This window comes from Prunus mume, linkage group LG2 (genome assembly GCF_029339155.1).
Source record: "Prunus mume cultivar Tortuosa linkage group LG2, ASM2933915v1, whole genome shotgun sequence".
NCBI lineage: Eukaryota > Viridiplantae > Streptophyta > Magnoliopsida > Rosales > Rosaceae > Prunus > Prunus mume.
This window is the reverse complement of record NC_142699.1, coordinates 38,928,610-39,000,698: the sequence shown is the minus strand read 5'-3', so window position 1 is coordinate 39,000,698 and position 72,089 is coordinate 38,928,610. Positions and strand designations below refer to the sequence as shown.

The following is a 72,089-nucleotide window of genomic DNA, read 5'->3' as shown; positions in this document are numbered from 1 at the left end:
TATAGAGGACGATCGGTCTGCAAGGTCCCGAAGGTGGGGTGGAGCCCATCACATTCTGTGAAGAAGAAGAGGAAGGGATCATTTACCCCACGATGACCCAATGATCATTCGGGCCGAGATCGCCGACTCACGATGTAGGTCGGTGCTAATCGACACCGGAGTTCGGTGAACGTAATTTTGCCGATGCGCGTTCAAGGATCGGGAATTGCCGACAAGCATGGTCAATCGGCAAATAACGCCTCCGCTTTTCACGGGATGCGGTCCACCGATCGGCAAGATGTCATCGCCCACGCCTTGGCGTCTCCCCAGAAAACAATAACCTACGACCAATTCCTCATTGTCGATTGCCCAATGGCGTAACGTCATCGTTGGCGCTTAACGGCACTCACCGTGGTCAAAGCCCACCTATCCTCACATGTTGCTGATCAAGTTCCCTACACGCACGCAGGCGCCATCCGGTGACGGCTAATTTAGCGACGGACGCCCTATGCCACGGCTCTTAAGTCGGTAACTTCGTAAGCCGCCAATGGAAGCCATGACCGTGCACGGGGACTACCGAACGGTAACGGGCCCATAGATGACCCAGGAGGAAACGCCAACACCGGTGGCACACCGTCAAGAGCTCAAACCGTGGTCCTAACGAGGATTTACCCGATCGATGGGTAAAAATCGCACCAACCTAGATCCCGACCTCCGAAGACATCATCGACTTTACGGTAACGGCGAGGTCTTCGCTGGTTTTATGACGATATGCCGGCATATCACTGACGCCATCACCACAAGCTCAAGATCTCCACCGCCCACAAACCGGTCGAGACGAGCGCCTCTTATACGATGCCGAACGTGCGAGGCGATGCGTGCCGGTTGACAAGCTCAAAGCCATCGGCTTTATCGTGAAGCTACGACCGCCCGCTTGCCAACTCGCCATGGTTCGAAGGCCAAGGGAGGATGGCGGATGTGTCAAGACTATACCGACTGAATAAGGCTTGTCCGGCGATTTCGCTGTCGAGAATCGACCACTCATCGACGCTATCGGACACGAGCCGCTTAGCTTCATGGACGCCTATTCGTGATACAACCAGATCTTTATGGACCCGCGATAGAGAACATACGGCATTCATCACCGACCGCAGCTTGTATCTGTTAAACGTCATGCCCTTCGGCTTGAAAACACGGGAGCAACTTATCAACGGCTCGTCAACCGGATTTTTGCTAAGCACATCGGCGCATTATGGAGGTATATGTCGACGACATGTTGGTGAAAAGCCAAACGGCAGGGGGGCATCTGGAAAACCTAGCCTCATGTTCGCATACTAAAGGACTACCGAATGAGGCTGAACCTAATGAAGTGCGCCTTCGGTCTATCTTCCGATAAATTTCTCGAATTTATGATCAGTCAAAGGGGAATCGAGGCTAATCCCGAGAAAATCAAAGCCATAATCGACATGGAAACGCCGAAGACACAGAAGGACATTCAAAGCCTTACCAGACGTGTCGCTGCCGACACGCTACATCTCCAAGGCCACCGACAAGTGCGTGCCGTTCTTCAAAGCTTTGAAAGGGGGCAAATATTATATCGCATGGACTCCCGAATGTGACCAGGCATTTCAAAACTTGAAGAACTACATGAGCCGTGCACCGCTATTATCGAAATCGCCCGAAGTACTCCTCCTATACCTTCGGTATCCAACACCGCCTAGCTCATTGATACGGAAGCGAGAAGGTAGAGCTACCAATTTTCTATGTCGACAAGGCACTCAGAGCACGAGCTCGGTACCCACCCTTAGAGCAATTAGCATTGGCCAGGTCGCCTCGGCGAAGGCTTCGCCATACTTCCAGCGCACGAGATCATTGTTCGACAAACCACCCTTCGCAGTACTCCAAAAGCCAAAACGTCGGGCCAATTGGTCAAATGGGCAATCGAGTTGGGCGAATTTGACATCTGATTCAAGCCAAGCACGAGCTTGGTATCCCATCGACCGGAGAAAATGAACGCCAGCGCTTTGACACCTCCATCCTCTCGATTCTCGCACGTGGATGACTCGGCAAACCAGCAAGGCGTGGTGCCGCTTGGTGTTAACCACTCCGACGGTGGCAAAGTCGAGTATGCCATCCGATTCAACTTCCGGACCTCTAATAATGAGGCAGAGTATGAGCCTCTCTTGGCTGGCCTTCGACTAGCCAAGAGCATGGCGCGAGCGATGATCAGCATTCACAAAGTGACTCACCATCGTGAATCGGATAACGGCGACTTCGCAGCAAATGACGCCTCTATGTCACCTACCTATCGAGAACTCACCAACTTCTGCAGAATTTTAGGCCTACGAGATACGGCATCCTCAGTCGAAAATAGCCACGCGATGCGCTCGCTTAGCTTCGGCAATAAATGACAAAATCAGGAGAAAGGTACTGGTGGAGATATTATCCCAACCAAGCACGACAACTGTTGAGGTATGTATCGTATGGTACGAAGACACATGGATGTCTCCGATCTATGCTTTCGACAAGCGAACCCTTCCTACCGATAAGTCCCAAGCTTGGAAGCTCCGTTACCGATCGGCAAGATACACAGTCATCAACGATGTTGCATAAGCGAGGCTAGACCACGCCGTATCTAAAATGCTTGACCAAAGAGCGGGGACTACATCCTTCGGGAGGTCTACGCAGAGTCTGCGGTGACCATTCGAGGTCCCGATCGCTCGCACACAAAGTCTTCCGACAGGGATACTTCGGCCGACTTTGCACCAAGATGCGAGCATGTTGGTCAAGAAGTGTGACAAATGCCAACGATTCGGTAGCATCCCTCACATTCCTGCCGAGCCACTCTCACCGACATTGTAAGCTCGTGGCCATTCGCCCAATGGGGGTTAGACAAAATGGCCTCGGCAGTCCTCCTCTCTTCGGTCACTGCAACGCAAAAATTTATCGAGATATCTCATTTATGGCAATCAACTATATCGAAATGGGCAAGTATACTTACTCTCGGCAGTGACAAGTTGAGCTTTGATGAGATTGGGGTGAAGAGAAACTGGATAAACCTCTCCGGGGACCTTCACCTCACCCTCTCGATCGCGGATTTCCGCTCAGAGCGCCTACCGCCTTCAATTTACCGCACAAAAGGGAACAGTGTAATTAACTTTTCCGAAGGAAGACACACTAGAAGTCCTACCGACGGTAGGATGGCCTACCGGCAATTTGGAACGTGGTGGGAATGTGGAAACGGACGGATGTCCCGAGGGCGACTCGATCCACCGAACAAAAGCACCCGCGTTTCCTCCACGTTTCGGGAGGTTGGCACGGCGTTGACAAAATGGCGCTCGATAGCCTTGAGCGATTAGCTCCAACCCAACCCCATGATCGGCGGACTTGACCGTAACGCTATACTGGTGAAAGAACTGCCGTCTGAAGGCTCTCCATCGCCACCATGCGAAGGTTGTGACCATACCCATTAGCGCTACCCGGTTGGGGTTGGCCGAAGCATAGCCTATCTGCGCCGTAATCCTTTGAACGGCAGGCTGCAGAGGGAGCCTCACTCCTTGCGTAATACGTCCGTGAAGAAGACGACTTCGCCGTTCTTTGGGCTGTAGAGATTCGGTAGGATTTGGGATCCTCATCCCTACCGAATCTGGTATGAGGTAATCAGCGCGGAACCTCGCGATCTCCCTCTCGGTGATCCTATTGGACTCTAAGTAGTCTACGCCAAGACGATCTCCTTGAAATCCCCATCCACTCGGGATTGCTGGGAAGACTACCAAACCCTCGGCCGAATGGGACGGTTCGAGTGACTCTCACGGCGGAAGTGGAGGCCTCTCGCGGCGACTAGCGCCACCTGGGTGGCTTGATTAACGTGGCGACCGCCGCTATAAATAACAGCCAACGGCACCGAGCGATCATCAAACCCTTTCCGATACCATGTGCGAACGGAGTGGGCTCTTCACCGAGTATCTCGACATCGGTATCACTTCCGCCTCGCATCGGCCCGCCGCTTCACCGCCGAGTCAAAGAGACTATCCGATGACCCTTCATCGACGCATTGGGCTCGCGTCAAGAATGACTCGCTATCGACATCTACAAAACAGGGAAAAAGGAAACTAAGGTTCTCACGGATGCTATCCTATCGTCCCTACACTCCTACCTATGGCGACTAGACTACCGAATGGAACCATATGGTCAGTCTAGTTCAAACCAAGGAAGGAAGTAACTCTCAAGATAAACAAGGGAGTATGTCGGGTTACCGAACGGTACCTTAGATCGAAGTTCGATAGGAAACACGAACGTGCTTCGATTGTCTAGTCGGAAATCGCTTTTCTTGCATATCGTCTCGTCGGAAATCGCCGCTACCGTAAGCCCTTGACGGAAATCGCCTTGAATGCCGAAGCTCTCGCCGGAAATCGCCTCAAATAGAGCTCTCGTTTCTCACAAAGTGCGAAGTGATTTCGCTCCGGGTCATCCTATTTATAGGAGAGAAGTCGCAACGGTACACCTCGAAAAACCAAACGGGCGCATTAATGTGCGCGCGCCATGATTACTCTCGCCACGTGTCGCTCATCCTATGAGGGACCGACGGCACGCGAGGCACGGAAGACGAGGCGCTCGGACGTCCTTTCACCCGTCCGCTCGACGCGACCTTCCGACTTCGACGCCACCTCCGAGTGAACAAGGACGAAAGAGCCAAAATTGAGTCCCTCCACCACTGGATTACCGAAGCGGTAGGGCAGCGTTCCCTTCCGAGGACAACTTCAAATCCCCTTCCGAGAACTCGCAAGAGGACTTGGGGGACTCTGTTTATACCAAAATGAACATCCAATGAACATCGGACACGAGACCGAGCTACGGAGCCTTGACATCTAGCTTCGCACCGTATCTACCGACGCTCTATTAGAAACCTTACCTCACAGGACACGTGGCGGTCCCACAATCGATGTCCACATCCCACATCGGAGCAAAATGCACACCTCCCAAGGCCTATAAAAGAGGACAACTATCCCGGCTTGGAGGTAATCAATCGAACTCACGGCATACCGCCTATTGATCTGTAATTCAAACTTACCAAATTGTACTTACTTAAGCATCGGAGAGCCTTCGGCGGTACACACTGTGCCCTAGGACTTACGCGAAGCTATCTTACAGTATAACGCCTACCGAGGCCATAGCATACCGAAGGAAAAACATATCACTAAGTTGCGCGGGAAAAGTACAGAACCATTTTTCTGCGTCAACACATAGCTTCACATCCCTCTGTGAATTGATTATTGAAAATTGTGAGAGATTAGAAAGTTTGGTGAGCAGTGGGCCCGTCAATGTTGTGGAGTTGCTAACTATAATAGGTTGTAGTGGTCTACAATCTATTCCAGATTTAAACCTCTTCACATCGCTCCGTGAATTGACCATTAGATCTTGTCAGAGATTAGAAAGTTTGGTAAGCAGTGTGCCCGTCTCTGTTGTGGAGTTGATAATAACAAATGCCCCTAATTTAGAGACTCTTCCAAGTTTAGACAACCTCACATCTCTCTCTCAGTTGGTGATTGTTAATTGTGGGAAATTAAAATATCTGCCCACAGGGCTACACTGCTGCGCTAGTTTGAAGAGATTGGAACTTGGTGAGTTATGGGAGGAGCTCGATTCGTTTCCTGATTTCCATCTTCTTGGAACATCACAACTTCAAACATTATTGTTGACCGGGTGGCCCAAGCTCAAGTCTCTGCCTCACCAAATTCAACACTTCACCTCTCTAACATATTTGTCGATAGAGTGTTTCGATGGAGTGGAGGCTCTTGAGGATTGGTTGGGTAACCTTACATCCCTTACGACGCTAACAATTTCTTTTTGCAAGAATCTCATGAATCTACCTAGTGTCAGAGCTATGCAACGCCTCACCAAATTAAAAACTCTAAGAATTTGCGGATGTCTCCTTCTGCAGCGAAGATGCACTGAGGACAGTGGCCCAGAGTGGCCCAAGATTTCTCACATCCCAGATATCTACAGTAATTTCTTCTTTCCTGAAATCAAAATTCCTTTTCATTCTTCACCTTGCGGTTTAACTAGAGTTTATTCATTCTGAATAATTTCTCCATTTTTTTGTCAGTTGATGGCCAGCTAGTATACATATCGCCTCTATACTCACCATGTTTTCGTAATAGCTCCCACTTTGACAGTGAAGAAATGTAAGGTTTTCGAACTCCCACTTCCACTTGTCTTCTAATGGGCCCGTCTCTTATTTCGAATATAATCTTCTCTTTTATGGGGAAAGACTTGAAAGGAAGGCGTAAGATGTTTTTTAATTGCTGATTTTATAAAGAATTACGGAAAATATCAAGTAAAAAAGATTTTAGTAATTTCTCTTAGCTGCATCCAGACTTATCTTAAACTCATGCTTTCAATCTTAATTATATTAGCATAGTTTATCGCCGCGAGTACCTAGAGAGGTTTTTGGCTGCTTAATTTTTGATAATATTGCTGCTATTGTTTCAGTAGAAACTAAATTTATTTTTATTTGTGAAATATTACCAATGAGTTGATCTTAAGTTGTTTAACTTCTGCTTTGACACAGATGTTGGTCTTTCGTCTACAAGTTTCAGTAATTTATGTTGTTCAGGAGATTATCTGCATTCACTTTTTACCTTTGTTTTAGGTCTTTTAATCAGCATTGGTTGTCTGATTGAGTCTCACCACTTGTCACCACCTGTGGATTCTTTATCACCGCTTGTTTAGAGGTAATGTGTCTAGTCTGAGTAAATATTCTTGTGCATTGTTAATTTCAGTATTTCTGTTATATGAAGTTGATAAGGCTGAGCATTTTTGCTTTTTCTTTTCAGGGCCTGAGGGGCCATCTCTGTTGCGCCATGTAATTGATGCAAACATGCAGGACTTCCACATTTTTTAGCATATTCATCATCTCCAAGGACAAAAAATGAAATGGAGCGGAGTTCCTTTTTTTAGCATAACCGTTGACAAATATTTACGTCTTAAGCATTAGTTTCAGTACCAACATTGTTCCGACATACCCTGTTCTCTAATGCCAGGATGTGCGTATAACCTTTGTTGGTTGGCATGTCAACCCATTTCTTGTCTGTAATTGATATAACCTTTTGTTGCAATTTATAGATGATAGTTGCAAGCTTTGTACTATGATATGTTGAAAGTTGGAATTTCTTCTATATATTTTTTCCTAAGTTGTTTTGGTGTTATATTTGACCTGTAGGCAGAGTTGGGATTCAGGTAGAAACTCATGTCTGCATCATGCCATACACTGTGTGGCCCAAATCTAGTACTTTTCAACTGTTGCGATCTGGAATCAAGTACTTTTTGCATGAAGAAATGTTAATGTTCTTTTTTTCTTTTTCTAGAATTGAAAGTGGTATTTTTGTTTTTGTTTCTGTTTTTGCTTTTGGGGTTTCGAAGCGAGCTGATAGAGTGAGAAGGGCATGGATGAGAAAGTGGTATTATCATGCATTGCAATAAAATACTCAACTGATCGGTTTGTTTGGTTTGTAAAAGGCAAAGACTTTCTTGGGTTTATAGAAGAACAGGGGAGGACAATTCAGCTCTTGCATGATGTTTATACCTGTATGTTTTATTATATATAGTTGTAAAGCAAATATAGGTGTTCATGGTGTACGTAGACAAGCAATGCTTCTTGGTATGTGGTCTACGTTGAAGCAATTCTAATATTTTCTGTCAAACATAGCGCTTTGCTTATCTTATGCGGTCTCAATTTCAGTACTCTGCTGATCCATTTTCATTTTACATACTTATGAGCAAATCTAGTGCCGTCCTTAACCAGTATTTGCAATTGCATTACCGGGTCAGCTTTCAATCCTATATATTGACACACTAATGACATTGGTTGGTTTTGAGAATAGAAGGGGAAAGAGAGATGCACCAGAGTCCTTATTAGCAGATGATGCTCCGCAATCCTCATGTGGTTTTAATTCGTATTGCATTCATTAGGGACATAATTTATCAAAAGAAATAATCTTTTATTGGGAGCGTGCAAATGGATATAATTGCTCCGCTTTCAGTGGATATTCTGGTTAAAGTGTTTGTCTGGTGTGTCTAAAGATTGTTTATTTGATGCTCTAGTTTAGGAACAAATAAATGCTTTAGCACACACAAACTGGATTTCCTTGGATTTTCAGCACTCTCTTTATCTAGCTTAGCGTTTTTGTAATTATTATATACTCGGGTTACTATTGGACGTTGTTTACTCTGCTGTTGAGTAGCTGGTTGGTTGTGGGTCTTTTATGCATTCCAGTGGACAGATTGACCACTATATTTTGTACTTCTATGGCATGTTAATAACATCTCTCTGTTTCTCATAAAATAAAAAATAAAAAAAAATAAAAAAGAAACCGAAGTGAGAAAAGAAGAAATTGAAAGAGGTGTTACAATAATGTTTTCCCCAAAAATCTCTAGGATATGTGGCATAGGCATTAGTGTGTGTTTTAATGCGGGCATGTGGTGTTAGCCATGATAAGCTCCAAAATAGGGAAACAAGGAAGTAGATAGATTTTTGTGTATGGTTGATAATACACTAATGGGCTACAATAGAAATAATAATGCACAAATAAAACTAGAGAATTCTAGAATGCTCAAGTGAAGTCCCCCCAGCAAAGTAAGCAACACCAAACCGCCTAACAATTTCTGAAAACTTCAAGATATTTTCAATGTATATATATGCAAATGAACGTACTGCATTTGCTGACTGACTTAACCCACATATACATTACTTTTAATTACTATTTTTTTATGACGAAAAGTTAAGTGGAGGGAGAGCGTTAACCAATCAATTACTATCTTGCAAGGCCTAAGAAATGTAATGGAAAAAATTCAAGTAAATATTATTTGAATAATTCATGAACAAAAGAACAAACTTATAGACCACAAAGAGTCACGACACAACAGATTTTGTGACCTATATTTCTATGTTGGCTTTCCCTCTAAAAGAGTACTTCTCAAACTGTTGACAGCCAATATATTGCAAAATACAAACACAGGTTATTGGTCTAATTTGTGTGACCCAACATGCACCCTTGTACGTGGACATGGCCAACCCTAGTGATCAGGTCGTTTGTGCTTATACTTGATTGGATTCGAAACCTCTCAGACACATGATGAGAGTCTCAAATTACATCTTTTAAATATTATTTTGGAGACTTTATAATATAATTTTGGCTTAATAAATATAATTTCACTTGTTGTTACATTTTAATTTGATGAACTTATTATGTGAATTTATCTTTTGTAGGAAGTTGGAAAGCCAAAAGATGAAGAGATACATTTGTCCAAGTTCAATCCAAGTGTGAAGACAATTGTTGGCAGATTTTATTGAAGAATTGATTGTGGGATTATTGTGATTATAAAGAGAAGTAAATAGGAAGAAGAGTAGACAAAACCGTTGAAGCTTGTAACACCCCGACTCCAAATTTATTCATATTTTAATTTATTTAAGTGAATTTACGAATCTAACCGTGGAGAAAGGGTATTTTAGTTATTTTCTTATCCTGAAGGATTTTGGAACCACGAGTGGTTAGGTTGCGTAGGTGGTACTGAGACGAATCCGTAGACATGCGGTAGGCTTGAATCGGAATTGTAACGAAGAGTTGGCGATCAAAACAAGTTCGGTGGCAAAACGGTAATTATCTTGAAAAGGGTTAGAGTGAAAATCAGATTTTTCACTTTTACCCCACACTTTCTCTCTCTCGATTTTCCCTCTGCGCAAAACCCACCCTCGTGCCACTGTTCACCCAAAGCGGAAACCGCCACCCACCCTCGAGGCCGGTCCGTTCGACTCGTCGTGAAGCCCGAACAGAACCACCCAAAATCCCGACCGAAAACTCGAGAATCGCCGACTGTAACGATCGGTTCGGCGGACTTTTCACGTGGTTGAGCCACCGTCTTTGCCGCCCATTTCAGGTGAAAATGGTGAGGGTTCTTCCTCTTTTTCTTTGGTCTAGCTGCCTGTTGCTTATGATTTGATCGATTTGAAGTTTGGGGAAATGAATTTTGAAACCTAGGTTTGGCCGGTTTTCAATGTGAAATTCCAGCCAGTTGCCGTCCGATTTGGGCTTGGCCGTAGTTGAATAAGATGCTCCATTCCTCGAGTAGTATCTAGGATAGGAAGGGTGAGCTGTGGTGTGGAGATTTTCTGTCGTCGAAAATTACTCTGCACACCCACGCGCTGCCGGCGCATGTGGCGGTGTGTGGGCAAGGGTGGTGGAGCTTTAATATGTTCTGATGAGATCCTTAGGTTGTCACGAGTGCGTAGGATTTCGCAGATCTCAATTCGGACGTCGTTTGACTATCAAACAGATTTCGTATATTGTGCGTTATCTGGGTTCAATAGGTTCTGACCTTTGGATCGCTTCCAAATTAAAATATTGTTCTAGGCACTCTTAGAATCATATAGGATTTCGCAGATCGTGAATCGGAGCCCCGGATGTTCCGAATCAATAATTCAAAGTTTGTGGGTTAGCGATAACCGTACAAATGTAAGCGATTCCCAAACCTGTAATCGGACCTTAGGATATCTCGTTCTACGTACATGCACAGGGAACGTGGGGATTTAAGTATTCCATTTGTGTTTTCTGTTTCGAAGTGATTTTATATTAATTAAGGGTTCGTATTTCAAAATAGGTGCTCATGTCGACCGTACCCTGCAGGTGGGACCCTCGCAGGGTTGGGCAGCTTGGGATTACCTGTGAGTGGACTTTGTTTTCAATCATACGCATGGTTTTTATTGATGAAAGATTTATGCATAATGTTTTAAATGGTATTTGGGATATAATACATATTCGGTTGTTAGATTTGATATTCTTATGAGCATTGGCAACATATGCTGGGTTTGGGTATATTTGAGTACCTTGTGTATGTTTATTTGGATTTTGGGAAATTCTACTTATATTGCCTATGTACGGAGTACTTAAGTTGTTGATGTGAGTTGTGAAAAGATTGAGTTTGAGGGATGGTTGAGAGGTGTGTAAGTGTGCTAGGTAAGTACCATCCCCTGGTTACTAGGCTTCCCACACGTGTCGTTGGTAGTGCCTGTGTGTGGGAAGAACATGAGATTGTGGGTCTCACACTTGCCGTTGGCAGTGCCGGCGTGTGAGACACTTCCTATACGTGTTGTTGGCAATGTCGGCATATGGGAAGAATATGTATATTGCTTGATTCATCACACATGTCCTTGGCAGTGCCGGTGTGTGATGATGTCGTCTGCGCGCGTAGGACTTGGTATTTGATATGTGAGCTACACGTGTCGCTGGCAGCGCCGGCGTGTGAGCTATGGAGTTCTGTCCCCAGTTGGACCACTCATCCTTGGACGCAGTTAGCACTGGAAATCCTGCGTACTAGCCAAACAATCTCCCGGTTGGATTGTTTCCTCGATACATTAGTAAAGAGAGAAGTATATGTTATATCTATATTTATATATGTATATATATATATATATGTATGTAGTGGGTTGGTAAGAGCTGCATAATTTTGGGAATGGAGTTGTGGTTTGAGAGTTGGGTTCAATGGGTTTTTGAGATTAATGTTTTTGAGTATTTGGTTTATGAATTGTGAAACTGCATGCTTGAGCATTATTTTTACACGGTGGGGTTATTATGTTGTTTTAAATGTAAATCTTGTTTTTGTCCACTCACATGTTTTCTGTTTTGCTCCCCCCAGATAGTAGTTGCTACTGGAAGCTTTCAGGCGGTGTTCGAGGCCGAATCATTCCAACTATAGTTAGGCTTTGTGTAAATTCCTTCTACTCAACTATTTGTTGTAAACTAATTCTGTTTGATGCTCTGTTATTTGCTCATGTTAGGTTTTTACTTGAGGTCGAAGGCCATTTAGTATGTGTAATGCTATGTTGAAAGCATGCTGGCAGTTGGGATTTATATTATGTATATTGTGCAGGATGAATTTTGTTGGGTTTATGCATATTACAGGGGAGACTCTGCCAAATTTTTGGTAGAAAGTCTCAGTTTTTAGTAAGTGGGCCCGGCATCGGGTGATGTCAAGCAAAAAGACGGGATCCGTCCCGGATATTGGAGAATTCCGGGGCAGGTCTTGTCAAAGCTAAAGAACCTATTTCATGTCATTCATAGCCATTTAACGCCCACTACCTCACCGTTATTTCTTTTCCACTAACTCTCCACCATCAACACATGTTTAATCCAATTAATCCCTCACTTAAACCCTTCATTACCCACCACGAATGTATTAGTTTCCCACTCACCTCATTGACTACTATAAATCACTCATCAACTTATTTGGTAAGGGCACCACTACGACAGATTTCTTTATCAATTTCATTCAAAATTTAGTTATGTTTTCCTTTGTAATGAGCTAGAACTCTAGCTAAGGCTAAAGGGAATGTCCTTTGAGTAAGTTGTGAATTGCTAAATTCTTTTATTTTTTGTTGTTCAATATTTTCATATCCTTTTATTTTGACTGATTTTAAGTGCTATTATCTTTTCATGAGTTCAATTATATTTTTCTCATTGTTAAGAACTGACTTAGCATGCTTTTAAATTAAAAGAGTAGATATTAAGCAATTTCATTTTCTGAACAATCATTAATAAAAGATAACATTGAAAAATTAAATTGGTTTTAATTTCTTTATCTTCCGGTTAAAGTTTCTCAATGATAATTTTAATCGAGTTCTAATTTGGATTAAAGAGCATGAAACATATTTTGCTTAAAGAATTGAACCTTGATGCCTTAGCATTTTCATTATTGATATTTCATTTTTAAACTCAATTTCCATAACAATCAAATCAAATTACTTTTCCATTTTGCTTGTCACTTTTATTGTGGTACGTTTAATTATTTCTTTGTGTGCAAATATTTGCCTACTTACTCCTTGAGGATACAATACTTGTAATTTTGTTTTTACTTTTTTCTCCTTTTTTCAAATGAAATTGTTTTGTCATTATGTTTGGTCGAAAAAAATTGTGTTTTCATTAACTTTCTTTTAATAAATGGTGATTTGGGAAAAAAGGTACTCAATTTCCTATCTGCCTCCAATCCCATTTTTGTTTCGACATAAAATGGCACATAGAAATTAAAAAATCAACACTTCTCTGACGGAGCTACATCTTTCATCGGATTAGTTGCAAAGAAAGCAAATACAACTCCTCCAGGAATTAGACAATTATTAGGCAACTCCAACATCAAGCAAGAAAGTCGTTCAGTTATGGTCATTGTGGGAATGCCGGGCTTGGGAAAAACAACTCTGGCCAAGTCAGTATACGATGAAGATTCTATAGACCATTATTTTGATAAAAGGATATTGGTGTGTGTATTGTTGTATGCGCTGGTTTCCGATGGCTAGCAGCGGTGCTGGGCCTGCCGTTCGGAGATCCTAGTCATGGTGGGACAGCCTGCGTCACACATGGTGCCCGCGGTGGTTGGCTTGATGAAGACAACGGCTGGAAGAAACTCCAATGTCGTTTGGGTCAGTGGCGGATCCAGGATTGGAAAGCCAATTAGGCGGATGTACACCTGGTTAGGGGGATGTAATGAGTCTTATCCTCAAATGCATCTATACATAAATAAAAGCTTAACAACAAAAATAAAAATTACAAGTAAACGTAATGCAATACAAACTATCACTAATTAAATCTAAAATTTTACTATGCGAGACTTAAAAGTCTTAAATTCCTCATTTATTGATGTATTAGTGATATTATTAGCAAACTCTCTTTCAATGTGGAGGGTCATGCAATCAACAAGAAACTCATCAACTATGGTGCTTCGAAGCCGATTCTTAATTCAACAATATCAACGAACAACAAATCAAATATTGAAACATCTCAACAAAATTCCTAAAATGAAAGCCCTAATTAAATTCAAGAAAATCATAAAATTATAATTCAATCCCTAATCAAACACTAGAATATTCAATTTTAAATTAAAACTATAATTAAAGATATATAGAGAAAATGAGAGAATTAGAAAAATACTTGTTGTAGAAAGGAGAGGAGAAGATATTGCCAAGTTGCCCATTGCCCAGCCAAGATAACAGGAAGATGCAACAAACAGAGGGGCAAAAAGGATGTTTCTGTTGTAGGGTTGGTATAGAATAGAAGAGATAAAAGCGGATCTGATGTCTTATAGCCAAAAGAGAAGAGAGAAATGATATGGGACCACTTCCTTTCTTTTTTTGATCGAAGGGACCACTTCCTCTTGGAAGTCGAATGGGCAACATTTGTAAATTGGGGTAGCTTCTAATATTTTTTAAAAAAAATTTGGGGCTGCCCTTATAACATATGTAGGTTTTAAAAATAAAAAATAAAAACTTCAGGATGGGCAGGCACCTATCCTACCCTGTGCACAAATTCGCCACTGGCTTGGATCTTGTTTAGTCTCGAACAGTAACTTTTATTTATTTATTTATTTACGGAGAGCCATGGAGTGTCTAGAGAAATTCTTGCCAGCTCGCTGTAGTTATTCTCGCCATGCTCCTTGTGGTGGGGGCCTCTCACCATGGTGATTTGAGGGCTTCAGATCGATGATGAAATCAATTGATGAAGGGGGGAAAAAGACTTCCCAAGATTTATATTCGAGAGTATCGCATTGAGTATATCTCGAATCTCTCAATGAAAGCACCAAATATGTTTGAGCAAAATTCTGCATGGGTAATATTTGCGGGTTGATTCCTCGATCTTCGATCTTCATTCTCTCTTTTCCTCGATCCCTACGAGAAAGATTAGAGTAAATAGACCACACCCGAGGGGTGTTGGGCAAAAGCCCTCCGATGCCTAAGTTAGTTTGATTGGATCTTGATAAAGATACGACAATAGCTAAAGTGGATGAAGTTTTCTCTTAGGGAACATGGTGGTCCGAGCCATGTGGGAGAAAGGGGAGAAAGAGTGGTGGCAGGAGAGGGTTTTGAGGTTAAAAAAGAATGACCTTGAATGCCTTGTGTAGCCATGTATTTATAGTGCTCCTTGTTAGCTAGAGTTTGAAGAATAACCCTTATTTAATTAAGATTATTCTTACCCAAAAATAGGAGATTGAAATTAATCAAGGAGATTCTGTGCAAATCTCATCCTTGATTTAGGGAGATATTCCCATATTAAATCAATTATATTTTTCCTAATTAAATAAGATTTAATTAGGGTAACTAATTGACCTAAATAACTTCTTTTTTTCACGTGTGACCTCGCCGAAATATATGCTTCCACAACCATCACCAGACAATTGCAATGTGGTAATGCAGAACCACTGTATAAAGTAGATTGGAGGTATCCAATGATCAGTTGGTGAGAAATGAAGAGCTTTCTACTCATCAGCCAATGAATATGCAAGACACTCCCCACAAGTCACGGCAGTCTGTAGCCATTCAAGTGTGATTGTTTTATTATCTCAATCAATCCCTATAATCTTGGAACTGCCTATTTTATGTTTTATAGTTTGTATAATCTTTCCTGTTTATATTCATGTACAAAGTCAACTGTACAGCATATAAAAGAAATCCAATACAACCAGAATACTCATCGTGGGGTATTCTTCCTATTCTACTCCTCATTCTTCTCTGAACTCTAGCCATTATTCTACATGGTATCAGAGCCTCGCAGAGGCTAGCAACCCCTTTTTGATCTTAATGAAAAACTCTTACTCTCCTGTGAACTCTTCTTCTGACTCTCAACCTTCTCAAATCTCTCATAACAATTCTCAAAATACCATGACCACCACACCATCTTCCATTCCAACTTCTTTCAATATCGCTCACTTGTTTACAACACCAATGGATCATAATAATTTTCTCTGTTGGAAATCTCAGTTTGAAGATGTACTAGAATTGCATGATCTAGAAGATGTGATAAGACAGAAACCTGTCCTCAGAAGAAACTTCCCGATGGTTATCTCAATCCAGCCTATTCAAAAGACAAACTAGTCTTAAGCTGGATCAAGGCCATGACTTCATCTTCTATTAAGACCCTTCTGATTCCATGTTATACAACATATGAGGCATGGACACTGCTTGAGAAACGACCTCATGCTAGATGAAGGTGGGCATGTACATATAAGGCACATCACCTTCTCTCACTTGGTCGATGTGGGATGTTACAATCTACCCCCCTTAGGTGCCTGACGTCCTCGTCGGCACACTCCCACTACACGATAGAGTGGCTCGATATCATTCTCACACATCCCGTATCAACTCACAGAGCACGATATTGTCCGCTTTGGGCCCCTGCCCTCACGGTTTTGTTTGTGGGAGCTTATGAGCAACTTCCCAGTATGTCACCCATCTTGGGACTGCTCTAACCCAAACTCACTTAACTTCAGAGTTTCCATGACTCCGAAGCCAATGAGCTCCCAAAAGGCCTTGTACTAGATGGAGGTGGGCATGTAAATATGAGGAACACCACCTTCTTTCCGTTGGTCGACGTGGGATTTTACAAGGACAATATGACAGGGAGGACATTACTCACTAGCAGTAGCTCTGGCGACTTGTACCATATTCAAGCAGATCCTACAATCTCAAGGAAGCTAGTCTTTTGTCTTTTGGAGGCGTCATACCTACTGGTCTCTGGCCTCTGTTGTTCTAGTTGTTGGGTTTAGTCGTTGTTGCTGCTGTTTGTTCCCTTTCTTTCTGTCTTTGGTTTGTCTGTTTCTCCCCTTTGTTGTCTTTCCTTCGTTTTGAATGAAAGCTTTTATTGACCAAAAAAAAGACTACCCAAGATATTTGACATACGAGACTTGGCCATCCGTCTCATGATGTTTTTCGTATTTTACTTAATAAATTTCACTTGTGGTAAGGTTGATTCTAATAAGGCTTGTCATATTTACCCTTTGGGAAAATCATGTAGACTTCCCTTTTCAAATCAAACTTTTTATGCTCATGAACCCCTTGCAGTACTTCATCTAGATTTATGGGGACCAGCCCCAGTCTCATCAAATTTTGGTTATCGTTATTATTTATCTATTGTTGATGAATACACTCGATTTGTGTGGTTTTATCCTTTAGCAAAGAAATCTGATGTGCTTACAACGTTTGGCTTTTTTAAAAGATTGGCGGAAAGTCAACACAACCATTATATTAAAACAATACAAATTGATGGTGGTGGTGAATTCACAAATCATTTATTTCTTAATTTTCTTCATGAACACGGCATCACACATCACATTTCATGCCCTTACACACCATAGCAAAATGGAATTGTTGAGCGTAAGCATAGACATATTGTTGAAATGGGACTTTGCTTGTTGTCACAATCACACTTACCTTCGAGTTTTTGGCTTGAAGCTTTTTCCACTGCTGTCTTTCTTATCAACAGGTTACCAACTGCACAACTTGGTCAACTTTCACCTTAAGAGAAGTTGTTCCAATGCCCACCTGACTACCAGTTTCTCAAGTCCTTTGGTTGTACATGTTTTCCACGCTTAGTACCATACAACAAGCATAAACTTTCCTCCAAGTCTATTAAGTGTATTTTTCTCGGGTATGACAATAATTACAGGTGGTACAAGTGCTTTGAACCAATCTCTGGGCGAGTGTATATTTCAAGGACTGTTACTTTTGATGAATCTGATTTTTCTTACACTAATATCCTATCCAAGTCCTCTAATTGTTGGAAATTTGAAAGCAAATGTCCCACATTGGAGAATCCAAAAGGTTCCACATGCTTTATAAGCATGAAACCTTAACACCAATTAAATAAGATTGGTGGGCTGATGGGCTTGGAAAGTGAAGGCTATCATGGTTGGCTTGCTTGATTAATAATAATATTTAAATAATCAAGACTTGGGCCTTGGGCCTTGGGACATTTGCATAATGAAAACATGATCATGAACGAGAACTTTCAAGTAGGTTGGATCATAGAGAAGTTGCCTTCTTCCTAGAATGATTTCAAGATCTATTTGAAACACAAGAAATCTGACATGACCCTGGATGATTTGGTTCTGAAACTAAGACTTGAACAGGATCACAGAATTAATGCGAAAGTGGATAGTGTTTCCTTTGAAGACAAAGCCAACATTGTTGAAGGCAAAGCCTCTGCTGGAAAGCCAAAAGATAATTCCCAGAAAAATAAAGGCAAGAGCTTCTGCCAAATCTGCTAATATTCAAGCAAATGTAACTGAAGATGTATTGGCTGCTGCAGTGTCTGAAACCAATATGGTTTTAGATACAAAAGATTGGTGGATCAATACTAGTGCAACCAAGCACATATGTGGCGACAAGAGCATGTTCTCTACATATCAAGAAATTTCTGGTGGAGAACAACTCTACATGGGAAATTCCTCAACTGCTGCCATTGCTGGAAAAGAAAAGGTGCTGCTGAAATTTACCTCTGGGAAGGAATTGACCCTTCTAGATGTACTTCATGTCCCTAATATTAGGAAGAACTTAGTGTCTGGTCCATTGCTTAGCAATAAGGGCTTTAAACTAGTGTTCGAATCAGAAAGTTTGTTTTTGGGGGAATGTTTGTGGGAAAGGGTTATTTGGCTAAGGGTTTGTTCAAATTTAATGTATTGGCTACAAATGCTATCAATAAAATAAATAAGGCTTCTGTTTATATTGTTGAGTCTTGTGATATTTGGCATGCTAGATTAGGACATGTTAATTTCCGTTGTTTAGATAGAATGATCAATTTGGGGTTGCTGCCAGACTTTAAAATTGATCACAACAATAAATGTGAAATATGCACATAATCAAAATTTGCAAGGCAAAGTTTCAAATCTGTTTTCGGAAGGTCTAATGAGTTGTTGGGTTTGATTTATTCAGACCTTTGTGATTTTAAATCAACACCAACTCGTGGAGGAAAAAATTATTATATTACTTTCATTGATGATTGCAGTAAATTTTGCTATGTCTATTTGATAAATAGCAAGGATGAGGCTTTGAATATGTTCAAGACATATAAAGCTGAAGTTGAAAATCAATTAGAGAAAAAAATTAAAGCTCTAAGATCTGATAGAGGAGGAGAGTATGAGTCTACAGCCTTCTCTGAATTTTGTGCTCAATATGGAATAGTTCATCAAACAACTGCTCCGTATACACCTCAACAAAACGGTGTTGCAGAAAGAAAAAATCAAACTTTCAAGGACATGATTAACTCCATGTTGAATAGTTCAGGGCTTCCACACAGTGTGTGGGGTGAAGCCTTACTTACTGCAAATACAATCTTGAACAAAATTCCACATAAGAAGACTAACAAGTCTCCTTATGAAGTGTGGAAAGGTAGAATTCCTACATATAAAACCCTCAAAGTGTGGGGTTGCCTTGCAAAAGTTCAAGTACCTTTGCCAATATAAGTTAAACTTGGACCAAAAACAGTAGATTGTGTCTTCATTGGTTTTGCGAATAATAGTGCAGCCTATAGATTCTTAGTGGTTAAATATGAAATTTTTGATATTCATGTTAATACTATCATAGAATTTGTAGATGCAGAATTTTTTGAGCATATTTATCCCTACAAAGAAAATAGGTCCTGTCCAAATAGAAAGAGGTCACTTGAACAAAATCACAGTGACATTCCTTCTTCATCAGGGGTTCATGAAAATGGAATGGAACCAAGAATAGGAAGTAGAACGAAAATCCCAAGAAATTTTGGACCTAATTTTCTAACCTTCTTGCCAGAAGCTGAACCATAAACATACAAGGAAGCAATGGCTTGAAGTGAGGTTTCCCTTTGGAAGGAAGCAATTAAAAGTGAGATGGATTCCATTTTACAAAATAATACCTGAAAATTGGTTGACTTACCACCTGGTAATAAACCAATTGATCATAAATGGATATTCAAAAAGAAATCGACGGTTGATGGTTCTATAGACAAATATAAGGCACATCTAGTAGCAAAAGGCTATAGATAAAAAGAAGGGCTGGATTACTTTGATACATACTCACTTGTATCAAGAATGTCATCTATAAGAATATTAATTTCTATAGCAGCCGTATATAAACTGGAAATACATCAAATGGATGTTAAAACGGCATTTTTGAAGGGAGAATTAGATGAAGAAGTCTATATGAAACAGCCAGAAGGGTTTGTGGTTAAAGGACAAGAAAAGAAAGTGTGCAAATTAATTAGGTCATTGTATGGACTTAAACAAGCACCAAAAATGTGGCATGAAAAATTTGATCATGTTATGTTGTCAAATGGTTTTAAGATCAATGAGAGTGACAAATGTGTGTATGTGAAGAGTTTCAAGAACTCATGTGTCATAGTATGTTTATACATTGATGACATGCTCATAATGGGTACTAACAAAGATATCATTAATTCTACAAAGAAAATGTTATGTTCAAGTTTTGATATGAAGGACTTGGGACTTGCAGATGTCATACTTGGAATTAGAGTTCAAAGAACCAAACAAGGTTATTTTTTGACTCAGTCCCATTATGCAGAAAAAATACTTAGAAAATTTGGTCACTTTGATGATCCATCCGTTGTGACCCATTTTGATCCATCAGTTCATCTAGCTAAAAATAGTGGAGATGCAATATCTTAGCTAGAATATTCTCAAGTGATTGGAAGCTTAATGTATATGATGAATAGTACAAGGCCTGATTTAGCATATGCAGTTAGCAAGCTTAGTCGATATACTAGCAACCCGTTTGATGATCATTGGAAGGCTTTGATTAGACTGCTACAATTTATAAAAGGCACAATAAATTATGGATTGCATTACACAAGTTATCCACCAGTTTTAGAAGGATATAGTGATGCAAACTGGATTTCTGGTGAAAGTGAGACAAAATCCACTAGTGGCTATGTTTTTGTGTGTGGAGGGGCAGTAGTAGCTTGGAAATCAACCAAGCAAACGTGTATAGCACGGTCAACTATGGAATATGAATTCATAGCTTTGGACAAGGCTGCTAAAGAAGTGAAATGGCTTCGAAACTTCATGGAAGACATACCGTTATTGCCTAAACCAATAACTACAGTATGTATTCATTGTGATAATATGGCAGCTATTGCAAGAGCCAAAAATAAGATATACAATGGCACATCAAGGCATATAAGGCGAAGACATAGCACAGTTAGACAATTGCTCAACGATGGAATAATCTCATTAGATTATGTAAAGTCAAAGGAAAACATAGATGATCCTTTGACAAAAGGCCTACCTAGAAAGCAAATTAAATATGTGTCCAGGGGAATGGGTTTAATGTCAATATCACAATGAGCTAACCTGATGGAACCCTAACCTAACTGATTGGAGATCCCGTGGTCTAAGTTCAATAGGCAAACTGGTTGGGAATGGCTCAAGGTATGAACACACTATTTACTCATTCCTATGACTAAAGTGTGTTGTCTGCATAAGTTTTTAGGGTATGTTTTTGTACAAAACATTTAATGACGTTAATATTTTGATATTCAAAAGAAGTATGGTAGAATACTTTTAATTAATGTTACCTATATAGGAGCAAATGTGGGGTCGCATTTATGAGAATTACATGACTACATTCTCTAAAGCTCCTATGAAATCGGGATTTGTTCAGGACCAAAATGAACACAACCGCATGAACTTAAGTGTGTATAGATTTAATGCATGTGTGGCGTATTGTCTCGGTTTACTACAAAACGATAAACAGTTCAAGGTTGTGAATTCCACTGATTCATTAAGTAGATCCGATACGTCTACACTAGGGAAAGTTCAAGTCCAAAAGACACTTATCCTGATGTGTATTTTATCTAATTTCTTCTCCAGTTTTTGAGTCTGCATGTATTATTTTAAAAATACATTTGCATTTCAAATGTGGAGTATTGTTGGAAGTTTGAAAGCAAATGTCCCACATTGGAGAAACCAAAAGGTTCCACATGCTTTATAAGCATGAAACCTTAACACCAATTAAATAAGATTGGTGGGCTGATGGGCTTGGAAAGTGAAGGCTATCATGGTTGGCTTGGCTTGCTTGATTAATAATAATATTTAAATAATTAAGACTTGGGCCTTGGGCCTCTTGGGGTCTTGGGGTCTTGGGGTCTTGGAAAAATAAAAGAAATACACCCAGCCCGAAAATAAACTAATTATTTTTATTTTTATTTTTCAGATTTTTTTTAGCAGCAGTTAATCCTGGGAGATAGACACCTATAGAACTTCAAGCACTGAGAAGAGGTGAAACTCTGTCTTTAGGATATTGCGAATACGCAAGCCTCTATCTTCAATAAAAGTCAGTGTTCTATACTTAATTTATATCTGCCACGTTTATACAGTTTTGCATATTTTGTTACTGTCTACATTTTTATAGTTGTGTATTAATATAGTGATCCTATAGTATAAGACATTTACAGATTTTTCTTAACATAATGATCACAGGTCAGTACCTCTTGCACCCACATTATTGGAGCCTCCTCATGTTCCTTTATCTCTAGGTCCTCCAACTACTCCACCTCCTTCTAATCTTGCTACGGACAACTAGCTCTCACCACCAGCAACACCTCTGCCTCTCTCTACTCTGTCTTCATCTCCATCCAACCAACATCTTCATCGATCTGCCAACACTTCCCCTCCTTGAATAGAAATCGAGTCATCTCCTACAACTCCAGCCACTACACCACCACCACCACGTGGGTTCCGCAGCCTTCATAATCTTGTCTACGGCTCCACACGCCATCCTCTCCCCATGCCTTAACTGCAACTCTTATGGATCCTCTCTCAATTGAGCCTACAAGTTATACTCAAGCCTCTAAATTCCCTCACTGGCAGGCAGTGATGCAAGAAGAATATACGACCCTTATAAAGAACCAAACTTGGTCCCTCGTTCCTTCTACACCAACCATGAACATCGTGGGCTGTAAATGGGTTTTCAAAATGAAAGATAAAATCCGATGGCACTATTGAAAGACACAAGGCACGCTTAGTTGCCAAGGGCTTTAATCAAGTGGAGGGCCTTGACTATGATGAAACATTGAGTCATGTTGTCAAGCCAGTTACTATTCATACTATCTTAACTATTGCACTTTCCAGGAATTGGCTCTTGCAACAACTTGATGTTCGTAATGCCTTTTTAAATGGTATCTTATAGGAGGAGGTTTATATGAAGCAGCCTCTAGGTTTTGCTGACCCTCTTTGCTCCAAATATGTCTGCAAACTCCACAAGGCACTTTATGGCCTCAAACAGTCCCCCCGTGCATGGTTTCATAGACTCCATTCTTTTCTAATTCATCAAGGATTCTTCCATTGTCAATATGATGCTTCACTTTTTATTCGTCATACAACCTCTCATTCTCTTTATGTCCTTGTGTATGTTGATGACTTAATTGTCACAGGTAGTACTCTTTCTGCAGTTAACAAATTCATTGATGACTTATGTTCAATCTTTGATAGTCGCGGGCTGGGAGAGCTCAATTTTTTTCTTGGCAAGCGAGTTTGTCGCACCAATATTGGCTGTCTATCAATCTCTCAAGCTCATTATGCATCTAACCTCCTCACCAAATTTAATATGGCAACATGTAAACCAAGTCACACACCACTGCTCTACTCCACCAAACTCTTTGCAAATGATGGTGATCCGATCTCTGACCCCACATTGTACCGTGTTCCACTCACCTACAGCCTGTTAAAAGTAGGGATGGCAAAAATCCCCGCAGTGGTGGATCCCCATCGGGTCCCCAACCCTAACGGGGGGAGATTTCTAGGCCAAATGGGTATAAGGTATGGGGATCCCTGAACTTGAAAAATCCTCGGCGAGTATGGGGAGGGGATGGTGTTGGTGTCCCCATCCTCGAACCCGACCCGAAAATATATATGTTTATATTTAAATAAATAAATAAATATATAATTATAATATTTATGTTTAACCTTGAGTTAACCTCCCTCTCCTAATTCTTCCTAATCTTCTTTGGAATTTCATATTGAAGTGATTTTGAATAGTTGAGTTGAACTTTATAGTTAATTTGGATGTGTTGAATGATAAATTAATATGAAACTTAATGTTAAAATGTATGATAAATTTTTTTTATGCAAAAAAAAAAAAAAAAGGGATTTGAGGTGGGTATAGGGGATAGTCCCCCAACGGGGACGGAGACGGGATTCCCCGAAAACTATTAAATATGGATGGGTTTGGAGACGGGGGCGGGATGGAGAGCGGGGACGGGGTTGGTATTGTCATACCCGGCCCCTACCTGACCCGTTGCCATCCCTAGTTAAAAGGATCTATCTCTACATTAAAGGCACTCTTGAGCATGGCCTTCTCTTTCGTGCTTCTGCTGACCTCACTTTGTGAGCCTTCTCCGATGCTAACTAGGCCGGTTCCATTGATGACCGCCGCTCTATTATTAGGGCATGTGTTTTCTTTGGTCCTAATCTTCTCACTTGGACTGCTAAGAAACAATCCACCGTATCCCGCTCAAGCTCTGAAGCCAAGTATTGCGCACTTGCTACCACTGCAGCTGAGCTTCGTTGGTTTGGCTACTTGTTTCGTGAGTTGGGTATTCCTCTTCGTTCCCATCCATGTATCTTCGTCGACAACATATCCACCCTCCACATGGCAGCGAATCTGGTCTTCCATGCTCATACCCACCATATTGAAATCAACTATCATTTTGTTTGCGAGTTAATTTCCCAAGGTGTTCTTCAGACACACTATGTTCCCTCTTCCTCTCAACTTGCCGATCTCTTCACCAAAAGCTTGTCTCACGAACGGTTTACTCAACTGGCTACCAAGCTCAACCTCCACTTTGTTCCCTTTCGCTTGAGGGGGAGTGAAGAGCATCCTACCCACCAGCCAATGAATATGCAAGACACTCCCCACAAGTCACGGCAGTCTGTAGCCATTCAAGTGTGATTGCTTCATTATCTCAATCAATCCCTATAATCTTGGAACTGCCTATTTTATGTTTTACCGTTTGTATAATATTTCTTGTTTATATTCATATACAAAGTCAACTGTATAGCATATAAAAGAAATCCAATACAACTAGAATACTCATCTTGGGGTATTCTTCCTATTCTACTTCTTATTCTTCTCTAACCTCTAGCCATTATTCTACAAGAAATGCATGTGTCCACAAATATCAAAATGGTAGAGCCCAGCAAGACTTTAAAGTCTCCTCCTGTCCTGAGAGTTAAGGAAGCTATATAGCTCCTCTGCCAGTCTCTGCGTGCTGTTACTGTCTTGTTTTGCAAATCTGCATTCATCATCTCCTTCTACCTACGAGAGAAGCTCTGTGCCTATGCAATTTCAATTATTTGTTTATTTGCATAATTGTTTTCTTTCAGGATTCCAATTTTAGTTGGTCATTTATTTAACCAAATGTTTCCTTCCCCAACATGTTTCAGGATCAAAATTATTTGGCACATTTGAATCAGGTATTAAACGAGTTCATTGTTGAAGTCTTAGACAACTTTTGTTTTGCTTTTTAAGAACTGAGTCTTAGTCTTAGACTCTTAAGTTATGTTGAGGTGCGCTTCGGAGCGAGGCAGCGGTGATTCGCCTCAGGCGCAGCTCAGTTTAGCGAATGTCATGAAAGGTGTACGCCTTGAAGTCGAGGCGGCTGCTAAACGAAGATGCGCTGTGAAAGGCGCAAGCCTCGCGAGGAAGACAGAGTTCCTTTATTTGAAAAATCTAATTCCAGACGACGTCGTTTCACGGGCTGTGTTGTTTTGTTTCCCTTTAGTTAAGCTGGGCGTTTTAGTTTTAAGTTTGAACATTAGACACACACCGTTTTGTTCAAAAGAAACCAGTTTACCCATTTATTCCTTCCCTCTCCCAAAAACCAAAGTTCCTAAACAGACCAACAGAAACTACCTCCCACCTTCCACCATCAGTTCAATCACCTCCATAATCTACTCTTTTGTCTATTCGAACTAGGTAGAAAGGCACTAGACTTAGAGAGATAATATAACCAAAAGGATATATGGTAAAAAAATTCAGGAATAGTAAGAGAAATTTTGAAAAAACAAGTTTGATGGTTAATTTATATTCTAGAGTGGCATTCAATACATTCAATAGTTGTTTTATATTTTTGTAATTATAATAACTCAATACCCGAAAGGTTTAGGCTTCAACGCTTTGAGGCTTACACCTCGCCTCATAAGGCATAAAATGCCTCACCTTAGCGCCTCGCCTTTCAAAACATTGTGCAGGATTTCTTTTCCACTGGTTTTAAGCAAAATGAGGATCCAAAGGAGTAATGCATGTTGACAAAATTTGGTTGGTTATTTCAAGGGAGAAGGCATTCTTGTTGCCTTATGTCATTAGAACTCTGAAATGGTGTATCACATTATGTGAGACTTATATATATACATACACAAGCAATGTTCAAAGAAGCAATAGTTATAATGTATGTATACGATATAATAATCCAATAAACTAAAAAAGTATAGCTGCTCCTGCTAGAAAAAAGAAGTAAAGACGTGTCCCTGACGGCATAAGTGGGTAGGGTGAGAAAAAAAAAAACAGATGGCTGCTGTCTTTGACGGTATAAGCGTTAAATTGTCAGAAAAATTGATTAATTAAAAATGCGAAGACAAGTTTAAAGGAGAGTTAATGCTGACAGAGTTAAAGACTCGCGGTCAGATTACTACATTTTTAAACTAAAAAATAAATAATTCCACGTGTCGCATAACTGCTAGGCCGTACACCAGGCTAGTGTATCCTTATTCCATAAGTTTTCATAATGTTAAGAAAAGGACGGAGAGAAGAGGGAGCAAAGAATATTAAGGTTTTTTCTTTTCTTTTTTTTTTTGTCAGAAACGAATAATGTTAAGGTGGACAGTAAGCAAGGCATCCATCCAACTTCCAAGCGATGGTTAACAGAAAGACAAAGAAAAGCACCGAGACAAAACGAAAGATACGAAAGACAAGGATAGCAGTAACAACAACAGAGAGAGCTGCGAATAATATTGTTGCTTGGAGCTTGAAAGGAAAGTGGAAAGTATAAAGAGAGCTGGAGAGTTTTTCTTCATTTGCATTCAATTGCTTTAAGAATAATAGCTAAAGTGCGTGAGCGTTCATACGTTGAATCAAAATTCCAACAAACTCTGCGTGCTATTGCTGTGTTCATCATTTCCTTCTACCTACGACAGAAACTTTGTGCCTGTGCGTCTTCATCCATCTTCAGTCCCTTCTTCTCGTTTCTTAATTAATTAACTAATAATAATTAACTAGCATTAATATGATCTGCTGTTTGTCTTGCGCAGGGTTACACAAGAAACTAAGATATGGCTGTAGAATCTGTGCTTACTTTTGCGACCGAGGGAATACTGACGAAGCTGACTTCCCTTGCCGCTCAAGAAATCAGTCTTGCCTGGGGATTCAAAGCTGAACTAAACAAGCTTCACAAAACACTGTCCACCATTGAAGGTTACTTAGCCGACGTTGCCCAGGGGCCACAAGGTCGGAGCAAGTCCGTAGAAGATTGGGTGGCGAAGCTTAAACGTCTAGCTCAAGATGCAGATGATGTCTTGGATGAATTCAACTATGAACTTCTCCGGCGCAAATTAGAAATCCGAAATCATATGAAGAAAAAGGTACTCAACTTCTTTTCACTCTCCAATCCGGTTGCATTCCGCCTTAAAATTGCACATAAAATTCAGAAGATCAATGCATCCTTGGTGAATCTCAAGAGTGAGGCTCCTATCATTGGACTAGTTTCCAAGAAAACAGATGCAGCCCCTCGAGGAATTAGAGGACGGATACAAACCGACTCACTCCCTGAAAAAGATGGAATCATTGTTGGAAGGGAGGAGGTCGTGTCAGATCTAGTCACAACTTTGACCAACTCCAACAATAATCAAGAAAATCTATCTGTTATGGCCATTGTGGGAATGGCAGGGCTGGGAAAGACAACTTTGGCCAAGTCAGTGTACAACGATAATTCAGTAATAAACTATTTTTCAAAAAGGATATGGGTGTGTGTATCTGATCCTTTTAACATCAATATGATTTTGATCTGCATGTTAGAATCTCTTAACCCATCAAAAGCCACTGTAAGAGAAAATCAAGATGCACTGCTTAAATACCTTGAAGAAGAGTTGAGAGAGAAGAGATACTTGCTGGTACTTGATGATGTTTGGAATGAAGATTCGGAGAAATGGGAAAGTTTGATGAGCTATTTGTCAAAGTTGAATTCTGCTCCAGGAAGCAAAATTATTGTCACTACCCGCAGTGGCATAGTTGCATCACTCACAGAAACACTTCCGCGGCCTGAATTGGAAATTCTATCAACGGATGAATGCTGGTCCATATTGAAACATGCAGCTTGCTCAGATGGTAATTCTGATATACCTCTTGGTTTAGAGAGAATTGGACGGGAAATTGCTAAAAATTGTGAAGGTCTACCATTGATGGCAAAGGTACACATACTATATATTATACATACATATATATATATATTTATACAAGCATTGCTTACAGCAGGCATTTTTATTTATTTATAATTTTATAGATTGTTGGATGAGTTCTTGGCATTTAGGGATCATATCATGAATGGGTTATTTTGAATTGCATTGATGAATTTTCATGTAGAAAGAAATACCAAGGTCTGAAGGAAGATAGAGAAGATTGTCGATTTCTCTTTTAGTTTCATGTCATCATGTCATCATGCCCATTCTCCACAATCTCTTTCTTCACAATCACTTTATTAAATAGAAATTAACAAAGAGGTTCCAGAAGACATTCTGAATGACTCTTCTTTAAATTGCTAATTATTTTATCTACTAATTATTTTATAGAAATTCTCTAATCCATTACCAGGTTTTGGGAGGTATTTTGTGCTCTAAAAAGACTCCTACTGAATGGTCCGAAGTCAAAGACAACAGAATATGGGACTTACCAAAGACAGAAGATAGAATCATGTCAGTCTTGAAGTTGAGTTTCGATAATTTGGAATCACCAGCACTGAAGCAATGTTTTTCATATTGCTCAGCGTTCATCAAAGATGACGTGATGGAACAAGATGATTTGATTCAACTTTGGATGGCTCAAGGATTCCTCCATCCTTCTCCTGAAAAAAATAATCTAGAGATGGAGGATATAGGTAATGAATATTTTGATATTCTATTCCAAAGCTCCTTATTTCAAAATGCTACAGTGGATGATGATGGCATTGTTACTGAATGCAAGATGCACGATCTAGTGCACGATCTTGCAGAACATGTATCCGAAACTGAAAGCATGATGCGAGACTTCCACAAGAATGAAGATGTTGCAACTCCCATTATAGAAAGAATTCCAGAAGGAAGTAGTGGGAAATTGAGATCACTGTTTTCGAATGCTGAAGCACTACTTGGAAACATGTTGCCATGGTTTAAAGCTTTACGTGTCTTGAAATTATGTGGGGCATGTATTGAGGAGCTTCCAAGTTCAATCGGAAAGCTGAAACACTTGAGATATCTTAACATTTCCTTTACAAAAATCAAGAGACTTCCAAATTCTGTTGGCAAGCTATATAACCTACAGACATTAAGAGCAACAAACTGCGACCTTCAAGAATTTCCAAAAGACGTGCAAAACTTGATCAACTTGAGACATGTTTATTGTGATGAGGGAGTGAAATTTCCAGCTGGAGTATTAGGGAGATTAACGCTCCTCCGAACATTACCTTATGAGGTGATGGGTAGGGAAATTAAGGAGCTGGCTGCCTTGAATCAATTGAAGGGTAAATTGATTATTTGTAATTTGGAAGACGTAAGGAATGGAGATGAGGCAAGTAAAGCTAAATTAGAGGAGAAAAAAAACGTACGCCGCTTGTTATTTGAATGGTCAGAAAATAGGTCAATAACCAACAATAATAATGATGAGGATGTACTAGAAGGCCTCCACCCGCATTCTGAGTTGCAAAGGCTAGAGATTCAATATTTCATGGGTACTAAATTTCCATCATGGATGATTAAGCTTGACAATTTAAAGCATATTGAGCTTAAGGGTTGCAATAGATGTGAAAAAGTCCCAACACTCGTCCATCTACCTCATCTTACGGTTGTTTGGATTCAAGGATGTAGTGGTCTACAATCTATTCCAGATTTAAACCTCTTCACATCCCTCCGTGACTTGAGCATTGAATCTTGTGATAGATTAGAAAGTTTGGTGAGCAGTGGGCCCGTCAATGTTGTGGAGTTGCTGAGTATAACAGGTTGTAATGGTCTACAATCTATTCCAAATTTAAACCTCTTCACATCCCTCCGTAAATTCAACATTGAATCTTGTGAGAGATTAGAAAGTTTGGTGAGCAGTGGGCCCGTCAATGTTGTAGAGGTGCTGAATATAACAGGTTGTAGTGGTCTACAATCTATTCCAGATTTAAACCTCTTCACATTCGTCCGTATATTCAACATTGAATCTTGTGATAGATTAGAAAGTTTGGTGAGCAGTGGGCCCATCAATGTGGAGTTGCTGAATATAACAGGTTGTAGCGGTCTACAATCTATTCCAGATTTAAACCTCTTCACATCCGCCCGTATATTCAATATTGAATCTTGTGATAGATTAGAAAGTTTGGTGAGCAGTGGGCCCATCAATGTGGAGTTGCTGAATATAAAAGGTTGTAGTGGTCTACAATCTATTCCAGATTTAAACCTCTTCACATCCGTCCGTATATTCAACATTGAATCTTGTGAGAGATTAGAAAATTTGGTAGTAGCCCACAATGGCCACAATCTCTCTTGTTGAGTTGGAAATAAGAAATGCCCCTAATTTAGAGAGTCTTCCAAGTTTAGATATCCTCACATCTCTCTCTGAGTTGGAAATAAGAAATGCCCCCAATTTAGAGAGTCTTCCAAGTTTAGACAACCTCACATCTCTCTCTAAGTTGGTGATTGTTAATTGTGGGAAATTAAAATATCTGCCCACAGGGCTACACTGCTGCTCCAGCTTGAAGACATTGGAACTTGGTGCGTTCTGGGAGGAGCTCGATTCCTTTCCTGATTTCCATCTTGGATCATCACAACTTAAAATGTTAGAGTTGACCGGGCGGCCCAAGCTCAAGTCTCTGCCTCAACAAATTCAAGACTTCACTTCTCTAACATATTTGAAAATACATAAATTCGATGGAGTGGAGGCTCTTGAGGATTGGCTGGGTAACCTTACATCCCTTGAGAATCTAGATATTTGGAGTTGCAAGAATCTCAAGTGTCTACCCAGTGTCGAAGCTATGCAACGCCTCACCGAATTACGACGGCTACAAATTTGGCAATGCCCCCTTCTGAAGGAAAGATGCACCAAGGACAGCGGCCCAGAGTGGCCCAAGATTTCTCAGATTCCACATATCCGCAGTAATTTCTTCTTTCCTGAAATCAAAATTCCTTTTCATTCTTACCTTTCGGTTTAACTAGAGTTTATTCATTCTGAATAATTTCTGAAAGGAATGAGACTTGTTTATCCTTTTCCTTTTTCTTGTCATCAGTTGTGTGACCAGACAGCAGACAGATTGACTCTATGCGTACAATGAATTCGTAATAGCTCCAACTTTGACAGTGAAGAAATGTAAGCTTTTCAAACTCCCACTCCCACTTGTCTTCTAATGGGCTCGTCTCTTATTTCCAATATAATCTTCTCTTTTATGGGGAAAGACTTCAAAGGAAGCCGTAAGATGTTTTTTAATTGCTGATTTTATAAAGAATTGCGGAAAGTATCAAGGATATATTCAAAATACTCTGTTAGTGGGATTTCTATACTATGTTTGATTAGAATTACAATTATAGGTATTTATCACTCCATGATCGGTATTTATAAATATTTTCTTAGGCATGCTGTTTGTCATTGAGCAGGTACCCTTTCATTACAAGGCAATGCTTCTCGGTATTTGTGGATTCTTTATCACCACTTGTTTAGAGGTAATGTGTCTAGTCTGAGTAAATATTCTTGTGCATTGTTAATTTCAGTATTTCTGTTATTTGAAGTTGATAAGGCTGAGCATTTTCGCTTTTTCTTTTTCTTTTATTTTTTCAGGGCCTGAGGGGGTGGGTAGAGAGAGATTGATATGGGGCGGATTTTATTTGCATCATAACAACTTAATTGAAACATAACAAATAAGAAAGAAATGAAGGAATGCCCTCTCTGTTGTACCATGTAGTTTATGCAAACATGCAGGACTCTTCAGATTTTGAACCTACATTTTTTTGTATATTCATCATCTCCAAGGACAAAAAATGAAGTGGAGTGGAGTTCATTGTTTCTTTGAATGCTGTGATAACCGGTGACAAATATTTACGTCTTAAGCATCAGTTTCAGTACCAATAATATTCTGACATACTCTGTTTTCTCTAATGCCGAGATGCGTGCATAACTTTTGTTGGTTGGCATGTCAACCCTTTTATTGTCTGTAATTGATATAACCTTCAAGTAATTTGAAACATACTGGATTTAATGTGGGATCATGGTCATTTTCTCGATTAGTAGTGTGGGATTTAATGTGAAAATTGAAAGTGTTGAACCGTTGTCATTTTTCATGTTCGATGAGAGCAGAGAGGCCCCCTCTCCTGTTCCTAGAGTATTTATCAAGTCTTTCTTAATGGACTGTCGAGTACCTGCAGTATCATAGGAATCAGGTGAAACAATCTTTTGTTACAATCTACAGATGATAGTTGCAAGCTTTGTACTATGATATGTTGAAAGCTGGAATTTATTTTGTATATTTTTTGCTAAGTTGTTTTGGTGTTATATTTGACCTATATGCAGAGTTGGGATTCAGGTAGAAACTCATGCCTGCATTGTGCCACACGCCTTCATGTTTCTGTCTCAACAAATCTTGCTTTGAATCCTGTGTGGCCCCGAATCTAGTACTTTTCAACTGTTGAGGTATGGAACTTTTTGCATGAACAAATGTTATGTTCTTTTTTTATTTTTCTTGAATTGAAAGTGGTTTTTTATTTTTCTTGAATTGAAAGTGGTATTTTATTTTTAGTTTTTTGCTTTTTGGGGTTTTGAGGCGAGTTGATAGAGTGAGAATGGCATGGATTGAATATGCCTAGGTGCAGGGAAATGTGCTAACTTTTTTTTCTTTTTTTTGTGGGCAAGGGGAAATGTACTAACTTTCAAAGGCAAATTGGAAAACAAACATTTAAGGGGAAGAACCTACCTTTCGTCCTGGGCTGGAATCTTGCAACTTTGTTTTGCTATCTCGAACCCCTAGTGGAAAAATCTGTTCTATCATGAAATATGCTACAAACTGTCAAGTTCCTTTCTCTATGGATTGGAGGGTTTACCAGAGAAGTTGACGGACCTACCTTTCATGTATTGAAAAACTGTGTATTTGTATTGGTAGTTATGGATATCTGAAGTATCTAGCTTCACATTGGAAACTGTAGAACACCTCAACAAGAAGAGACGCCCGAGTAGCCCAAGATTTCTCATATTCCAAGGGTCAATTGTAAGCTTTTTTGGGGAAAAATCTGTAATTTGTGTTTGCTGTTATTTTATTGTGCAATTTTCTGTGATAAATAAGGACCAAGGAGTTAGTTTTTAGGCAAACGTTGTGAATTGATCCTGCATTGCAATAATATACTTATGATTAGTTTGTTTGGTTTGTAATAGGCTAAGACTTTCTTGGGCTTATAGAAGAACAAAATTACATTACATACAAGTGGTGCCCAAGAACGTTTTAAAAGCATAACACAATTTTAAGATTTTCATAGAAAATTTGTTTCCGTTGTGAAAGGCAAATTGATATACCTACTTACATACAGAACAGGGGAGGACAATTCAGCTCTTGCATGATGTTTATACCTGTATGTTTTATTATATATAGTTGCAAAGAAAATATAGGTGTTTATGGTGTACATAGATAGGCAATGCTTGGTATCTGTTCGAGGTAATATGTGTTCTACGTTGAAGCAATTCTAATTTTTTCTGTCAAACGTAGCGCTTTGCTTATCTTAAGTGGATTCAATTTCAGTACTCTGTTATATGATTATCTGGAAATTGACCATGCTGATCCATTTTTATTTTATATACTTATCAGCAAATTGAGTGCTGTCCTTAACTAGTATTTGCAATGGCATTGCAGGGTCAGCTTTCCGTCTTATATATCGACACGCTAATGACATTGGTTGGTTTTGAGAACAGAAGGGGAAAGAAAGATGAACCAGAGTCCTTATTAGCAGATGATACTCCGCAATCCTCATGTCGTTTTCCAACAGTATGATTAAGCTCCTTGGTCGGATCGAGGGCTGAACTTGGTTGACTTCTGTTCTGGCCTCTCCGTCAACCTCTGCCTCGTGCTGGTGGAGTTCTTTGTGAACCGTTTTTCCTATTTGATAGTTGAACATCAGGGTATCATGTTAGTCAACTTTCTGGAATGCACCTTTCTTGTTCGGATAGGTGGAAAATTCAAAACCCAATGCAGCGCTCTATCTGGAGAGGCAAATATTGAAGGGTGACAAGGTGAATAAGAGAAGACAAAACAGATTCTTTGGATCATCCTATACAGCTGGGGCTTTGGCAAATCTATGACTAAGAAAAGGTGCAATATTCAATAAAATGTCACGTTTAGAATGATTGCTATAGAATTCTTCTTTCATGAATGTAATGTGTCTAGTCTGAGTAAATATTCTTGTGCATTGTTAATTTCAGTATTTCTATTATATGAAGTTGATAACGCTGAGCAATTTCGCTTTTTTTTTCTTTTTTTCTTCCAGGGCCTGAGGAGGTGAGTACTAGAGAGATATTGATATAGAGCAGATTTTATTTGCATCGTAACAACTTAATTGAAACAGAACAAAGAAGAAGGAAATGAAGGAATGCCCGTGTAGTTGATGCAAACATGCAGGACTTTTCAGATTTTGTTCCTACATTTTTTAGCATATTCTTTGAGTGCTGTGATAACCGGTGACAAATATTAGCGTCTTAAGCATCAGTTTCAGTACCAATATTGTTATGACATACCCTGTTCTCTAATGCCGGGATGTGTGTATAACTTTTGTTGGTTTGGCATGTCAACCCATTTCTTGTCTGTAATTGATATAACCTTCAAGCAATTTGAAACATACTGGATTTAATGTGGGATCATGGAGATTTTCTCTATTAGTAGTGTGGGATTTAATTTGAATCTTGAAAGTGTTGAACCCTTGTCATTTTTCTTGTTCGAGGAGAGAAGAGAGGCCCCCTCCCCTGTTCCTAGAGTATTTACCAAGTCTTTCTTAATGGACTGTCGAGTACCTGCAGTTTATAGATGAAACAATCAAATTGAAACTGTCTATTGGACACCATAGAGTATTTACCAAGTCTTTCTACAGAGCACGAAGAAAGTCTTGCTCTAGGTGATAGTTGCAGTTCATAGAGTGTGAACCACACATGGTGTCCAAGTCTTCCTTAATGGAATTGGGTAAAACAATCTTCTGTTACAATTTATAGATGATAGTTGCAAGCTTTGTACTATGATATGTTGAAAGTTGGAATTTATTTTGTATATTTTTTGCTAAGTTGTTTTGGTGTTATGTTTGACCTATAGGCAGAGTTGGAATTCTGGTAGAAACTCATGCCTGCATCGTGCCATACACCTTGTTTCCGTCTCAACAAATCTTGCTTTGAAACCTGTGTGGCCCGAATCCAGTACTTTTCAACTGATGCGGTCTTGAATCAAATACTTTTTGCATGAACAAATGTTATGCTCTTTTTTTCCTTTTTCTAGAATTGAAAGTGGTATTTTTGTTTTTGCTTTTTGGGGTTTTGAGGCGAGCTGATACAGTGAGAAGGGCATGGATGAGAGAGGCAAAGTTATGATATGGATTGAATATGCCTGGGTGCAGGGAAATGTGCTAACTTTTTTTTTTTTTTTTTTTTGTGGGCAAGGGGAAATGTACTAACATTCAAAGGCAAATTGGAAAACATTTAAGGGGAGGAACCTACCTTTTGTCCTGGGCTGGAATCTTGCAACTCTGTTTTGCTCGCTCGAATCCCTGGTGGAAAAATCTGTTCTATCACGAAGTATGCTACAAACTGTCACGTTCCTTCCACTGTCATGTTCCTTTCTCTATGGATTGGAGGGTTTACCAGAGAAGTTGACGAACCTACCTTTCATGTATTCAAAAACTGTGTATTTGTATTTGTAGTTACCGGATATCTGAAGTATCTAGCTGCACATTGGAAATTGTAGAACACCTCAACAAGGAGAGACCCCCGAGTAGCCCAAGATTTTTCATATTCCAAGGGTCAATTGTAAGCTTCTTTCTGGGAAAATTTGTAATTTGTGTTTGCTTTTATTTTAAGGACCAAGGAGTTAGTTTTTAGGCAAACATTGTCAATTGATCCTGCATTGCAATAATATACTTAACTGATTAGTCTGTTTGGTTTGTAATAGGCAAAGACTTTCTTGGGTTTTAAGATTTTCATGGAAAATTAGGTTCAGTTGTGAAAGGTGAATTGATACCTACTTCCACACAGAACAGGGGAGGACAATTCAGCTCTTGCATGATGTTTATACCTGTATGTTTTATTATATATATTTGCAAAGCAAATATAGGTGTTTATGGTGTCCATAGATAGGCAATGCTTCTTGGTATCTGTTTGAGGTAATATGCGGTCGATGTGGAAGCAATTCTAATTTTTTTCTGTCAAATGTAGCGCTTTGAGGTAATAAGGGTGATAGTGTGATCCCTAATACTTCATTGTCTTTCTTGACAGTTTCTTCTAATTAAGTACTGAAATTATCTTAAATACATATGAAATAAGGTGTATCAAGTATGAAATCGGAGAATATTTCACTTTAGATGTACCGATCCACAGGAATGTTTAATTTATACTCAATCTTTAATGTATGTGACAGTATTTGATAGTCAAAAGTATGCAGAAACTAAAATGACCATGATGACATTTGCTCATTTGGTCTACACACTTTGTTGTAGAAGGCTATGGATTCAAATATTATGACATTTGCTCATTTGTCCACTCCCTGCACTGCATCCGTCCCAAAAGTACTGGAGCCTGTTCACACTCCCCTTGCATCACGCATTTATTTCTGGCAATTAACCAAATACCCCAACATATATAATCGCAAACAAAACCAATTTGTGTTCAGATAGTGCAGACAGGCATAGCCTAATCCTGAGAAAGAGCGACAAAGAATCAGCAAAAAAACACCTTATCCCGTCTAGCAAATGGATTTGGTGACTCTAATTCAAAAATAGGGAACAAAAAACAAAACTTCAAATAGGTAGGCTTCGTGTGTCAGTTTAATTTTAAATTTCGTAAAATAAAGAAAGAAGAACAGAGTATTTTTTATTTATTTTGTCAATTGAATTTATTTTTAACTCAATAGATTCATACTTGAAATCTTTTACAACATTAAAAAGAAAATATCACTACACTAATTAATATATATATCTATTTAATTATCTAAAAAGTTGGTTAAAAAAACAGTGTGGTGTGGACCAATTTTGAACATTCGTCCAAGATTGCAATTTGGATAAGACAAGGACCCTATTTTCGATAAGATAATGCTAGCTTACCACATTTTTATATCACATTGTGTCACTTTTTAATAGAGTGGAACTCACCAATACAATGAGGCTCACCTCTATTGGAGAAGTTATACACAATATGGTATAAAAATGTAATAAGCCTAACAATTTCCTTTTCTATAACCAGTTGGAAGGACTTGTAATAGTTTAAATTACAAGAAAATGGGGATTTTTAACAGAAACACTACCAAGGTTAAGTTCCATTTTCAAATAAGTCCATTTAACAATACTAAATGTAGCTTGTTTTCCCAACCTTGGGCAGGTGAAATTTAATGCAAGCTTCGGTGTCAACTGTTCTTCTGAACCAACCAATTGACATTTCTTGAGCAATAAATATCCATTAACTTTCTCACCTATACTCATAAAAGCCTCACTAGTTAGTCAGTCCTCACCTTCACATATAAACTCCATGCTGTGCCGCTCTTCCTCAACTTGCCACCTACAAACTTTAGGAAACCAACTCAAACTAATAATTTTAAGACACCCACTTCCTCTTTCTCATATCTCAGGCCATGGTCTTGGCTAGCCAAGAAAACTTGGTCTATGGCATTAAGCTTTCATCAGTCGGGCCAGGCCGGATTACCGGGTCGGATGTGGTTCATGACCCGAGTGGCATGGACTTGGCTATGAAGCTCCACTATCTTAGAGGAGTGTACTTTTTTAGTAGCCAAGCAGCCCAAGGGCTAACCATAGTGCGCATGAAAGAAGCTACATTCACTTGGCTAAATGTACACTACCGGACATGCGGACGGTTTCGGAGATCCGAATCCGGCCGGCCCTATCTCAAGTGTAACGATTGTGGGGTGAGGTTCCTTGAAGCCCAGTGTGACAAGACCATTGAGGAATGGCTAGAGATGGACTTGTCTCACCAGAAGCTGCTTGCTTCAAACCAAGTCATTGGACCTGAACTATTCTTCTCTCCACTTGTTCTCTTCCAGGTAAAGTTTTACATACATAAAAAGAACCCTAAACTTAAGTTGATAACCCCAAAAAAGAGGCAGCAATTTGTTAGAAGCTGTAAAAAAGTCTCTCACTCTTTTTATATGCTTGTTTTGAGTGAAGCACATGAAATGATATGATATATAGAATTATTCTTGTTGCTATTGATAGCAAGCAGGGTTTCATCATTGAGTTGACAACAGAATATTGATTAGATTAATTCCTTAGACTTTTTTGTTTTGGTGTATTATGCTTTCTCTGCAGGTTACTCATTTCAGATGTGGAGGCATATCATTTGGTCTTAGCTGGGCCCACGTGTTGGGAGATGCCTTTGCAGCTTCCGATTTCATCAACGGCTTGGGGCAAATTATGTCTGCTCTTGAACCCAATAGGCTACCAAACTATGCAACATCAAACACAAAGTTCCAGACACTTGAAAACCCACCACCCCCACTCTCCATAAAACAGGTGAACCCAGTTGGTGACAATTGGATAACTCCCATTAACTGTAAAATGGAAACACTTTCAATCCCTATCACTGCCACCCAGCTAAACAACTTGCAATTCAAGATATTGGGTCAAAACCAAATTGATCAAATTCCAGTTTTTGAACTCATTTCTGCCATAATTTGGCAATGTGTAGCCAAAGTTAGAGAAGGGTCAGAGCCAAAATTGGTGACAATTTGCAGAAATGACCCAAAAGAGAGGACGAGAGGGGAATGCAGCAACAGTCAGATTATAAGCACAGTCAAGGCAGATTTCAGCATTACAGATGCGGATCCAAAAAAGTTGGCAACCTTGCTAGTCAAGCAAGCCGGGAACGAGAGATCCCAAATAGAAGAAGCTATGGAGAATGATAATGGAGTGGCTGATTTTGTTGTGTATGGAGCCAATTTGACGTTTGTGAATTGGGAAGATGCTGATTTCTATGGGTTGGAAGTGAATGGGCATAAGCCGGTTTACGTGCATTATAACATACAAGGTGTTGGAGATGAAGGAGCAGTTTTATTGCTGCCAGGGCCAAAAGACTTTGGAGAGGGTAGAGGTGAAGGAAGAGTGGTGAATATTATTTTGCCAGAGAAAGAAGTGTTTGGGCTGAAATCTGAGTTGAGAAAGAATGATCTGTTGCTTGAGAATGAGCTTGAATGAGTGCATACGTGCGGTAATTTGAATTTGGTGTGTGTTAAATGTTATGTGTGGACAATATTTACAGGTAGCTAGATTTCTGTGTAATTTACAAGCAAATCCTCTTAATCATTTGAGTTACAAGTTTCTTATTCTTAGGAGTATTGCATATTATTATTTATATGATATGCCAAATTTACTTTCTTTCTTTTTTTAAATATTTTTTGACTTTTTTACAATAAAATTTTCCTGCAAAATTAAGTGCTGTTGGCTGTCATGGTATAATAAATAGGCTTAATTAGGTACATGCCCCCTGTGCTTTTACGTTTATCTCAGATTACCACCTGTGGTGGAAAACGTCTCAAAGTACCCCCCAACTATAAATAACCGTCTCAATTTACCCCATCCGTCAAATTTTTTGACGGTCCGTTACGAACAGTGGGCCCCACTTCGTTTTAACCTTTAAGCTGTTCGAATAAGGGTTTCTCAGTTTGTAACAAAGGGGAAATTGGGTTTAGGGTTCATTGGAGAAGAGGGTTGTTGTCAAAATCTGAGGGTTCCTTCGATTTTGGGAGAAATTGGAGAAGAAATCATTCTTTGTAAAACTCTGAGGTGGAGTTTGAAATTGGAAGATTGTGGAGTAGAAGATTTGGGATGATGGAAACAGGAGAGAAGCAAGGAGAAGGAGGGCATGGCCAATGGTGTCATTGTGGGAAGTTAGCACGGATGCAGACTTCTTGGACCAGTTCAAACCCAGGGCGAAGATTTCTAGTCTGCCCAAAGTCAAAGGTAAGCATGTTTAAGATAAAATTTTCAGTCATTATTTTGGGCATCACAAATTGATAGAGTTGTTAGTGATGAAATTGTCAGTGATTGATGAAATTTTCAGTCATTTTACCACCCAAATTTTCAGTCATTGTTCTTGGTTGATACAGGGAAGGGGAGAAAAAGGATGTAGGTTTTTTCAGTGGTTTGATGCAGAAATGTGTGAGCGTTCAAAATCGTTGATACCTGGTTTGCTGAGGAAGATTGATAGGGTGGAGAAGGAAAATGCAAATATTCGAGCAAAGTCAAAAATATTGTGGGCTGCTATGTTGCTTTCGTGGTTGGTGGTGTTTGCCATGAAGATGAATTAGGCACTTTGGCAGTAGTTCATTGGGCATTGTAATTTGATACCTGATGTTAATGTAATGTAAGGCATTTTGGCAGTAGTTAAGCATTTTGGCAGTAGTTAAGCACTTTGGCAGTAGTTTAATGGGCAAATTTAATTTGAGAACAAATGCTAATCTAATGTAAGACACTTTGGCAGTGTAATGTAATGTCATTTGGTGTAATGTAATGTAATGCTAGTTAAGTTTACTGGATATGTAATTTGTTTAGGGGTTACAAATGGTGACATGAATGGTAAGCTGTTTAGAGGTTACAAATGGTGACATGAATGTAATGCTAGTTAGTTAAGTAATGTAATGCTAGTTAAGTTTGATATGTGATATGAATGGTAAATTGAATGGTAATTTCTTGATGAATGTAGAAGAAGATAACCAAAATTCAGTTTTCCCTAAAAAAGCAGGACCTGCCTTCTTTGCCAAAGTTTATGGTGGATATGTAGCTTTTGGTAACATGCCAAAGTTTACTGGAATCTGGAAAGCAAGAGGCAAAGCCCAAAACTAGCAAAAGCACCTGTCATTATAAGCACAAACCAAAACAGAACAGGTTCCAAAACAGAACACAAACCAAAACAGGTTCCAACCATAACAGTTTTATGAATATATGCACAAACCAAAACAGGTTTGAAAACAGATTCCAACCATAACAACCTTAGGAAATATGCACAAACCAAAACAGATTCCAAAACAGATTCCAACCATAACAACCTTAGGAAATATGCACAAACCAAAATAGGTTCCAAAATTAGTTCCAACCATAACATACATTAAATATTCAGGTTCCAAAACAAGTCCAACCATAACATACATCAAATATTCAAACCATAACATACATCAAATACTTAGGTTCCAAAACAGGTCCAACCATAACAGGTTCCAAACATAACAACCAATAACCATTAAAGTCTTCCACAACATTCAAGGATGAAAAAAATGATCTTTGACAAAATGGCTCCTCTGTTGATCTTTCATCCTCTTCCGACGTTGTTGTACTCGAGATAATTTGGCAGGTTCAGGTGTTTGAGATGGCTGGGATTGAAAAGCATCAGCTGCTTCAGATGGTTGGGATAGAGAAGCAGCAGCTACTTGAGATGCCTGGGATTGAGAAGGCCCTTGGGAAGTGCTTGAGTGTTTCCTTTGCCTTAATTGCATACTCTGTTGTCCGCCACTTTGGTCTCCACCATCTCTCCTTCTTACCTAAAACAAATAATAATTAGAAGTTTCCATGATATAAAATTTTGATGAGTGAAAACATAGTTGAAACTGTGGCACTTACTGCAAGTTTGTCCTTGGCAATGTTCCTCTTCCTAGTAGGCTTTATGTTGGGATTTCTAGGTTCCTAATAACCAAAGTCATCAAGTCAGAAACCAAATCAAATACATTTAAATGTAAAGCAATAATTCTAAAAACCACATACCTTACAACTACTTCGATTATGCCCTTCTCCACCGCAATTGGCACACTTTAAAGGGATGCCATACCTAGGAAGCTTATATGGATTAGAAGGAAGTTTAGGTTCTTCAACAGCTTGTTTTCTTGTCTTCTTAGGCCTACCAGGCTGCTTGTGGTATTTCGGAGGGAGTAATGGAGGTAAATTAACCTTCATCCACTGATCTTGGCTAGTCATAGGCATAATCATTGGTTGATAGGCTCTCAAATAAGCCTCTTTCTTGTACACTGCATCACAAAAGTCCTCTGGATTCCCATGAAACCAACTTATTGCAGCACATGCATGCAAACATGGTATTCCATTCAAATCCCAAGCATGGCATGAACAAGAGTGGCCATTCAAATCAACAGCAAAGGTGCGGCCACTATAGTGCATTACTTCAAACTGATTCTGTCCAGCAGACCTTAGGAATGCACCACTGAGCTTTTGCTTTGTTTTTCTCTAATATCTTTCTAATTCTTGGCCCAACTTGTCCATGCCATTTCTCACAGAGAACCCTTCTTCCCGCCATCAACAACATTATATACAACCGAATTCTTTCTAGCATAGTCAGAATAGGCTTGTCTCGGGCATCCATTATGCTACGGTTGAATGCCTCACATAGATTGTTCATAAGCATGTCACACTTGGAATCACTCTTGAAATATGCCCTACTCCAATGCCTAGGATCTTTCTCCATGAGCCAATCATGTGCAGGTTTAGACAACTGCAACATCTTTGTCATCTCTGCATGAAACCATGGCACTGTTGTGGCTCTAGCAATTGCTTCCATTTGATGTTTCAAGGCAAGACCTCTATGTTCCAAATAGAAGTTCCCATATAGATGTTTCAAACAATGTCTATGCTCTGCCTGAGGGAATAGAGTATCCACAGCATCTATTAACCCTTTTTGTTTGTCAGTCATAAATACATAACCATGGCTATTTGTAATATTGAGATCACCACTCAATAATTCTAAAAACCACAGCCATGTTGAATTGCTCTCAATCTCTACATATGCATAGGCAAGTGGAAACATTCCGTTGTTTGCATCAACTCCCATTGCAGAAAGCACTTGCCCAGGGTGAGGCCCTTTGACATGACACTCATCCAAGCAAACCACAGGCCTACAACCATCTAAAAACCCCTTCTTGCAGGCTGCAAGACAGATGTAAATTCTTTGAAACCGTGGCCTATCACCTTCCATTTCAGATTTAATGATAACTGTACTTCCCACATTCCTGGTTCTTAACTCATGACAATATTCCCACAATACTTCATATTGTTTGCTGTAAGACCCCTCTACAATGTCAACTGCCATGGCTCTTGCTCTGTACACAGTTGCTCTAGATGGTCTCAGAACCATAGTCTTGGTGAACTTGCTCTACAAAAGAAGAAGCAGTCCAATTTGGATTGAGCCTTAACTGCCTGAATATCTTTCACCAACCAGCCAGCAAGCATGTATATTTTTAGTCCCCTTGCTACAAACATGTGTAGGATTAAAGGTTTTCACCTGCAGGTAAGTGCTACCACTAACACTTGAAGCATGGATAACAAAAGGACAGCCCTCTTCACATACTGCTCTTATTTTGTTACGGTCATTATGCATAAAAATCAACTCCCTTCCACAATTAATGGAGTATATCCTCACAGCTTTTCTAAACAACTCGGCAGTTGCAAACCTTAAACCTATTTTGAAACTTGGGCTTCCCATATCAATTTCAGGTCTGAAATCTTCACCTTTTGGCATCCTATTCTTCTTCCTTCTTACTTCACCCACTGCATCATCTTCACTTTGTGAACTATTTGGGCAGGTAAGTGTAGGTGACTCTTCTCCATTGTCTGACTCATCATTTTGCTCTGCATTAGGATCATTGTCAAAAATACTATGATCCACATAACCTTCAAACCACTTATCATCATTCTTCAATAATTCAATCTCTTCATCACTCTGTGCATAGTCACTGTCTTCAAAGTCTGGATCACTGCTATCATCATTCTCAGAACAAGAATATTCTTTATCACTGCTATCATTCCCCACTTGGCTTGAAGTTAAGCTCACTACCTTCAAGTACAAAACTACGACTCTGCTATTGCTTTTAGGTACCATGCTCATACAAGCTAAAAGTGTACTATCAGATATTATTTGAATGAGTCTGCTAGTTCCAAACTCTTCACCATAAAAACTCACATCATACCCATCGTCATATCCCAAATCTTTAGCCATTCCAAATAGCTCTAACATGGACATATAGTCAACCTCACAGTAATCAAACCAACTGACTTCACCACCTAAATAAGACCACTGACTGTCCTTTCTATTTTTCACTAGTTTACCTCCATGGAAAAACTTAAATGTGACAACCTCATCAGCATCTTTATCTGCGTAACAGGAACATTCACTTAACAAATGGAAAAACACACAAAGAGAAAAGAAGGACCACACAAAGGATAATACAAGGAACACCCAAGGACCACATAAGGTATATTGGGGCCAGCACAGAATAAAAAAATATATGAAAGAACAAAAAAATTTCCAGCAACACACCACACTAGGAACATGCAAGGACCACACAATGATCACATCAGAACCAGCAGAGTCAAAAAGTATACAAAAAACAAAAACAAAATCCTAACAACAGTTCAATGCACATGCCAAAATCAAGAAAATCGAGTAACAATGGGTCCACTTACATATGGGTTGACAACCTCCAGATTCTCTAAGCACCACCATCTTCGCACCTTCTAGCCTTAAAGTCTAACGCCAACGAATGATTTCTTCTCCAATTTCTCCCAAAATCGAAGGAACCCTCAGATTTTGACAACAACCCTCTTCTCCAATGAACCCTAAACCCAATTTCCCCTTTGTTACAAACTGAGAAACCCTTATTCGAACAGCTTAAAGGTTAAAACGACGTGGGGCCCACTATTCAGAACGGACCACAAAAATTTGACGGATAGGGTAAATTGAGACGGTTATTTATACGTTGGGGGGTACTTTGAGACGTTTTCACCATAGGTGGTAATCGATAAAAACTTAAAAGACAGGCGTATGTACATAATTAAGCCTAATAAATAAGGAGTCAATTTGCTTATGAATGTTTTGCACCACCGCGCATGACTTAATTAGGCCATGCATATGCATGTGATCACCGTCAACTTGCGGGCTCTCCTAATTGTGGTTCAAGACAATTGGGACCACTATGAAATATTTGATTTGAGTCCTGATTTGGGACAACTCATGTATATATAGGAGTTTCTACAAATTAGGGCCCTCTCAATTCGGGAGTCTTAGGCGGCCTCCTTACCTGCTTGTATCTAGGGCCTCCTCAGTGTTACAATCAATAATGCAAGATGATAGCTATTTAAATTAGAAGGGAGACTTTGGAAAAACACAAAGGAGAGAGAAAATTTGTAAAAGAAGCCAAAATGGACAAAATTGCTTTATTTATTTTTGGATTTCTAAGAAATCCTTTACATTTGCATGTCTTTGATTTGAAAGTTGAGAGGTTTTTCTTTTTTGAAAAAGCTTTGGCTTTTTCCAAAAATGAAAATTTTTTTTTTGACTAAAACCTAAATTTACTAAATTTGGTGGAAACTGTTTGGGCCTACTTTTATAACAAGCATTTCTGTTCAAGTGCTTTTACTACAATAACGTAAAAAAATTTGTTAAAATGCTTCCTGTTGAAAGCACCCATATGAACAATTTTAAATTATTCTGCAAATGAAGTCAAAAAGCGTTTTTTATTATATTTTGGAAGCACTTTCGAACAAGCTTTTAATTATTCAGTAACGTTTTCGACTCATCATAAATAAATAAATAAAATTACAATAGTCTCCTTTCAAATTCAATCCACTAAACCACTTCCCTACTTCTAACAGAACCAAAAACAAATTAAGAAGTACGTAGCGCGAATAATTGCCACCTGGGAACAGACTTTAATTTCTCCTATTTTCTGATAGGTGAGAGAGCAACTTGTGGTGGGAACCAAAGGGTCCAGATTAATCAAGGTGATAGGGGTCAAGATGAAAGCAACGGCTTCCTCTATTATTTACCATTTGTATTTATTAAAATAAAATAAAATAAACACATTAATTAAGCCCTTATTTCATGTACGCAAAGGATCTTTTGTAGCCCTGTGGTTTGTCTGCTATTTGGATAAGGCTCTGGGGTTCGGCTAGTTTGTTCCCCAGTTTGAGTCCCAACAGTTGCAATATATGGTGGCTAATCGCAAGCTCAGTTCCGCGAGTGAAAATTAATTGAGGTGCGTGCAAGCTGACTTGAACACCTCATGGTACTTACTAAAAAAAAATGATCTTTTATGGCCCTGGCCCATGGAATTAACATTTAATGTGAAATTAATGGACTATCATTATGGTTTTGCAAGGAAGACTCGTGAGATCCAAATGAAGGAGGCAGCATTAGCAGACTAACTTTTGGTTTTGAGGTTTTCTTTGCATGGGTTGTTTTATGAAACAAATACATGCATTTGCTTCCTAATATACTTCCTGAATACAAGCGAGTTTAAAAGAAAAAGAAATGGAGGGAGAGGAGAGCTTGGAGGAGAGAAAAAATGGTGTTTATTGTCGATGTCTGATCTGATTAGAGATGCATTAATGCATTAATCGGATCAACTAGGAAGGGGCAGCTGATCCGATTCTCATTCTTTAGGGTATTTGATGAAGAATTTTATGTGAGACCCACTTATTAAACACCTCTGCATTTTTAGGTGTTTTAATCATTTCCAGTTTATTAATTGATTTGAGACATACGTCCTATATATTTATGATATATAGATGGAGTTTCAAGTGATGATAGCTTGGTAGATGAATGTGTTATTACATGATTATGAGAGCTTCCAGTACTGAAGTTGAAGTCCCCTGAGGTCATAATTCATTGTGGTTGATCATCATCAAAATTGAAACGTCTAGCTAGGTGGCATATGTCTGAAAGAGACTTAATTAGCCACCTGGCAAGAGTCTTTAATTTCTCCTATATTATGATAGGTGAGAGCCCAACTTATGGTTGGATTTATAAACGCCCAAAACCAAGGTGATAGTGATCATGAAAATAACCCTGCTTTATTATTATTATTTTTTTGGAGAAATTACATAATAATATGGTAATATGACTACATGGTACATCTTGTATACGTGTTATAATATGGGTAAACGACATGATTTATTTTTCTCCTTGTAGAGAATTATTTCAATTATCCATTTATATTATAACATGTGTACGAAATGTATCACATAACTATACTACGGTAGTATTCTATAATCTCCTTTTTTTTTTCTCTTTTTTTCAGAAAGGCATTAAAAGATTGAAGTTACACATAAAACCCAAAATTTAAAATTAAAAGAAAAAAAAATATTTTTATTATTGATAAGTCAGTGGCGAGATGACTAGATAACAATAACAGATAACATGGTTGGAAAATCAACTTGAAGACGAAAGACCATCTCACAATCAATGGGGTTTTGGAAATAATGAACTTGTCACTCGTCTTATCCAGTATCCACTTGTTTTATAGGTGAGATTGAGAAGGCATTCCAATTTCCAACTAGGATAAAATTTGCTGGCTTTCATTTTCACTTCATTGATTGGATTTGGGGCTGGCTGTATAAGAATTCATTGGCGATCAAAAGCCCAGCGTTTAACAATCACATACACAAACAAACAATGCAAAACCCAAACTTCAGACTTTATAGGGCCATGGGACTTAAATTCATAGACTGGCACTGTGTTGGCCTTTTTTTTCTTTCTTTTTTTGTTGTTGTTGTCAGAATGATAATGCTACTTCATTCATCATTAATTTTGGTTATTGTGATTTTAGTTTTCTCAATTTCGTCACTGTTTTCTCAATTTTTCTCTAATTGGCTTCAAATCACAACCAAAAATTTGCTTAAACTCATGAATATTACTCAAGGATTGTTCAAAATCATGTATAATCATGTATATAGCCTTGAATTTGATTTTCAGACAAGAATAATCTTTGAAACTCAATTTCTCTATCAAATAAACACGAAATTTAAAATTGGAATTAGTTTTAGAAAGCTTATAAGGCGACCTTTCAATCTTCCAACATCATTTCTCTCCAAAACAAATGGATAATTTTTCCTAAATTGCAAATCTGAATTTTTCTAATTAATTACCACTATGACCAAAATTGCTTTACATAATCAAACACGGTGATCAAATTGAGACTACGAACTAATGTACCAAACCCGCAAAAATTAGATGCACCAAAGTTGTGCCCTAAAACCCATCAACTTGTGCCGATTCGCATTTTGGTCATTCAATTCGAAAAATTGTTGGAATCCATCAACTCCACTTTCGTTAGAATTGTTGGTCCTGCCTTCATAATATGTTATATTTTCCGTCGAACTATGGGCAAAATAGTCATTTTAGGAAGTTTTCACTTCTTGGGCATTTTAGGAGCAATGATCCATAACTTCCGTCGAACCATGGGACCAACCATCACTAGCATAGAACAAAATGATGGTCCAAATCCCTAAAGACCCAGCCACTCCCTCCTTCTCCCCTTCTCCCTCCTCCTCAAACTTCACCCACAAATCCCCAATTTCTTCTGAAAAACCAGCTTGGCTTGCTATAAAGAGGAGAGGGTGGGTTAGACCCACCTGAGCTTTAAGTTCACCAATAATGTCACTCGTCTTACTCTCAAGTTGCCAAGTTGAAGGTTTAATAAATAAAGTTACTCAAGTTGGCAAGTTGCCATCTTTGAAGTTAACTACATAAATATCCGGATTTTCCAATGAAAAGTAGTTGCCTACTTTCTCTCTCTGCAAGTAGAAACACTTTACCAACTAATGTAGCAAACACAGTCAAATTGTTCAAGAGTCAAGCAGCCTATAGTTTAATTTTTAACAAAGACATTTTTATAGAAATTGTTTTATAAGTGACAGCAATGTTATATCCTATTCAAACTCAAGACCAACATCTGGAACTTTCCTTGCGTCAAAACGTTAGCACAGAAACAATCCCCTGCATTTCAGAAGCAATTATTAGACAGATGTTTTATTCCAAGAACAAAAACAAAACTTTATGTACAATATATCTTGCCTATAATTATGTGTTGTCATGGACAGGGATGCAACTTTGCAAGTTTCTAATTTAACCATCCGTCTGATTAGCATATCGAAATACTTTCCTTGCTTAGCAGGGTACATATGGAAGTAACTAAACGGTAGGCTTCAGTTTCCTCTGTCAATGCCAACCGTGACTAAGAAGGTAAGGTAGAGAAGATATACTGGTGTATATATATATACAAGAACATCAGAGAACCTATTTATTGTTTTTCAGATGATCCTTCTCTTTGCCGGCGCATTCGAGCTCCCCATGACATATGTTCTCTAGCATTCTTGTTCATGCTTCTTCTCTTCAACCCAGATAGCTGACTTTGCCATCGATTCTTCCAGTCGCCTTTCTCCTCCATTCCCTGAAATTGTAAATTCCAAGTTAAAATTTAATGCAAATGTCATAAATTAGAGTCTATATTAGGAATATCATTCCCCCAGCTGCCTATAGGATAAAAACAGAGGAGAAGCTAAAAGAAACTATTCTTGGCCATTTTATTTTAAGGGTAAAACTATAAAGGTCACAAATACATGCAAAACTAAATGTGCCCCTAACTCAAAGAAGGATTGACATAACCAAGTACACTAATCCATAAGCTACAAATGAGAAAATCATACTAGCAGAACTCAGAAATTCCACATATATGGAAGGTTTAGACAATTGAAAATGAAAGATAACTCTCAAAAGAAGTGATTATGAGACACCATGAATGATTAACAATGTACAATGATGAAGGAAACAAGAGGCTGCTAAAGCACAAGCCGAACGGAAACTAGGCGCCGGAGCTTCAACAAAGGGTTGAGAACTGTACCAAAGATATAACAAAACATCCAAGAAGATAAAACTATTTCTTTGATTTAAAAATTTTGAAGCACCTTCCTTCATCATGTATGTCACAAAAGCAAACCAATAATTCAGCAGAGAAAAAGTTGAAGGGAAAAAAACATTTACACAATACCAATTTCAATAAGAACAGAATAAGCCAAAAAAGGAGAATGAAAAAGAAATCATCGCATACCCAAAACATACCAGTAAACACAAAGACAGCACCGAAAGAAAAAGAACAAAAATGAAAATCAGCACAGAAAAAGAAATAAAATACTGAAATCCCCAATACCAAAACTCAACACCCAGAAAATGAAGCCCATATCGATTCTCGAGAGAATGGAAGTAACAATTCCAATAACAAAACTGAAAACCCAGAAAAGTCCTCTGAAAATTAACACAAAAGTCATCAGAAAATCTAAATACAACCCAAAATACCTCATCGTATTGGCATCTCCTTGCAGAGAAAGCAAGGTGAAGACCTCTGGCCATGTCTCGATCATACATAGCTCTCCTTCTCGAATCAGACAAGGTCTCATAAGCCTCCTGTACCCGGATAAACTTCTCCGTATTCTCCTCGACCCGGTCCGGAGGCGATACGTCCGGGTGGTACTGCCGGGCCAGCAGCTTGTACGCCTGCTTGATTTGGGTCACGGATCCGGATTCGGGAATGCCCAGAAGCTCGTAGAAAGTGAGCTCCTTGTGCTCGGCCACCATGACCCCATCGTTGATTGCGGCCTTGGGTTCGAGTCTGAGAGACCCAAATCCGCTCCGGAACGAAAAATCGGATTTTGGGAAGAGGAAGTTGGGTTTCGGGTCGGGTATGGGTCTTCTGGTGGAGATGGCTGTGTGGGTTGTGGGGATGTAGAAGCAGGAATCGCTTCCTGAGATTGCTAATCCATAGCTTCGCATCTTTCTCTGTTTTTCACTGTTTCTGGTTTAATGGGTTTGCTTGCTCTTCTGCAAATGCTAGCTTTTTATCTGTCTATTTATCTGTCTTTGCCCCTCTGCAAATGTTCAGAAAAAATAAAAATAGTGAAAATGAAAGGGTGAAAGCATGAAGACATTTATATTTGTGGAGCTCATTGAATATTGGGGCTACAGCACAAGGTATAAGTATATAGCTGCTGGCTTTTGATCCAATGGGCAGTTTGGTAGTTTTGTTCTTTGATGTGGGAGGGACAATTTGGTTTTGTAACCTACCAAAACAAATAGAGAGAGATCAATATTTTTTACTAAAATAAGGAAGCTTCTACTAACCCTTGAGATTTATAATGGCATTCCTTCTACTTCATTCCTTACCATGTAAGTAAAATCTCTCACATTCCTGTCAATAGCAATGTGACATGTGCGCATAAACTTTTCTTTTTGTATTTTTAATGAATTATTTTTGTATATGTGTTAAAATGTGATTCGCAAAAATGAGCAGTATCTCTTTATAATTTAGATAAGGAGGCAAGTAGTATCTTTACCAAAAATACTCTTGCTCACTGATTTACCACTTTTTTTAGCAAAAATACTCTTGCACATTGGTTTATCACTTTTTAGCAAAAATACTATTGCTCACTGGTTTACTACTTTTTACCAAAAATACTATTGTACACTGATTTATCACTTTTTATCAAAAATACTCTTGCTCACTGGTTTGCCACTTTTTACTAAAAATACTCATGCTCACTCATTTACCCACTTTTTACCAAAAATACTCATGCTCACTAGTTTGAGAAATTATAGAATGATACGGTAATATCACGTCAACGTATAGTATTCCTACTCAAATACAGTCAAGTGTAAATTTTATATAAAAAAATTAATTATTATTTTACAACTTGAATTTTTACTTTATTAATTCTTAATTTTTGAAATAAAATTAAAAAATTTTAATTCCACCACCAGCTTCAACCCACATACACCTTGGAATATTTTCAGACTGGGATCTAGACCCTCAAGAACGAACCCATTTTTAATTATCAAGACACTACTCCATTTCATCATCATCAATACCAGTTTAATCCTCCTCCCTGTAAACCCGCTGTCTACAATTAGTATAAGGGGTGAAGATATTGGAAGGGAGAGGGGTGGCCATCGTAGAAGGTAGTTGGGATTAGGGTTGTTAGGTTGGGAAAGAGGTGATTGTTAGGAAATTTTACTATCTTTTTTTTCTAATGTTATTTCAAAAGTGAAGAATTAAACTAAAAAATTCAGCTCTGAAAAGATAATTAATTTCTTTTCTAAAATAGACACGTGGTTGTATTTGAATAGGAGTATTATACGCTGACGTGGTATTACCGTACCATTCTTTAATTTCTCCACTGATTTACCTACTTACCAAATAATAATCTTGGTTTATTTTTGCTACAAACCAAAATTTTAGCTACTTCACATGCACACACACACAAAATTGGGAAAAAAAAAAAAAAAAAACCATGTTTTTAACATTTTCAAGGTAGTTTTTTTTTTTTTTTTCCAAAGTAAAATTAAATGTTTGAAAAGCTAAAGTCAACTTACCAGTCCTAAAGAGAGAGATGAAGTTAAAGAGGTTGTTGGAGATAGTTTTTTTTTATGTGGCTCACCTTTTTCTTTTTTTTTTTAATAAAAAAGGCAATAATATTAAGGGAGTTTCACTAAAACACCCAAAATGGGGGTTGAAATTATAAAAACCAGGCTATGTCTTCAAGGATTGGGCGAGTGTCTCTACATCAATGGGCTCAGACGTTGGGCTAACAAAGTAGCCGTACCCACTCAACCGCAAGCCGGAGCAGGAGCCTTGCCTGAAAAAACTCCTAGATACAATCCTAACGACAAAATCTTGTGGTTCCTCGAACCAAGAGATGACTGTGCCAATATTCCGACCAAAGCATGCGAATCGATCAACCACGATGTTTGCAGTACAACAAATATGGGTAAAAACTTCTCTAGTGATATGTGGCAACATAATCTTGGTGTCTTCCACTATAGGACAGATAAAATACCGATCAGTCGTAGTAGTCCTCAAACCAAAGACGATCTGGAGAGAATCGCTCTAAAAAAATAAAATTAGTGAAGCCCCTTTCAACCACTAACACTGCACCATCTCTGGCAACTATTGCTCAAACTTGTGTAATAGATGTTGTCTACATGTAATACCCTTCCTATGTAACAAAGTCACCTTCAGAGTCACGTACAACACTGCCCACTCCACCCTTGGTGCTACCTGCTGCCCAAGAGAAACATTGATCTTTGAACACCCCGGCTTCGGTGTAGTCCACTTATGGGCCTCCATGAGTGTGCGAGCAGGACCACCATGTTTGGCATGGACTCGTGCAAAGTCAAACAGTCGAACAACAACGCCATGGTTAATTTTGTCCGAGGACGGGTTCTTTTTGTTCCATAGCTTGTCATTTCTTGCCTCCCAAATTGCCCAACCCGTAGATAGAAAGAGTTCGAAGACAACATGAGGAAGATTCTCCGCACATCATAAAAACCAGTCATGTACTCCCTGATCCTGAGATTACGCTCCAGAACCACCCAAAATGGAGCTAGTCCAAACACCACGAGCAAAAAGGCATTCCTGCATAATATGGATAGTAGATTCTATTTCATGTGTGCAAACAAAAACAAAAACAAAAAGCAAGAGGTCTCCAGTGGCACCTGTCGTTTTGAGAGAGTAGCTATTTTAGAATTCCAAAGCTATTAAAAAAGCTGTTGAAGATGTTCTAAGAGTTTCCGTAATCTTATTTTCAGTCTTAATTTCTTAAATTCCAAAAGTGCTCTCATGACTAATCAATTTTGTGGCGAAAAGTTGTCTTGAATATGATATTAAGGTCTTGATTTACAGCTTGAATCATACCAAAAACAAAATAAAAAAGCATGAATCATGAATGTCCAGAAAAGATGGAAACAAAATTAAAGTAAATGGAATAAGCATGAATAAAATAATATATATGTGGAGTACATTGGTTTGGACATTATATACCAACGGAGCATCTTAATCCAAGGGTGATGTTTTGGTCAAATCTTAATCTAACGGTGATTTGGTGTTTTCATTTTGAGGATTCTGATCAAAGGACAATTTCGTACTTTTGTTTCTTGACGTGACTTTTAAAATCTACCAAAATAAGATAAGAGGGGTTTTATTGAAGTAACTCTTTAAGTTCATACTAAGCTGCCAATAAAGTTTAATTAAGTGGAAAAAAAGTATTGATTTGTAAATCAGCGGCTGAAGTTCGAACCTATATATGACATCTTGGTAGAGAATATGTATGAGGAAACATCTTCTACCCATTATAATTTAGACTATCGTTTGTACTTAAAAAAAATTCATACTAAAAATAATCATGCATGTTTTGTTGACTCACTTGCCAAAAACTAAGAGAGCTTCTAGTTTCTTACTCACTTACCAAACTAAATATATAAAAAAATTAATCACTTGCTAGCAAGAAGTGCTAGTTTGGCATTGCTTATTTGGGGTGATAAGTGATTTTTAAAAAAATTTGAGAAGCCCAACCCCGTTTGGTAAACTGTGAGAAAATTACTTATTATTAAAAATTGATGTGAGAGAAAGCTATAAGAGCAAGCAGCTAATAAAATGCTTTCATTTTCTGATTATACAGGAATCAGTTTCGAAGAGACTATGGGTTTAATGATTATGCGGCAATCATTTTCTAATTATGCGTAAAATCAATACCAACAACACTTTTAACAAAAAATTTACCAAACGTCAAACTGTTTTATTTCACAGCTGATTTCTCTCACAACAAATCTGACAACCATTATTTTCATAAGCACAGCAATGCCAAACTGGCTTGAAGACAAAATCTTTATAACTTCACACACAATAACAATTTTTAAAATCTTATTTTTACTTATAACTCTAAATACCGAAAATATCCTCATGATTATCTAATGGCCAGAGTTATTCTAGAATATGATACTGAGGGCTTTGATCGGCAGCTTATAAAGTATGTGTGATGTGGAAACTTGCTTTAAAGGATGATCATCATCCAAATGGATGTTGTCATATATTCTCTTTTGTGTCTCGTGCTTACCCATATTTGGTTTGGTTGCCTCTTCTGCCTCTAGAATGTAATAATTTGTGAATAATTTGTCAACCAAAATGCATAAAATACCAATTATGGCCCTTTTATGATTAATAATAAAAGCAAAAGTGTCGGCTAATAATAAGAAGAGAGATTCAAACGCAGAATTTTAAGTGTAGAAATAACTGCTTGAGCTACAAGCTCCTTAAAAATAACGTAATCGCATACATAATATATGCTATGCTTCTAGTATATTTTAAAGCAATAGTGTTGAATCCATCTTTTTTTAAAAAAATTTACAGATCCAAGGCAATATACTAGAGTGAGTCATCAATGTATATGTTACGGCTCTAGTTCTAAATTGAGAATCTTGTGACATCCAAATGGACGACCACGTGCAGTAACGAAACGCATCGACATCAAAGGTTATGACACGAGTGCACGTAAGGGGCAAGGCACTTTAAAATAGAGATAATAAAAAAAAATATAAGAAATTATGAGATATTTTGGTTGTGATGTGAAAAATATAAAAAAAATGAAGCAAAAGGAAAAGGCAAGTCATCAGCTGACAGAATGTTTTTGGCCTAATGAATAAAGCTATTACTTACAAGAATAATAGATGAGAATGAAATTTTCCTTTAAAATGTGATATAATTTACCACTACATATTGCAATTTTGACAATTATTGCCCTATATAATAAATTGGATGGAATAACTTGCAAGGCATGGCTTGTGCATTAAACATGTTTTATGCAAGCAATTGTCTAAAACTACTCTCGACTATAGGGGAAGGAAAATTAATTCAGATTGAAGTGGACGGGCACATTATTGTCTTATCCAATTGGCCGAAAGTTCTAATTTTATAATGTCGTTTTGAATTACTTTTAGTTAAATACTAGCTGGATCCTTTGATTTATTCACTAAAAACAAAGATAAGAAGATAAAGCATATAATAAAATCATCAATACTGAATCATTTTATTGATAGTTTTTTACTTACAAATCTCAGACAATTTGTCAAAATACTCAATGCGTAGGTACTGTACTAGTTTGAAAATTTGAAGGACGCAAAAGTCAGCAGCAGCTTGTAATTTTAAGAACACATGCATTGATCACATACACCAATCCAAGGACTGAAAAATTGATAATGTCACTGCGAGAATTACTTATTCCATATTCTCAAGATCATTTTCTTTTCTTCCTATTTAACCAGTTTTAATGATATTTATTATTATTCATTATAGTTTATTACATCACTCAATTCTGTAATGTTTACAAATGAGTTATAGACTTTGGAAAAACACAAAGGAGAGAGAAATTTTGTAAAACAAGCCAAAATGGACAAAATTGCCCTTATTTATTTTTGGATTTCCTAAGGAATCCTTTACATTTGCATGTCTTTGATTTGAAAGTTGAGAGGTTTTTCTGTTTTTTTTTAAAAACTTTGACTTTTTTCAAAAGTAAAATTTTTTTTTTGACTAAAACATAAATTTACTTTATTTTATATTGTTGCTTTTTTGGGAATGGTGGTGGTGGTGGTCCCATGGTAGGTTAGGGTAGAAAGTGGTGGAGCTGGTAGGAGAGATGAGGTTGGACATGAAATGACCATTTTATCCCTAAATTCAACAGAAAACATAACATAGGGTTAACCGTGCTAATGAAAATGAAGTTGAGGGACTACTTCAACTATTTTTCAAGTTCAAGGTCTAAAATGCGACTCATGTACAAGTTCAGGCACTATTGTTAAACCTATCATTATAAGTGCATCATGGTGTGTGTGTGGATCCATCGTCACTACTTAACAACCTATTCTTTCAAAAAAAGAAAGAATATGTGTACATTTTTCAAAAAATAATAATTAGTTAGGGCCTATCCTTAAAAGTTCATTTTATTTGTTATTTATAGTCTTTATTTATTGAATGTTGAGGCTGAGTGTACGTAATCATCCTTTCAAGAGGTTAGGCACTCCAAATTTTTTAGAGTCAGAAATAAATACAAGAAATTGAGAGACTTAGTTGGGGGAAAAAATGGAATTTATATGAAAAATGAGACATAAGAAAGTATTTAAACACGGTTCTAGTTGTATATAATTATGCATCTATCTCTTTTTATTCAATAATAAAAGATTATTTAACTGAATAGTTTATTATGTCGCGAACATGCTATCAAAATAAGTTTTACATTCTTTAAAAAAAAAGTCAGTAAAACAGTATAAATTCAATTACAACTGTTTTTGGCTAGATCTTAAGAATTAGTTGAACATATTTGGGAAAAAGAAAATTGCGAAGTGCAATTCTTAATCCAACATCTATTAACAGCTTTGGATTACCTCAAAATTTTGGAGGAAACTATTAACTTGATACAGAAGCAAGACATTTCCTGTCAAAATGTCTATTAAAAAAAAAGAGTGAGCATGAATATTAAAACAAATATTTTTGAATGTCATGCATCACCCATGAGTGTCATGACAGCTGCTTAAATTCATATAAATTTTTTAAAATAAACTAAAATATCTTGTTTAGCATCCATGTTTATCAGAGCAAATGCTATTGAAAAGGATGGTTTTTATTTTTCTTTTCCTGAGCTTGAAAATGATGTTCAAGGTGTACCAAGTGAAGGATCATCCTAAATGAAACTTGTTTATGTTAAACAATTCGTGTTAACCCTTAAGTTTGTCAAAGGGCGAGGACCTTATTAGTCTAAGTTTTTCTATTTCCTGTTTATGTTAACCCTAACCTCAAGAAATTTACCAAAAAATTATTTTTAAAAATAGCTCCAAGGAAAGCCGATTCTTCCGCGCCTTATTTTATTTATTTCAATTTTATTTTTGCATACCACAATAAAATTCAGAAACTGGACCAAGAAGGCTTTTTGTGGAAGTCGAATTCGGATTCCAACAGATGTAGGAAATGAATTTCAAATTACTCAAAAGATTGTGTCCTTTATTATTATTATTATTATTATATTTATACAAGAGAAGCGATATTGGGAAAAAGGGAATTGAACCTTGGACCTTAAATACAAAAATAAATGCTCTTAACAACTTGAGCTACAAGCTCCTTTCGTATTTTATCTTTCTTAAGCATGAGTATCTTGAGAAGAGTCTTTAAAAAAAACACATGGGTAAAGAAATTAAAGTTTGGTTGGTGCTCATAGCTCCAGTGTTAAGATTGGAATGAAAAGGACTTCAACCATATCCAGGGACATAATTCAAACCTTCCTCTTGGTTTCTTTTGTATCAAAAATTAAAACTTGGGTTTAAAAATTGATGGGGATGTGAAGCCCAATCTATTGGCTAAAACTTAAATCCCGTTTGGTTCATGGGAAATGAAACTTGGGAATGAGAAATCAGTTACTTTCTCATATTTGGTAAGTCCATAAATGGAAAATCGTTGTCTGACCCATGAGAAAATAGGGGGAAAAGTGAAGACATCCTCCCAACTTAGGTTTTGTTTTCCCTCCTCATTGGAAAGTTTGGGAAATGAACCAACATTAAATACACATTTTTCATGACCATTTTGTTCCCATTAACAATTTAGAATTACAATATATTATTAAATACATTTTTTTTATTTAATTTAATATGGGTATAATTGAAAATTTGTACAAACTTTGTTTTTCATTCCTACTCAAAACAAACATGGGAAAGGAAATAAAGTGCTATATTCCGGTTACTTTCCCACAATTACCAAACGTGGGAAAGAAATCTTCCATTTCCCATCCCTTGGGAAATGACATGGGAAAAAATTTCCCCTCAAATTCAAAAATACTCTTGCTCACTGGTTTGCCACTTTTTACTAAAAATACTCATGCTCACTCATTTACCCACTTTTTACCAAAAATACTCATGCTCATTAGTTTGAGAAATTATAGAATGATACGGTAATATCACGTCAACGTATAGTATTCCTACTCAAATACAGTCAAGTGTAAATTTTATATAAAAAATTTAATTATTATTTTACAACTGGAATTTTTACTTTATTAATTCTTAATTTTTGAAATAAAATTAGAAAATTTTAATTCCACTACCAGCTTCAACCCACATACACCTTGGAATATTTTCAGACCGGGATCTAGACCCTCAAGAACGAACCCATTTTTAATTATCAAGACACTACTTCATTTCATCATCATCAATACCAGTTTAATCCTCCTCCCTGTAAACCCGCTGTCTACAATTAGTATAAGGGGTGAAGATATTGGAAGGGAGAGGGGTGGCCATCGTAGAAGGTAGTTGGGATTAGGGTTGTTAGGTTGGGAAAGAGGTGATTGTTAGGAAATTTTACTATCTTTTTTTTCTAATGTTATTTCAAAAGTGAAGAATTAAACTAAAAAATTCAGCTCTGAAAAGATAATTAATTTCTTTTCTAAAATAGACACGTGGTTGTATTTGAATAGGAGTATTATACGCTGACGTGGTATTACCGTACCATTCTTTAATTTCTCCACTGATTTACCTACTTACCAAATAATAATCTTGGTTTATTTTTGCTGCAAACCAAAATTTTAGCTACTTCACACACACACACACACACACACACACACACACACACAAAATTGAAAAAAGAAGAAGCATGTTTTTAACATTTTCAAGGTTTTTTTTTTTTTTTTCCAAAGTAAAATTAAACTTGTTTATGTTAAACAATTCGTGTTAACCCTTAAGTTTGTCAAAGGGCGAGGACCTTATTAGTCTAAGTTTTTCTATTTCCTGTTTATGTTAACCCTAACCTCAAGAAATTTACCAAAAAATTATTTTAAAAAATAGCTCCAAGGAAAGCCGATTCTTCCGCGCCTTATTTTATTTATTTCAATTTTATTTTTGCATACCACAATAAAATTCAGAAACTGGACCAAGAAGGCTTTTTGTGGAAGTCGAATTCGGATTCCAACAGATGTAGGAAATGAATTTCAAATTACTCAAAAGATTGTGTCCTTTATTATTATTATTATTATAATATTTATACAAGAGAAGCGATATTGAGAAAAAGGGAATTGAACCTTGGACCTTAAGTACAAAGATAAATGCTCTTAAAAACTTGAGCTACAAGCCCTTTTCATATTTTATCTTTCTTAAGCATGAATATCCTGAGAAGAGTCTTAAAAAAAAACACATGGGTTAAAGAAATTAAAGTTTGGTTGGTGCTTATAGCTCCAGTGTTAAGATTGGAATGAAAAGGACTTCAACCATATCCAAGGACATAATTCAAACTCTTGGTTTCTTTTTGTATCAAAAATTAAAACTTGGGTTTAAAAATTGATGGGGATGTGAAGCCCAATCTATTGGCTGAAACTTGAGCCCCGTTTGGTTCATGGGAAATGAAACTTGGGAATGAGAAATCAATTACTTTCTCATGTTTGGTAAGTTCAGGAATGTGAAATCGTTGCCTGACCCATGAGAAAATAGGGGGGAAAGTGAAGACATCCTCCCAACTTGGGTTTTGTTTACCCTTCTCATGGGAAAGTTTGGGAAAATGAACCAACATTAAATACACATTTTTCATGACTATTTTGTCCCCATTAACAATTTATAATTACAATATATTATTAAATGCATTCTTTTTTTCTTTAATTTAATATGGGTATAATTGAAAATTTGTACAAACTTTGTTTTCCATTCCTACTCAAAACAAACATGGGAAATGAAATAAAGTGCTATCTCCCGGTTGCTTTCCCAGCATTACCACATGTGGGAAAGAAATCTTCCATTTTCCATCCCTTGGGAAATGACATGGGAAAAAATTTCCCATCAAATTCATTATGTGAACCAAACGAGGCCTAAAAACAAAAGACAAGTTACGTATATTTCTTAAAAATCTAGTTATTTGCTTAGTTAGTAGATACAAAGTTCCTCAACTTCAAGACAAGGATGCTCTCCTAGGTAATGAAACCTCAAAACATTATGGAACAAATATTAGCTGTCCTAGGCCATGAGAAACCATATATAGATGGAGACCATTTCAAAATTGACACAGCTGAATAACATATATTTAGGAATTGCAAGTGTAATTCAGCATGTTTCAAACACTGAAATACAGCTGGAAAATTTATGATTTGTTACGGGCAACTTGCAGTTTGACACGTGTACTTAAACTTTTTTTTTGGGTGTGTTTTTACTAAGTGACTTTTGCATAAATGTCCGACTATGATTTGGAATGAGCTTTAGTATGTTTCAAACCAACGCCTCAAGGGATTGAGGCTCTGAAACTTACCAACTCTTATTTTACAAAGAATTAACATCTCAAACCATATCCCTATATATTTTCTTTTTATTTGGCGCTAAATTATTATTATTATTACCTAATACGATCGGCCAATTTTCAAACTGCTCAACCAAAGGTAATCAATGAGGTGGTGTTCTCAAGCAACCTACAGAAGCTTTTGTCACGAGAACCCCAAAGGAATGAATAGTTCAGACTTCCCTGCTCGCCCTTTGGTTTTTATGTCCACTGATTCATGATAAACTCCAGCGAGAACAGTAAAAGAAACCTCCATAGATGGCAATGGCAACAATGTTTTATAGATAGAGGCCAAACTACTCTCCATTTGTGTTTTTGATGCTAAACCCAGCATCAAGAGTGAAATGCATTTCCAGCTCAACTGCTCACCCCAGTACCTATTCTCTTCATTACAGCAGGCCCTCTCTTACATCAGGCGAGGGAGGTAGGTCTCTACCAATATCCATGACTGCATACCAGTGGAATTTTGTTCTTTTAGAAATCTAGAAAATTAAAAAATTAAAAAGGAAGAAAAAAAGAAAAAATGAGGGGAAAATATTGGGGGAGAAAGCACAATGAATACAACTCAGATACTCGTCAAGCATAACTGATTCCAAGTTGAGACCCAAAAGGCAGCAGCGCTAACCATCCACAGCTCACCCTAAAGAAAATAAAAGAAATTGGGGGAAAGGACCAGAGAAAATAAGGGCAACCAACAAAAAAAAAGGGGGGGTTCAGACGTTAACAACATTAGGAATCCCTTATAGACAACCTATAACAACAATTTAATATGTTTTATGTTTTCTTGCTACAGCATGTCTTGATTTAGCAATTATATATGCAAAGAAAAAGGTAGTAGCCAGCCCTCCATTAACTAAGCAACTACCAAAAACAATAAGTGACAGATCAAAGAGAAAACTTCTACTGGTCAACCGAACTATCAAATGGAACAGTGGCAACATTTGCCTAATTATTTCAGTAGGAACAATCCCAATACCAATTATACAACACTATCTAAACGTACACAACCAGTATCAACAAATGAAACTCAACCAAGAAGACTTGTGCTTTACCTGTTAAAAATAAGCATTTTGTAAGTCACCATGAATTAAAGATTGTATAAATCAGCTGGTCTGCTCATATCCAGATATGGTGGAATTTTGATGCAATTCATCCCAGCAACATTTGATTTCACACGGCCTTAGAAGTAGCTTTCCCTAACCAAGACAAGTTCTAGGGAGGAGGAAAAGGAGGAAAAGAAAAATAAAGGGGGAAAAAGAAAGAAAGATTGAGGGGGAGTAAGACACCAATTTATAACAGCTGGGTAAGTTACTAGGTTCATAACTCCCAAAACTTTCAAGACTTGGACAGATGCTTAACAGCATAAGCTCTCCATGAAGAACTACCAATATCCATGACTGCATACCTTCATATACATCAGAGAAAATCAACCCTGCCAAACTGAACCTCAGAAAGCTCCAATCAAAATCACCATGAGTAACCTGCATGTGTTTGAGACATAACAGGCCCACCATACCATCAAACATGAATAAAATATGGACCCATGACCAACTAGATCAAAGAAACGCCAAGAACAAATACTTCAAATATTTACATAAACAGTGCCAACAGGAAAAAAAAATGTTGCCACAAAATCTGTAGACATTAGACACAAGCTGACCCTGAGGAACTGATTTTTCTAACAGACCTACAGAAAAGATAAGCTTATTATAAAGACCAAATATTCATATCTTCCCAAAAAATATGCACCAAATTAGCTAAAGCTAAATAGCATGAAAGTAGCAATATTTCTTAAAATAAATAGTTGGAGTAATTCATAATGTAATGTTAGAGGTAATGGTCCAACATACATCAATCAGTAAAAGAAGCTCACTACAAACACTGGATGGTTGAATGCAGATGATATCAGAACACTTCTTGAAATATTTAAACCATATCCAGATCAGCTCAGAGACCACAAGGACCTGCAATAAGATAAAAAAAAAGAAAAAAAGAAAAAAGAAAAAAGAGTATACTTATGAAGTGCCACACAACAAAAGAAACACTAAGCAAATCTTCCAAGAAAAATCGTCCTTCTTATGAGAAGCAACAGATCATTCCCCAGAATGATCAAGTATCTCAGTTAGTCCCTCAAATTAGACTGAGTTTTTATCAGTTCAGCCACACTTGTCAGCATCCTTAGCAACATATAATCTTGAACCCTTAATCAGCGCCAGGGTTTGAATTCATATTTTCACAAGTTCTCTTCTGCACTGGGGTCATCAGAAAACATGTCCGCGTTTGGTGTCAGGAACTTCTCTTCTGAGCCTTCAGCATGATGTAATCCTTCCCGGAGCCAGTTCTGCTCACATCATCCGCATCAGCTGACTTTTCACGAACATTTTGATTATCCAGTCCTGCAAGCCACACAAATAGATTACTCAGCTAATGCTAGTAATCAAAAGTGAAGAAACAGTATTTATCACCTTGCTAATTACCAGAGGTGCCAAGCTCTAGATTCTGGGTGATAGACACTTCCTGTTTGCTCAATTCCTCTGCATTCAATGAGACTCTAGAAGTTCGTGGTGCTGGGCCTCCTTCATTGTCAAGATCTTGCACAAAACTATGTTTTTCCATACCTAGACCATCTTCAGTTTCCATATTTCCCGTTGATTCCTTCGAGCCAAAGTCCTCTTGCGCTGAAATAACCACTCGACCATCAATTTTCTTCATCGAATCATTCACCACAGAACCTGGTTCCTGATTGCCATCTTCGAGATGCTTTGATTCATTATCACCATTCTCATCCCTTCTACAACTAATTTGATGCTTGCCTTCAGAAGATTCTGACCTAGAGCGCCGCCTTCTGTGTTTTAATTCCTTTTCATCTGAACTTCTCGGTGATAACCTTCTTCCTCTGCGACGCTTAGGTTCTAGTGATGCTGACCTGGACCGTCTTCTCCTATGACTCTTTTCCTTCTCATCTCTACTTTTATATGCTCTATCATTGGTGCGATGCTTCCTCTCAGCAGACTTTGACCTTGACCGCCTTCTGTGTTTCAATTTATTGTCATCCAAGCTTCTTGGGGATGACCCATGTCCTCTGTCATGCTTACCCTCTGGAGAGATTGATCTGGACCGCCTTCTATCACGATGCTTTGATTTTTTATCTCTACCTTCACCCACATCATCCAAGTTTCTTGGGGATGACCCATGTCTTATGTCATGCTTAGCCTCTGGAGAGATTGACCTGGACAGCCTTCTATCACGATGCTTTGATTTTTTATCTCTACCTTCACCCACCTGCTTCAAGTAATGCTTCCCTTCAACAGATTTTGATCTTGAACGTCTTCTATCACGATGTTTTGTTTTTTCATCTCTCATTTCATTAGTTTTGTCATCAGGGTGATGCTTATCTTCCACAGATTTTGACCTAGACCGCCTTCTATGTTTCGTTTTATTTTCATCCAGACTTCTAGGTGATAACCGTCTTCTATGATGCTTATCATCTGTAGATACTGACCTGGATCGCCGTCTTTCTCGGTGCTTTGCTTTTTCATAGTGGGTTGAATGATGATCGTGTGATCTATCTAAATCCCGCCTTCTAGTTCTTTCACCGTCATTCTTAATGTCTCTGAAGGACCTGCGGTCATTATCATAGCTTGAATAATGGCGTGACCTCAACGGGGATCTGGACCTACGATCTCTTGGGTAGCGAGAAGGAGGAGAGTAAGAAGGAGATTTCCGCCTTCGGCGATAATTGATAGGTGATCTGGATCTGGATTTTGATTTTGATTTTGCACGATGCGGCGATGGAGACCTGTAAAAGGAGTAATTGATTAGCAAAAGAATACTTTGATTAAAATAAAACATAAACCCTACACATGACTGATTATGTTCATAAAGTATTAAGTTTTCAAAGAACTTATGTTCAATAAAACTTATTCAAGCAAACTGGTAATTCGCTAACACTATTTTATGTATAAAATTTGCAACATCAATCTCAAGCCTCAGATATCCAAAAGGTAGGATATTTATAAGCTTAAGAATATTTAAGCATCACATGATTCTTCATAATCTAAATACCAAAAGTCTCGGCAATATATAAAATATGCTTTATTGGCAGTGATAAGATCCTCTCAATGTAACATACCTAGATTTCTCGGTTGTTTCCTTTTCTTCAATGTCAACTCCATCAGCTTTTAGTTTCTTACTTATTTCTGCTGCTCTAGCTGCAGCTAACTCTGTTGCTGTCTTCATGGTTGCAGCTCTGTTGGCTGCCTGTTGGGCGGTCATAGTTTGCTGCATAAGCAAAGCCTGTTGGAATTGCATTTGTTGCATGGCAACAGCTTGCTGCATCACCATGGGCAAGGATGAAGAAGCCATTGAGGAATTCATTATAGCTGGTTTCTGAGGGAGTGATTTTGCCATCTCAACATTCAAAGGACGGCCTCCAACATCCATATTATTCAATTGCAAAGCAGCACTTGCTTCCTCAGGTTTTGAGTATTCTATATATGCAAAATGCTTTGAATCAGTGATGGTACATTCAACAACTGTGCCACAAAAGCTAAAAAGTTGTTTCAGCTGTTCCACAGTGAGAAGTGGGCTAAGATTGCTAACTTGAAGAGTTTTCTTCAACACATCAGCCTTCCCAGCTTTGTCAGGTGAACCTAATTAAGAGATGGTAAGACATTATTAATAAACAAATATAAATGCATGCATATATATAGTAACTGTTTAAACGAAACAAGTTGCAAACAACAGAAAACACATTTTAAATAAGACTACAAGAAAAAACCAAAATAGATGTAAGAAACTAGTAACTTGTGAAACACATTGGATTCACTCCGAGGGCATGGAATGCCTAATTTTTCAGAAAATTAGAGAGCTATACCAGAAGAGTCTTTGTTTGACTGGGCATGTGCTTGCACCTGAGCAGCATGAGCTTGAAGAGCTTGGGCAGCAACAATTGCCTGAGCAGCAGCCATTGCAGCTGCAGAAGGTGCCATAGGCACTTGACTAACATTACTCATAGAGGTTGTTGCAGCTAACGCAGTCATTAGCAGATTGTGAGGTGGGTGGTTCAACTTACAATCAGTTTTGGCACACCGACCACTAAGGTATTCTCTACAAACTTCCCCAAGAGATGCTCCAATTCCTGGCAAAATGGCCCCCCCTGAAGCACCAGGAACAATGCCTGGAATCATTCCCAACAACCCAGGGAATGCACCTGAAACAGAAGCTGAATAATTCGGCATGTTGGGCATGGTTTGGTTTACTAGATTAGGAAACGTGGATGCCGGAGCCAATCCCAGCAGTCCGCCAGTACTAGTACCTGCAAGAGGAAAACAAGTCTTTAAACTATCTGTCATAGAGATAATCAGTAACTTGTTAATAAGATGTACACTGAATAGAGCTAGGAATATCTGGTCAGCAATATTTCTTGATAAGGAGTAAAATCAAGGCACTATGTTCCTTAAAACCCCTATCCCTTTTCAGTCTTTCCTACAAAAGAATCTTTCTGTTTCTTCTTATCTCTTTGTGGTTTCAAGTTTTATTGCCTCAAATACTTTAGGTTTTCCCTAGAAAAGTGCACCTTAGGGGCACCTTATGCGCATAGGATTTCACATACAGACCACAAACTACATGCAGCATTCTATAACCTATGCATGCTTCACTACACTTCCAAAAATAAGATTGGCTAGGAACACCAACTAACTCACAAACTAACAATGAACCTGCAATAAATTTATGTAATGCTAGACTAAATGCATTGACAGCAACATATAAAAGCACATCAATTTTAAGTACCTGTACCAGCACTGAAGAACACTGGGAAAGGGCTACCCATGATGGGTTTCCCATTGCAATCCACATTCACCATATAATTTCCACGTTTTGGCACCACATACGTAACTGTGTACGTCCCATCGCCCATATCCTTCACCATCCCTTCTTGCTCCGATCCCCCAACTCCTACTCCTGGAATGACCTTCACCTTAATCTGCACACCACCATGTGGAACCTTCCTCCCATCAGAGTCCTTAGTCACTACCATAAAGGAAGACGGCGCACATGCCGTGCCACCTGCAATTCCAGCTCCGGCTGCAGTGCACTTTGCCGGGTCCACTGGTCCAATCGGCTTGTTTGCCAAGTCCTCAGCTTCTTCAGATTCACTATCCGATCCAGCCACCACCTCTTTCTCTCGATTCTTATCCACATCTTTGAATGTGGCCTCAAAAGCAGCTTTTGCCGCAGCAGCTTTCTCAGCCTCACTCTTGACCCTCGCCTCCTCAGCTTGCTTCATCCATATTGGCTTGGCAAGCGCAGTGCTTCGATCAGCCATCAATACCCTACTACCCACCAATTACCAATCCTCACACAAACCCTAAAAGTTTATACCTTCGTTCAATTCAACAGAATTCAAACCCCAAATAAGATCAATAAGCCAAAATCTCCATCCGCACTCTCTTCAAACCCTAGAATTAAACAAAAATACCACGGAAGAAGAGGCAAACAACGATAATTCACAGCAACCACGGAAAACCTAAGCTTGTAATGTTTTATGTGATTGCCGAGATAATAAATACTTGTAATAAATAAGATAAACAGGTTGATTCTTCTTTCTTGTCAATTTTCTCAGGAATTTCTATATTGGACTTTCTCAGCAACCAAACGTCTAGAATCTCTTCAATGAAATTCAGGAAGGGGAGTAGAAATAGAGCGCACCTATTTTCTGTTCCGGACGGCGTAAGATTTGGGTTCGCGATAAGGTGCGATATTTTGAACAGAAGGGGAAACAAAAAGGTCAAAACAGACAGATACGCCCTATGAATTTTTAATTCTTATTATTATTATTATGTTGGTATTAAATAACTTTGTGTTTGCACGAAATTTCAATTTGGTCATTGGAGCACCTCCACCCCAAAAGGCAAGGGCAAAGCAATAGCAGACACTATTCACATAAATATTGTCAGCATTGCTTTTTTTATTCCACCCCAAAGGGCAAGAGTAAGGGCAAACACTATTTACTTTACTTTATTTTTTATTTTTTTATACTTAAATATTAATTTTGATAACTTTTCAGATAATATTTTCGGTTGACACGTGTCACTATTTATTATAAAATTCTCTTCTAAATTTCAGATGACATTTTCGAATTAAATTTTCGAATAAGATTTTGGGTTGTCACGTGTCCATATTTATTATAAAATTCACATATCACTCATCATACAATTGAAATACTTACTCACTCATCATACAATTGAAATACTCTCAATCATCATAGTCGACACAATGGAGTACAAGGATGGCTCAATCATTGGCGGAGGCGATTCCACTGGATCACGACATGAGGGAGTATTTTCCTTCGGATGACATAATAGTGCCATTATTTCCGACACGGAACGCACCACTGGAACCGATTATCGGCATTATTCACTTGAGGAGTCATGTGTAATGGTTTTCCATTTTTTTGTTTTCCCTTGAATAATCTATTTTTAAAAAATGAAATTGGAAATGCAAGAAATATATATTTAAAAAATGACATTAAATTGAATAAAACTTTTTTTTTTTTACCTCGTTGCCAAGATTTTGACCTCTTCGAACGTTTGTCCACGACCCTCCGGCTTCGAAGGAAGAAGTCATTTGTATTTTTGCACAAATAGAATTTTGTAGTAGGAATTTTGGTGTGGAAAGTGAAAAATATTGGGAGGATAAGAGTTTGTATAAAGATTTGGTGTGGAAAGTGAATAATATTGGCAGGTATTTATAGACAAAATTTCCATAATTTTTTGTTATATTTTGTTAAAAAAAAATTGATATTTTTTTCAATCTTTTTTAGCTAAAAATTGGACATCCGTTGGATTGGACAAGATTTTTTTATCGGAGGCTCCAGGAGGAGCCACGTGGCTTACAGCTGTTGGGCTATGTGTGCTAATGGATCACCGGTGACATCGGATGATGTCACTCGACGCCTTGATAGCTCGAGGGCAACAACCCAGTCCATTCTGCTGTGGGCTTGCCTTTCGCTGGAGGTGGAATTGGGGCCTTGGGGGCCTTGTTGCCATGGTAACAGGCTAGCGCTGCACTTGCTCTTAAGAAACAAATTGAGCAAAATTGGTCATTGTATTATCAACAGATTATAATTTGTTGATGCTCTTTTTCGAAGGGTCAACATAGGTGAAGGAGTGGTGGATCTTTAGCACGGCGAGAGGGTTATGAACCTTCAGCACTGAGGGTCCTGCAGAAGAAAATGAGAAAGAAACAATCTTCAAGCTTCAGGCATCGGTGTGGTACCTGTCGAAGGCTATCTGATGCTTAAGTCATCGAATATGGGATATGTGGTAATTTTGATAGAGTAATAGTAAATGTGAAAAGTAGTTACCCTTTTTTACTTGGACACTGTTCCCTATTTATAGGGAAGTGAAAATGAGAGTTTTGCACAAAGTTTCGATGTGATGTGGAGGCGACACGTGTCCATGGAAACTAGGTTTTGTAGTTGAGAGCATCAACAGGTGGTTACTACTTCGGAAGGAGGTCTTCCTTCGGTCGGTTAAGAAGGTGGTGATGTCACTTGTATTCTAAGGGCTTGTTTGGGTATCTTTCAGAGTGTCTCTTTCCCCTTGGCAGCCGAAGTGTCTGCTTAGGTACCAGTCGTCTAATGTTGAATGAGCTCGGTTTATTATGGTGTAAACATAATTTATAGACTTGCAGTTAGTTTCAGTTATTGTAGAGTTAAATACCTTTTTCGTCACCGAATTTTACAAGAAATTTCAATTTAGTTACTAAAAAAAAAATTAGCCAAAAGCTATACAAATACGAAACTATATTTTGAACTCTTTTTATTTATTTTATCAAATCTATGTATTTTTTTTATTTTTTAAATATGGGAGAATGATAATGGTTGAGATTATGGTTGGAGTTTTTTGAAAGATCAATTTGCATTTTTGTGAAACTATTATTCAGATGTAAACATATTTTGTCATGGTATGATTCCTTTTTTTGGCCTTAATTGATGCTACACCAACCATAAATTTTTAGCAGTGTGTGAGCATAGCATTTGCATGGATTTTGGCTTTAAAAAAATTCTTAGTGATCAAATTGAAATTTGGTGTAAAACCCAATGATCAAAGGGTATTTAAATAATAAAACTTAACTGCAGGTCTATAAATTATAAACTTTGGTTAATATAGTGATCAATTTGGCTACATTTTTTTTCTCAATGACCAAATTGAAATTTCATGTAAAACCCAGTGACAAAAAATATATTTAACCTTTATTTTTAATACAAAAAATTGTATTAATTTAATTTTGTGTTTTTATGGTAAATGATCCATTAAATGGATCGGTCTAGTCCTCAAACTTTCAATTAAATCAATGTCATTTTTAGTTTTTATCCATACATCAATTTGGGTCTTGTCATTGTATTTCATCAAAACTTTCATTAAAACTATTAAAGTGATTATTATTAACATAGACAAAATAAAACTCACATCTTTTCCTCAACAATGTCATATGCGATATATTGTTGAGTAAAGGATGTGAACTTTATTTTGTTTCATGCGTGAATAGGTCGTACTTTGACAAAACTTACCCCTTAAAGTTGGTTACATGACTAATTTTCACCAAAGATTTTATTGGAATGTCGTGACATAAACCAAACTGATGTGTGCACCAAAATATTAAGTACCACATTGATTTTACAATTTTATAATGAAAACGTTTAACAAATTTAGAAACCATTCATGATAATAACCCTTTAGGTTTCTTTTCAGTCAAAGTATGTATGGATCTACTCAATTGAGATTTTAACAAGTTCCAATATGAAATCTTGTGAAGTTTATTAAATTTAATTGACTGAATTCTATACTTATTTTAAGGTTATTTTTGCTATATTCCTACCTCATTTTTAATTTCCCTCTAAACATTTTTTTGTTGTTGTAATAATTGGGACTCAAACTATTAAATATAGTCAAGTTCTCTTTTCTCACATTTCATCCAATTTTTCATTAAAAAAATGACCCATGCTTTAATCATGAGGAAATTACATGGGCAATATTTTGTATAATAATGTAAACATAACATGAAACATTTAAGGAAAAAAAACTATAAACCAAATCAACCATTCCCTTCAGTCCACTCACAGTTATTGTTAACCCATTTAGGGGTGGCCAATTGAATTGAACCATACCTGAAAGGTCAAAATTGCACATTGAACAGACCTCATCGGTGTGCACTTTTCGAAGACTGGCGCCGAACCAACGAGCTTTTCCATTGATAATGCGGTCAATTTAGAAATAAGAATACGAAGAAACGAAAGAGTTGAGAAAGAAAGGAGAAAATGTTAACTTAAGTGATGTATACCTTCAGTTCGGTTAACCCTTGAGAAATTATGAAATAAGGTCTGGACCTACTCTTCTTACAGGGTCTGGACCAAGTGAAAAAGGTCATTGACTTGTCATTAGAGATCTCGGTTCAATTCTCACGACATCATAGTTTTGTGCGTGTGAGAAATCCCCCTCATTGTGTAGTTTAGACTATCACTTATACTATATATATATAAATAAATAAAAAGTGTAGACCTGCTCTAGTGGCAAACCCAGCCACCCCAAATTTTATTGTAAAAAATTATATAGAAATGTGTAATAGAAAAGAAAAAAATTTCAAAAAGGTATTGCCAATGCGTTGTACTTGGATTAGGCCTTCCACCGAAAAACATATTTTCCTTTATCTTCAATTATTTTCTCTATTATCCCTCTTTTCTTACTTTCATAAAAATAACAACATCACAAGACAATGAAATAATAGCATCATAAGAAAACAATTAGGGGTGGATATCTCATCTAAAAAATATGTATACTGATTGTATCATACCAACGGTTTGGTTTGATTAAATTAAATTTTTTAGTTATTAATTTA

The 72,089-nt window shown here is 38.0% G+C and overlaps 6 protein-coding genes across 6 annotated transcripts; 3 read left to right on the top strand and 3 right to left on the bottom strand.

The window, feature by feature from the left end:
* The first annotated feature begins 2,876 nt into the window (after window positions 1–2,876).
* On the top strand, window positions 2,877–7,187 carry LOC107880495 (uncharacterized). Its single transcript, XM_089044585.1, has 5 exons — window positions 2,877–3,174; window positions 5,274–5,984; window positions 6,086–6,164; window positions 6,632–6,713; window positions 6,816–7,187. The coding sequence occupies exons 1-4, from the start codon at window positions 2,877–2,879 to the stop codon at window positions 6,660–6,662; spliced, it is 1,119 nt and encodes a 372-aa protein (XP_088900711.1). The 3' UTR covers window positions 6,663–6,713; window positions 6,816–7,187.
* A 19,654-nt stretch (window positions 7,188–26,841) lies between these two features.
* On the top strand, window positions 26,842–34,937 carry LOC103322665 (putative disease resistance protein RGA3). The gene is given in 10 exon segments (XM_089046482.1): window positions 26,842–26,992; window positions 27,094–28,248; window positions 28,649–30,555; window positions 30,557–31,164; window positions 31,296–31,375; window positions 31,660–31,725; window positions 31,841–32,689; window positions 32,909–33,260; window positions 33,897–34,352; window positions 34,528–34,937. Coding segments are annotated over 4 exon segments (3,657 nt in total). The 5' UTR covers window positions 26,842–26,992; window positions 27,094–27,114; the 3' UTR covers window positions 31,304–31,375; window positions 31,660–31,725; window positions 31,841–32,689; window positions 32,909–33,260; window positions 33,897–34,352; window positions 34,528–34,937.
* Window positions 34,938–37,769: 2,832 nt separating this feature from the next.
* Window positions 37,770–39,569, top strand: LOC103322666 (HXXXD-type acyl-transferase family protein). The gene is made up of 2 exons (XM_008224594.3): window positions 37,770–38,285; window positions 38,551–39,569. Exons 1-2 carry the CDS (start codon window positions 37,860–37,862, stop codon window positions 39,433–39,435), a joined length of 1,311 nt encoding a protein of 436 aa, XP_008222816.2. The 5' UTR covers window positions 37,770–37,859; the 3' UTR covers window positions 39,436–39,569.
* A 1,926-nt stretch (window positions 39,570–41,495) lies between these two features.
* Window positions 41,496–44,740, bottom strand: LOC148920296 (uncharacterized). The gene is given in 6 exon segments (XM_089044584.1): window positions 41,496–41,774; window positions 41,854–41,916; window positions 41,995–42,429; window positions 42,431–43,390; window positions 43,496–44,388; window positions 44,701–44,740. Coding segments are annotated over 6 exon segments (2,670 nt in total).
* A 4,277-nt stretch (window positions 44,741–49,017) lies between these two features.
* Window positions 49,018–51,015, bottom strand: J20 (DNAJ-like 20). The gene is made up of 2 exons (XM_008224595.2): window positions 50,369–51,015; window positions 49,018–49,466 (listed from the first exon to the last, which is right to left on the bottom strand). Exons 1-2 carry the CDS (start codon window positions 50,840–50,842, stop codon window positions 49,317–49,319), a joined length of 624 nt encoding a protein of 207 aa, XP_008222817.2. The 5' UTR covers window positions 50,843–51,015; the 3' UTR covers window positions 49,018–49,316.
* An 11,050-nt stretch (window positions 51,016–62,065) lies between these two features.
* LOC103322668 (RNA recognition motif (RRM)-containing protein) lies at window positions 62,066–67,994 on the bottom strand. The gene is given in 6 exon segments (XM_089045650.1): window positions 62,066–63,476; window positions 63,479–63,583; window positions 63,665–64,986; window positions 65,320–65,839; window positions 66,064–66,504; window positions 66,981–67,994. Coding segments are annotated over 6 exon segments (2,979 nt in total). The 5' UTR covers window positions 67,516–67,994; the 3' UTR covers window positions 62,066–63,420.
* Between the last annotated feature and the right edge of the window lie 4,095 nt (window positions 67,995–72,089).

Coding starts and splice junctions, on each gene's coding strand:
- LOC107880495 (XM_089044585.1), top strand. CDS start 2,877: ATGGCCTCGGCAGTCCTCCTCTCTTCGGTCACTGCAACGCAAAAATTT. Junction 3,175..5,273: donor CACTAGAAGTCCTACCGACG/GTAGGATGGCCT, acceptor GTGAGAGATTAG/AAAGTTTGGTGAGCAGTGGG. Junction 5,985..6,085: donor TCACATCCCAGATATCTACA/GTAATTTCTTCT, acceptor TTTTTTTGTCAG/TTGATGGCCAGCTAGTATAC.
- LOC103322666 (XM_008224594.3), top strand. CDS start 37,860: ATGGTCTTGGCTAGCCAAGAAAACTTGGTCTATGGCATTAAGCTTTCA. Junction 38,286..38,550: donor CTCCACTTGTTCTCTTCCAG/GTAAAGTTTTAC, acceptor CTTTCTCTGCAG/GTTACTCATTTCAGATGTGG.
- J20 (XM_008224595.2), bottom strand. CDS start 50,842: ATGCGAAGCTATGGATTAGCAATCTCAGGAAGCGATTCCTGCTTCTAC. Junction 49,467..50,368: donor GGAGATGCCAATACGATGAG/GTATTTTGGGTT, acceptor TTACAATTTCAG/GGAATGGAGGAGAAAGGCGA.